Source organism: Somniosus microcephalus, chromosome 23 (assembly GCF_052327205.1).
Source record: "Somniosus microcephalus isolate GS21.2 chromosome 23, FLI_Smic_1.0, whole genome shotgun sequence".
NCBI classification, from domain to species: domain Eukaryota; kingdom Metazoa; phylum Chordata; class Chondrichthyes; order Squaliformes; family Somniosidae; genus Somniosus; species Somniosus microcephalus.
In genome coordinates this window covers 68,729,021-68,800,796 of record NC_141009.1, presented here as the reverse complement: position 1 = coordinate 68,800,796, position 71,776 = coordinate 68,729,021, and the positions used below count along the sequence as shown (strand labels likewise).

At 51.6% G+C, this 71,776-nt stretch overlaps 1 protein-coding gene across 1 annotated transcript; it reads left to right on the top strand.

Annotated features, from left to right (window-relative positions):
- The first annotated feature begins 13,499 nt into the window (after positions 1-13,499).
- On the top strand, positions 13,500-66,622 carry c8g (complement component 8, gamma polypeptide). Its single transcript, XM_085965959.1, has 7 exons — positions 13,500-13,715; positions 33,696-33,832; positions 48,923-48,993; positions 59,958-60,059; positions 61,701-61,802; positions 64,525-64,560; positions 66,465-66,622. The coding sequence occupies exons 1-7, from the start codon at positions 13,572-13,574 to the stop codon at positions 66,485-66,487; spliced, it is 615 nt and encodes a 204-aa protein (XP_085822085.1). The 5' UTR covers positions 13,500-13,571; the 3' UTR covers positions 66,488-66,622.
- The last annotated feature ends 5,154 nt before the right edge of the window (positions 66,623-71,776 follow it).

The following is a 71,776-nucleotide window of genomic DNA, read 5'->3' as shown; positions in this document are numbered from 1 at the left end:
CTGTAATGAACTGGCTAGCTTAAGAGTACTCAACGCTGGTAAGGGTGCAGACCTCCAGACAATTTGGGTCACTCTTCAGATAGAAGGAGTCCAAGTAAAACTGGAATTGGACACTGGATCGGCATTGACGGTCATAAATAAGAAAGATTACGGAAAGTTATTCCAACATATTCCCCTACAGGATACGGGGATTATATTGAAAACATACACGGGGCAAAGAGTGTACCCCATCGGGAAAATAGAGGTTGCAGTGGCCCACAAGGGCGAAGACAGTCAAATAATGGACTTATATGTGATATCTGAAGGAGGTCCTCCACTACTAGGACGGGAGTGGATTAGGAAAATGAATATGGACTGGCATTTCCTACAAACAATAACGAGTGAGAACTCGGTGAAGATAGTCGGCCCAGACTCTGGAACGGATGATGGTAAGCCCAACTCAGGTGCAAAAGACAAAGTTTCAGCACAGAATTCCACTGAGCAACAACAACATAGTTTAACTGTGGATTCTGAGTCTGGCAAGTCTACTGATGTGCCCATTTCTGAGGGACACCGGGCTCGAACTCAACTCCATTTCAAACTACAACAGCAATTAGAACAAATGCTTCGCCGTTTTGAGCAAGAGTTGAATGCAACGAAAGAGTTCTTTGATATAGAGTTGGAGAATCTGGAAAGACAACAGAAGCAGCTGATGGAGAAAATGGAGCAGGAGCACACAAAACGTCTGATGTCAGAGGAGTTAACGGTCAGCCAACTCCTGCATATGCTGAAGGACAGGACTCTGAAATGGGAAAAACTTGAACATGAACTTCAATATTCAAACGAAAGGGGTTCGGAGCTCTCAAAGGTTATTGGAAGAGCTGAGGTGGCAACACAGACTGAGATGACTGCAACAGAGCAGCCCTTGGATGCCAAAAGTACGCTGACTCACGTCAACGTAGAACAACAGACCGCTGAAACAGCTGCTCCGGTAGAGGGATTGCATAGTCCGATCAATCAATCTCCAAAGGAAGTTGAAGTATTAAAATCACAAATGAGGTCACTAGTAAACGACTTGCTGAAAGCCCAGAAAAAGCTGGATGCAGAGGTACACATGAAGAAGTCTCTTCAGGAAAGATGTCTGGATTTGGAACAAGAGCTGGCTAACGTCCAGCTGGGTATGGAGGAAATAGACGACCCTCTCACTGGTCTAGCTCAGGACGACACCGAATATTACGATGTCCTGTCCTGCCCAGCTTGTAACTTCGACTCCCAAAGTGCAGAAATCATGGAGGAGCACCAAAAGTCTACGGAACATCGGGAGAAGCTGGCTCTACGACGGAAACAGGAGGAAGAGAAGGAGGAACTGCGCATGCAGCTGGCAGCTGTGGCAGCTGACAATGGAGCCCAGAGAGTCTCCAAGAGGCAGAAAAGGAAAAGTAAAAACAGATGACCCATCTGAACCATTATCACCTCTACCAGATCACACACGTGGTCCCTCCGAACGGAGCCAATTCAGTTCGGAAGTTCAAACTGTTAAATCCATGGAAGGACTATTGAATGAGTCACTCCAGCAACGTGAACCGACTCCACCACAGAGATTGAATCTGTGAACTGTTTTCCGCAGAGACTGAATCTGTGATCTGTTTTGACATGAAGTTATCTATGTATCTATGTTATTCTGTTATGTAAACCTGAAGTTATATATGTATATATGTTATTACGTTATGTTAAATGGGGAGATGACTGTAAAGCTAGGAAGGGAGGAATGTTGTGTATGTAATATGTGTGCTACTTTGAACCTATGGACAGGACTGCACTACTTGTTGGGCGTAGTGATACGCAGTACCACTCCTGGCCATAGGGGTATAAATAGTACTGTGGGTACTGATCCCCCTCAGTTCCCGCCTGTGGGCATGAAGTAAAGACCTATGTGCAGTCCCTACCTCCAACCAGTAAAGGCCTGTTTGAGTTATACGTTTAAGTCTTTGTGTTAATTGTTCAATACAATACACATACTTAACAGAAATGACCCGACTAGGTACTGTATCTGTAGAGGCTTCCATCTTGACTGTTGCCTTGTGGGTAATGTAGTCTTAATATATATACAGCTGGGTAGTGTAGTCTTATATACAGCTCTACACAGCTCTACGGCTCCACCTAGTGTCCACTATAGAATGACATGTTATTGATCATTACATCCCCCTTTCTTTGAGGTTTAACAAAATCAATATCAATCAACTTTCAAGAAAACAATAAAGATAATATCAGTAACACTTTTGTTAGTGCTCTATAAACATAAACATTTTCAAAACTAGTGCAATTTTTTAGCATTTTTTTTGGTGTTGGGGGGAATCTGGAAGAGTTTGCTCTCAGTGTGCCTTGGGAGCTGCTGTGGCTCCTCTGATTCGCTCTAGTCAACACATTTTCAAAGCTTTACATTGTACTCAAAGATTAAGTCTATCAGGCTCTTTTACTTCACGTGTGGATCTTCTCAACACGGGTAAGTCTGATGTGTCTTCATGAGATTGTTCTGGTGGTGAATGACAAGATGCAGTTGCGGCATTGTCATCAATCTGCTCTTGTATAGATCGAGGTCTCCTTGCGATCTTTGCTTGGAGAGGGTTTCAGTGTTTCCTTCACTCTTCATGCCATAACTCTCAATGTAGTCAATGCACTCTCGAAAAACTGCTGGCAGCTGGTTCACTTTATGTTCAGCATAGTCCTCTCAGCAGCCTCGGCTAATGGAACACCAAAGATTGGCCTGAGGGAAGAAGGAGTATCCACCGGAACTGCTTCCTGCTCTGGTGCAGGCTTCTTCTTTTTCTTTTTCTCTTTCCACTGCTTAACAACATCTGCTGCGGTTATACCTTTGGACTTTTTCTCCTTGTGTTTTTTCTCTTTGTGCTTAAAGTCTTTTTCTTTCTTCTTGGAGAAACTAGGCTTTTTGAAGACATGGATACCCTTTGGCCTTTTCATCCTTGATGGGCTCTCTGCTTCATCACCTGAGTCATCTGGTCTGCTTATGGCACAGTTTATACGGTAGACTCTCTTGACCAGTTCTAAGTCTTCACAAGCTTTGTCACCTAGTATCGAATCAAGTCTTTCAGCCACAACAGAAAACATGAGATGATGCACTTTGTCTTTGACTGTCACTTTAAGTCTGCATACTAAGCTATCTATTTTCTGTCCATTATAGCTCTTCAGTAGTACTGACTTTTTCTGTATTTTGGGCTTTTCTTTCATATTTTTTATGTCACTCATACTGATTAAGTTTGCTTTTGCCCCAGTGTCCAGTTTCAATGTAACTAATGCTCCATTTACCTGCAGTGGGATCATCCATTTGTCCACTTTTACTGCATTGACTTTATGTTCAGCATTGTCCATTTCTGAGGGCTGCACATTTTCTGTATCTTTTTTGATATCGTCACATGACACCATTCCTACAAAAAATGTCTCACTTAAATCAGTGTCCTCAATCACATTAACTTGTTGCCCTTTCGTTGTTTTTACTTTTGAAAAGCATTGTTTGGCAAAGTGATTCTTTCCATTACACTTTGTGCACATTTTTCCAAACGCTGGGCATTGTCTTAACTGGTGTTTGTAACCACAGCGTTTACAATTAAAAATTTCATCCTCCGATTGCTTTTCATTTCTGTTCTGCCCACGTTTCTTCCCCTTGTAGGACACAGCACTGACAGCAGCATTATCACTCATTACAATTGCATCATTATTGATTTCACTGAAAGTCTTCGCGTGCTTTCGAGCTAGCTCGCTGGCTTGGCATATTTTCACCGCATTTTCCAAATTTAGTTCGGTTTCTCGCAATAGACGTTCCCTGACTTTTTTATCATGAATACCAAACACAATCTGGTCACGAATCATGGATGCTTTGAGCTCAGAGAAATTACATGTCTGTGCTTTCAGTTTCAGATCAGTTATAAAGCTATAAACATAGAGATAGGAACAGGAGTAGGCCATTCGGCCCTTCGAGCCTGCTCCGCCATTCAATGAGATCATGGCTGATCTTTGTCTGAGATCATAGCTGATCTTACCAGTTCAGTACCCCGTCCCCGCCTTTTCTCCGTAACCCTTAATCCCCTTAGCCTTCAGAAATATATCCAATTCTCTCTTGAAAATATTTATTGAATTAGCCTTCACAGCCCTCTGTGGCAGGGAATTCCACAGGCTCACCACTCTTTGAGTGAAGAAATTCTTCCTCATCTCTGTTTTAAATGATTTGCCCGCTATTTTTAGACTGTGGCCCCTGGTTCTGTGCTCCCCGGCCATTGGAAACATTCTCTCTGAATTCAGCCTGTCCAGGCCTGCCATAATTTTATATGTTTCGATGAGATCCCCTCTCAATCTTCTAAACTCCAGTGAGTACAAGCCCAAACTATTTAATCTCTCTTCGTAGGTCATTCCCGCCATTCCAGGTATCAGCCTGGTGAATCGCCGTTGCACTCTTTCCATGGCAAGAACATCCTTCCGCAGATGGGGCGACCAAAACTGTACACAATACTCCAGATGCGGTCTCACCAGCACCTTGTACAGCTGTAGTAAGGTATCCCTATTCCTATACTTGAACCCCCTTGATATGAAGGCCAACATACCATTTGCCTTCTTAATCGCCTGTTGCACCTGCATGCTCTCCTTCAGTGACTGGTGCACAAGAACACCCAGGTCCCTCTGCACTTCCCCATCTCCCAATCTATTGCCATTTAGATAATAATCTACCCTCCTGTTTTTACCCCCAAAGTGGATAACCTCGCATTTATCCACATTATAGTGCATCTGCCACGTATCCGCCCATTCCCCCAACCTGTCCAAATCGCACTGTAGCCTCCTGACATCCTCATCAGAGCCCACCCCTCCTCCTAGTTTAGTGTCGTCAGCGAATTTGGAAATATTGCATCCAATTCCCTGATCCAGATCATTTATATATATTGTGAACAGCTGGGGTCCCAGGACAGATCCTTGCGGCACCCCGCTGGTCACTGCCTGCCACTCCGAAAACGAGCCGTTTATTCCAACTCTCTGTTTTCTATCCGCCAGCCAGTTCTCTATCCACGTTAATACTTTGCCCCCAATCCCATGAGCCTTAATTTTGCATGATAAGCTTTTGTGTGGAACCTTATCGAAGGCTTTCTGGAAGTCAAGGTACACCACATCCACTGGCTCTCCCCCATCTATTTTACCAGTTACTTCCTCAAAAAATTCCAGCAGATTAGTCAAACACGATTTACCCTTTGTAAATCCATGTTGACTCTGTCCGATCCTTTCCCCATTTGTCAAGTGCTCCGCTATTTTATCCTTAATAATGGACTCTAGCATTTTGCCCACAACCGATGTAAGGCTTACTGGTCTATAATTCCCTGCTTTCTCTCTACCCCCCTTTTTAAATATTGGGGTAACATTAGCTACCCTCCAATCCACGGGTACTGTTCCCGAGTCAATGGAGTTCCGGAAGATGATCCTTAGAGCATCTGCTATCTCCAGGGCCACCTCCTTAAGTACCCTAGGATGTAGTTTATCAGGCCCCGGGGATTTGTCGGCCTTCAGTCCCCTCAACTTACCCAACACCATATCCCTAGAGATACTAATTTCTGTCAGCTCCTCCCTCTCATTAGTCCCTGTGTTTGCCGATATTCCTGGGAGGTTATTTGTGTCCTCCTTTGTGAATACAGAACCAAAGTATGAGTTTAATTGGTCTGCCATTTCCTTATTCTCCATTATATATTCTCCCGAATCGGACTGCAAGGGACCGACTTGGGATTTTACCAGTCTTTTCCTCCTGATATACCGATAAAAGCTTTTGCAGTCTGTCTTTATGTTTGCTGCAAGTTTACTTTCGTATTCTATTTTCCCCTTCCTGATTAATCCCTTTGTCCTCTTTTGCTGTATCCTGTACTGCCCCCAATCTTCCGGTCTGGTGCTTTTTTTTGCCAGTTGATATGCCCTTTTTTTTGATTTTATGCTGTCCCTAATTTCCCTCGTTATCCACGGTTGAGCCACCTTTTTAGGTTTATTTTTATGCCAAACCGGTATAAACATGTTCTGGAATTCTTCCATTCTATCTTTGAATGCTTGCCATTGTCTATCCACTGTCAATCCCCCCAGAAACACCACCCAATCAATCTTACCCAATTCCCGTCTCATACCCTCGTAATTCCCTTTATTTAAGTTCTGGACCTTAGTCTCTGATTCAATTTCCTCACTCTCCATCTCGACTGAGAGCTCGATCATATTATGATCGCTCTGACCCAAGGGGCCTCGTACAAGAAGATTGCTGATAAGTCCCTTCTCATTGCACAATACCCAGTCTAAAATGGCCTGATCTCGAGTCGGCTCCTCGACATATTGGTCCAGATAACCGTCCCGAAAACATTCCAGGAATTCCTCCTCAGAATTTTTACTAATTTGGGTAGTCCAATCAATATGTAAATTAAAGTCACCCATGATGACAGCTGTGCTCTTATCGCACGCTTCTCTAATTTCCCTTTTTATGCCTTCCCTCACCTCCATATTACTATTTGGAGGCCTATATATCACACCCACTAACGTTTTCCTCCCCTTGCTATTTCTCATTTCTACCCATACAGATTCCGTTTCATCCGAGTTAATATCCTTCCTTTCCATTGCATTAATCCCCTCCTTTACCAGCAATGCTACCCCACCTCCCCTACCTTTTTGCCGATCCTTCCTAAATATTGTATATCCCTGGATGTTAAGTTCCCAGCCTTGCCCACCCTGCAGCCACGTTTCTGTAATCCCAATCAAATCATACTTGTTTACCTCTATTTCCACAACTAATTCATCCACCTTGTTCCTAATGCTTCTAGCATTAAGATACAAAGCCTTCAGGCTTGCTTTTTTCACACTCTCATTATGAATTAGTTTGGCCCTTTGTGTTTCTCTCCTTTGCTTATTGCTTCTCACCTTTCTACCATCTATTTCTGACTTCATATGACTTCCCTCTTTTCCACTACCTAGGTTCCCATCCCCCTGCCAAATTAGTTTAAATCCTCCCGAACCGCCCTAGAAAATATTACCCCGAGGACATCGGCTCCCTATCAAAAGTCTCATTTTGCTGCTGTGTCCTTGAACAGAACATGTATCTTTCATAGGTCTCATTCTTTTTGGGAGAGCAATGTGCATCAAATTTCTTTAGCACATCGTCTAATTTGTCTCTGTTGTCCGCTGGATTAAATACAAATGTATTAAATACCACTATCGCTTGTGGGCCTGCAACCGTAAGCAGCAACGCTATCTTCCTTGCGTCTGGCTTCGTACCGAATCCAATGGCTGCAATGTAGAGTTCGAATTGCTGTTTAAAAGTCTGCCAATTGTAGTCGATTTTTTCTGTGAGTTTCAAACGCTCTGGTGGCTTCAAATTGTCCATGTCGCATTTCACAATTTTCAGCAGATCTTCACCACCCTGGTACCATGTTATGTTCATTAATAAATAGACATTCTTATTATGAACACAGCTAGCTTTTGCTAGACACTTTTATTGAGCACATGTGGACTAGGTACAGTATCTGTAGAGGCTTCCATCTTGACTGCTGCCTTGTGGGTAGCCTAGTGCCTCATGCGTAATGTAGTCTTAATATATGTACAGCTGGGTAGTGTAGTCTTATACATACAGCTATATACAGCTCTACACAGCTTTATGGCTCCACCTAGTGTCCACTATAGAATGACATGTTATTGATCATTACAGTATTTGTCCTGCTTTTTGTGGGCAGGACATACCCGGGCAATTTTCCACATTGTCGGATAGATGCCAGTGTTGTAGCTGTACTGGAACAGCTTGGCCTTAGGCTCGGCTAATTCTGGAGCACAGGATGAATAGAACAATCTGACAGGCAGCCAAAAACAAATATATTTCTATCCCTGTTTCTAGGGCAGTACACAAGGATATTGGGGTTTTGCCAGTGCAGCATGCTTACTTTTCCCATTTAGTATGACACATACCTTGGGCAAATCAGAAGGTCTCATATTCAATTCCCGGTCTCCTAAGTTAGCGGCTCTCGGCTGGTGCAGGAGTTGGAATGTTGCTCTTGGCCTCAACCAATGGACTGGTTGGATAGCGTGTGCATGTGTCGACGTTAGGTGAGATTGGGCTCAGCTGTGATGGTCTCCATGTTCTAAAAGTCTGCTAATATCCACCATCAACACTCCTGTCACTTGAGTGCGATACAAGAAGGTTCCTTCTCAGCCTGTGAAGTGGGACTCTTGCAAGAGGCAGCCTCTTCAGGAGAGAAAAATGAGATCTAAAAAAGTATTGTGAAGTCAGGCAGCCAACTCTCCTCATGACCTCCTTAGCAATGCTTTACCACTGACTCTGCACTGACCTGGATTTCATATTCCGGAGTGTAAATAATAGAGTGGATTGGTTTTCTATGACATTAACTTGCGTCTCTGCACTGTAGGTCTATTCTAAACTGCTGCATTTAGATCCATCCTGTTATATAGCTCACACTGCACTTTACACTAATTCAAGCAGTATCGCAGGATGTGGTAATAGGCACTTGCATATCACCCCCGTTGAAATAATGGGAGCACTTTCAAAGGTTAAAGAGTAACCTGCCATTTATATTGGAGCAAGCTTCATACAGAAAAATCCAGCCTAAAATGATGCTTATGATTATGTTTTAAAAGCAATCAGCAAAATGTGCTTGACCCAATTCCAACCGTCACTATCTGACCAGTTTTCATATTTCACTTGCATTCAGCAATCAGCAATTCACCGTTGTCTTGTTAAAGCCAATAACACCGCCTTAAATAAATTGAATGATGCGGAAGTAAGCTACATCTATATCAACACTGCGTACTCTAGTATATCTTTACACCTCTGGGACACCATTTGGCAAAATGTTGCCCTGCATCTCCAATGTGGAAAGAGAATACATTTGAAATGTTTCCAAGCCGTGTTGCTGGTAGCCAATATTTTAAATACTGGGCCGAGTTGGCTGCCAGCGATTTGACAGTTGCATAAACTAGCTTTAATTGGCAAAGTACATTTTTTAATGTGCTCAAGTTATGACTAATAATTTCCAGCTGCATTCCTGAAAAATATCTGCAATATTTTAGAAAAATAATTCAAGATGCTTTGCTGAATGTACTTTGAGCATATTGGGCTTTAAATATTTAATATACGGAATATGCCGATGGTCTTGTCTGCCTGGTGGAAGATGATGCCAAAACAGCAGATTTGAAATTCTGTGGTAATGTGGTCAAATCTACTTTAATTTATGAAACTATTATTGCAGGTGAAACAAAATGATCCTAAAGAAGTTAAGCATCCCAGTTAACCCTTACTACACAGATCCACTGACGGTCTATTGGGTAACAATGCTGTCCAGTGATGTACAAGGCCATACAGACCAGAAAATTATCAGCTAAATCCTTGCTGTGTGCTGAGTTATCAGTACTGGAACAGCTTGGCTAGAGGCACGGCTCACTCTGGAGCAGTGGTCTTCAACACTACAGCCGGGACGTTGTCGGGACCCGTAGCCTTTGCTGTATCCAGTGCACTTAGCCATTTCTTAATGTCACGTCGAGTGAATCGAATTGGCTGGACACTGGCACCTGTGATGGTGTGGACCCCAGGAGGAAGCCGAGAAGAATCGTCTACTCTGCACTTTGTGCACACGTCAGTCTTGTCTCTTGCACTCGCACACTGGGCTCCGCCATCGTTGAGGATGGGGATGTTCATGGAGCCTCCTCCTCCTGGTTGTCCACCACCATTCTGGACTGGATTTGGCAGGACTACAGAGCTCTGCTCTGACCCATTGGTGTGGGACCACTTGGCTCTATCTAGAGCTAGCTACTTCTGTTGTTTAACATGCATGTCACCCTGTGTAGTAACTTCATTAGGTTCATACCTCATTCTGGTGCTCTTCTGGTACCCTCTTCTACATAAGATTGCACTCCTGGCTTGATGGTAATGGTAGAATGAGGGATATGCTGGGCCATGAATTGTGGTGGAATACTATTCTGCTGCTGTTGATGGCCCACAGTGCCCTTGGATGCTCAGTTTTGGGCTGCTCAATCTACCCTTAGTTTATCTCACTTAGTACGATGGAAGTGTCATACTACACGACGGAGTGTCCACTCACTATGGAGACGAGACGTCAGGGGAATTCTCCTCTGCAATCCAGTCTGAGATCAAGTGGGATCATGGTGGACAATTCAGTCAGTGAGGCCGACTGCCACGAACCAGGATTTCTGTTCCCCGCCCTCACTGAGACCAACGCTGCCTGCTCTGTCCCTGCCCGCTGCTTGTACATAGAAGTCGGGCGGGTGGGGGGAACGGGTTCGTGTGTGGAGCCTGGAGTCACGGCACATTTCCTGCCTTCTACCACACTTACTGCCGCTTCTGTGGCCACCATGTAGAAGTGGCGGTAAATCCCCAAATGGAAGGACCTCCTCTCCCTCCAGACAACCCAAAGACTTAACTGCTGAAGGCCTCGGTCATTCTGTGAGTACAATCTTGTCATTACTACTACTACCCTTTGTATGAAGAATTGCTTCCTGATTTCCTTTCTAAACGGTTTAGCTTTAATTTTAAGGCTGTGCCCCCTTGTTCTGGATTCCCTACCAGAGTAAATGTTCTCTCTGCATCTACGTTATCGAGTAATTTTAACATTTTATACACCTCAATCAGATCGCTCCTCAATCTTCTGTATTCAAGGGAATACAAGCCAAGTTTATGCAACCTGTCCCCATAATTTAAATCTTTAAGCCCCGACGAGACCCAGATGTTATTGGGGAGGAGGTTTCAGGGTGGACTGGGCTGGGATTGCCTTGGTCTTGTCCTGATACAATGCCTGGGTTGTTGGTGATAGGCCCCTATGAATTAATTTACTTATTTTGAACTTCATAGCTTCAAAGCGAATTAAGAGTCAACAGTCATAGAGTCAGAACGGCACAGAAGGAGGCCATTCAGCCCATCGAGTCGGTGCCGGCTCTCTGTAGAACAATCCAGTCAGTCCCATTCCCCCGCTCTATCCCCGGAGCCCTGCAAGTTTATTTCCCTCAAGTGCCTATCCAGTCTCCCCCTGAAAACATTGAGTGTCTCCGCTTCCACCACTTCCGTCAGCAGCGAGTTCCAGGTCCTCACCACTCGCTGCGTAAAAAAGTTTTTCTTCACATCCCCCCTGTATCTCTTGCCCAAAACCTTAAATCTGTGTCCCCTAGTCCTTGTACCATCAACTAGTGGGAACAGCCTTTCCCCGACTAGCCTATCCAAACCCGTCATAATCTTGTACACCTCGATCAAATCACCCCTCAACCTCCTTTGCTCTAATGAAAACAAATCCAGCTTCTCCAACCTGTCCTTGTAGCTGAGATCCCCCATCCCCGGAACCATTCTGGTAAATCTCCTCTGCACCCTCTCAATTTCACCCCTTTCATTGCTTCTACCTTTTCCACTTCTACTGATATTTTGTCAGCATCCACCTCCTTAGTAAACACCGATACAAAGTACTCATTGTGTATTCTAGCCTTGTCCTGCGCCTCTATGTATATATCACCTTCTTTGTCTCTAATAGGCCCCACCCCGCCTCTTACTATCCACTTACTGTTTACATGCTGGTAGAAGATTTTTGGGTTCCCTTTTATGTTAACCGCCATTCTACTCTCATATTCTCTCTTTGCCAATCTTATTTTCATCTTCACTTCCCCTCTCAACTTATTGTATTTGGTCTGGTTCTCCCTTGAAGAATTCAGCTGACATTCATCATACACCCTCTTTTTTTGTTTCATCATCTTCTCTATCTCCCTCGTCATCTAAGGAGCCCTTGCTTTAGTTCCCTTACCCTTCCCTCTTGTCGGAACGTACCTAGCCTGTACTTGGAACATCTCCTTAAAGATCACCCATTGTTCCATCACAGTTTTTCCTGTCAGTCTTTGGTTCCATTTTACCCTGGCTAGATCCTTTCACATCCCATTGAAGTTAGCCCTATTCCAGTTTAGAAGTTCCACTCTAGATTGTTCCTTGCTCCTCTCCATTGCTAATCTAAATCTTATGATACGATGATCACTCGTACCCAAGTGTTCTCCCACAGACACTTGGTCAACCTGGCCCACCTCATTCCCCAGCACCAGATCCAGCAATGCCTCATTCCTAGTTGGGCCAAGAACATACTGGTCAAGGAAATTCTCCTGAACACATTTCAGAAATTCCTCCCCCTCCTTTCCCTTTACCCCAACATATTATCCCAATCGATATTTGGGTAACTAAAGTCCCCCAATATCACCACTCTATAGCTCTTGCATCTCTCTGCGATTTCCCTGCAGATTAGCTCCTCTACCTCCCTCTCACTATTTGGAGGCCTGTAGAATACCCCCAATAGTGTGATCAGACCCTTTTTGCTCCTCAACTCTAACCAAATGGATTCTGTCCTTGTCCCCTCAAGAACATCCTCCCTTTCCAGTGTGGGGCTGGAGTCAGGTTTTACCAGACCAGGTCAGGGGGGTGAGTTCCTTCCCCTGTAGAACATTACTGAGCCAGCTGGGTTTTACAAAAAATCCAGCGGTTTTCATGGTCATGTTGCAACTTGTCATGGTGGGGTTTGAACTCCTCGCCTCTGGGTTGCGAGTCCAGTGACCTAATCATTAAACTCCCTTGCCTGTGGTACATGAATGGAAAGCTTATCAATAGACAAATCGATGTGTCTAGATGGGTAGGTGGGGTTGGGGATATGGGGAGAGGGTGGGTAGGTGGGGTTGGGGATACGGGGAGAGGGTGGGTAGGTGGGGTTGGGGAGATGGGGAGAGGGTGGGTCGGTGGGGTTGGGGATATGGGGAGAGGGTGGGTAGGTGGGGTTGGGGATACGGGGAGAGGGTGGGTAGGTGGGGTTGGGGATATGGGGAGAGGGTGAGTAGGTGGGGTTGGGGATACGGGGAGAGGGTGAGTAGGTGGGGTTGGGGATATGGGGAGAGGGTGGGTCGGTGGGGTTGGGGAGATGGGGAGAGGGTGGGTCGGTGGGGTTGGGGATATGGGGAGAGGGTGGGTAGGTGGGGTTGGGGATACGGGGAGAGGGTGGGTAGGTGGGGTTGGGGATATGGGGAGAGGGTGGGTAGGTGGGGTTGGGGAGAGAGAGGGTGGGTATTTGGGGCTGGGTATATGGGGAGAGGGTGGGTTGGTGGGGTTGGGGATACGGGGAGAGGGTGGGTAGGTGGGGTTGGGGATATGGGGAGAGGGTGGGTAGGTGGGGTTGGGGATATGGGGAGAGGGTGGGTCGGTGGGGTTGGGGAGATGGGGAGAGGGTGGGTCGGTGGGGTTGGGGATATGGGGAGAGGGTGGGTCGGTGGGGTTGGGGATACGGGGAGAGGGTGGGTAGGTGGGGTTGGGGAGAGAGAGGGTGGGTATTTGGGGCTGGGTATATGGGGAGAGGGTGGGTTGGTGAGAGGGTGGGTAGGTGGGGTTGAAAAGGAGACTTGGCCAGGATTCAGGCCTATCACACAGGCTGTGGTTTCTTTAATGATAAACCAGTGTTGACCTTTGTCATTTGTAAATATTTCTCCATTTACTGGAAACCCCAAGGACCTCGCTGGACAGACACCTTCCCTGTCTCCAAACCATGGGGTATATCCGTCTAATTTACCTTTGTGCATTTTGTGTGACTTTTCCCTCATGTGGTGGAGGCGAGAGACGGCGAGCAGTGGATCGGAGGGTCGGTCCCATCGACGGGCTCCAGGCTCAGCGCAGCTTTAATCTCCAGCAGGTAACAACACAATCTTTCAACCTCACCGTTGTTAACGGCGGCACGAATCCTCGTTTCCGGCTGTAGCCAGACAACTGGAGTGAGCCTCCAGCTTAGTCTCCTGATCAGACACATCCTCTTAACCCCTTGCAGGGTCCAGCAGCTCTCCAACAGAGCAGGATCAGCAGGCAGTAGTGCAGCAAAGTGGGAAATGGTCAGTGAGGAGGATGATCACAGACTCCAGGAGGACAGAGACAGGCTGGTGAAATGGGCAGACACATGGCCGACGAAATTTAACGCAGAGAAGTGTGAAGTGATTCATTGTGGTAGGAAGAATGAGAAGAGGCAATGTGAACTAAATGAACAGGACTGGACAGACTAGATGCAGGAATGATGTTCCCGCTGGCCGGGGAGTCCAGGACCAGGGGTTAAGGATAAGGGGTAGGCCATTTAGGACAGAGATGAGGAGGAATTTCTTCACCCAGAGAGTGGTGAACCTGTGGAATTCTCTACCACAGAAGGCAGTAGAGGCCTATTCATTAAATATATTTAAGAAGGAGTTGGATATATTTCTCAAGGCTAAAGGGATCAAGGGGTACGGGGAGAAGGCAGGGACCGGGTACGGAGTTTGGATGATCAGCCATGATCGCATTAAATGGCGGAGCAGGCTCGAGGGGCCGAATGGCCAATCCTGCTCCTATCTTCTATGTATCTATGTACAATTTTAAAGTGGGTGCAGGAACAGAGAAAATGGGGGTGGGGGGCGGGGGTGTATGTATACAAACCTCTGAAGGTGGCAGGACAAGTTGAGAAGGCCGTTAAAAAAGCATATGGGATCCTTGTCTTTATAAACAGAGGCACAGGGCTAGATTTTACCATTGGGGGCGGGTCAGGTGGTCAGCGGGTCCCGATCCCGCCTCTGCTGTCGGGCGGGAAAAAATTGTGATTTTGCCCTAATTGGGCAATTGATTCCCAGTGTGTGCGAACCCCTGGCCCAATTAGTTTTTGGGCCTGAAACTCGCCTCTGACGACGTCATTTCTCCAGCTCCAAGCAGCCTTGGTTCATTTTGTGCCTATACGCTTGTGTTTGCTTCTGTTCATAATAGTGTTTGGAGTTAGTGGAATGTCGACTTCAAGGCCCAAGGCCTCACCACGCTTTAATGATGACTCACTCCATGCTCTGGTGGAGGGAGCCAGAGCACAAAAGGAGGCGCTGTTTCCAACCTCTGGGAGGGAAAAACCTCCCCAGCAGACCAAAGCTGTGTGGCTGCAAGTTGCCCAGGATGTCAGTTCCAGATCGGTGTGCAGCAGGACCTGGTTGCAGTGCCGACCGAGGTTCAATGACCTTGTCCGAACAGGCAAAGTGAATATACTATCACTGTTACCCTCATTCTGCTCCCCATCTCCTCTCAGCACCATCACTCTGCATTGTTAACCTACTCCTACACATCCCACTTTACCCTTACATCCCTGCACCCTTAACCATCCCTCTCTCTCTATGTACACAATCACTTCACTATTCGACTATGCTCCCCTCACACTCCCTGTCGCTGTTATGCTATGACAACAACTAACAACACACAGGGAGGGCCCTTAGTATTGGGACCTCACTCCATCTTTGTATCCTTCTAAGCCTCTGTGCTATGGATTCTCTACACTCACTCCATCATTCTCACTCAAACTCCACTTGTGTCCCTCATTGCAGCAAAAGAGAGCCCACAATAAGAGGGAAAGAGCGAGGACAAGAGGAGCGCCAGCCTAAATAGCCCATCTTACCAGCACAGAGGAGGCGGCCCTGGAGATCGCTGGCGCCGAGGAGGATGCGCCTGTGGGGGACGAACAGACGGGCACATCAGAGCAAGCTGGTGACAGAATAGTTTTGCATCTCTCTCACTGACATTGCATGAGTGACTGATATGCCTTCTGATACTCAAACAGATTAACTTATGATCATCTGCACTATTCCATGTGCATGCTACGTTTATATCACATGTCTAACTCATGCCTTTACTCCCCCCCAGGACCATCGACAGCCCCCCTCCCCACTGTCCAGGAGGAAGAGGCTGAGCCGGAAGACTCCTCAGAGGAAGCTGCAACCTCTGAGGGTGCAGCGTCAGAAGAATTAAGCTCACCCAGCACCAGCGCAGACACTCACACCTCGGGGGGACCTTCGGGACATAGAGTAATGTTGTCACCTGGTGTATCACAGCTCACAAGTGAGCATCAGCAGATGGTGGAGACAGGGACAGCAGTGAAGAGTCCTCGTTGGAGGGCGCAGGACGCTCCCAGCTCTGCTCAGCTGCATGTGGACCCTGTGCCTCCGGGGCCATCCAGAAGGAGAGCGGTGCTGGAACTCCAGGAACAGGAGTCTCTGGCAGGTTTTGTCTCCAGGGTCACTGCGAGTGTGGAGCGGATGGAGGAGTCCATCGCTAACATGAGCAGAGCCTTTGTGGAGGCATTGGCGAATTAACATATCACCGCGGAAAGGATGGCAACCTCCCTGGAAAGGATGGCTACAGTAGAGGAGAGGATGGCTGTGGCCATGGAGGAGCTAAGTCGCCAGAGTGTGGAAAACATGGTGAATGTTCGGAATAGGCTGACATCTCTGGAGGAGCGATGGACAGCTATTGATCAGAGAAACCAGACCTTCATGGAAGTCCTTTGGAGTAGGACTGCCAGTGCAGAAACGGGTCCTCATGGCCCCCCTGATGTACAGCAAGGTGCTGTCAAGCCACTTGCTAGCTCTGAAGTTGGGCTGATCCATGAGAGGGAGGTTGGTGGCGGAGAACAAGGAAGTGGGGGCTCCTCTCCAAGCGCTCACACTTCCATGCCACAGCGGAGCCCTCGGTCAGAGCCCCACCAGAGTCCTCACACAACTGAGTTGGGCGTCTCAGCCCCTGCACAGCCACAGGAGGAGCAGACAGTTGGCGAGCCTTCACAGGCTCGCAACCCCAGAGGACGCACGCCAAAGGTGTTGAAGCAGAAGCAGCATGAGAGTGAGCAAGGGGCCTCCACATCTGCTGAAGCCACAGGGGAAGCACCACATAGCAGCCCGTGTAAGAGGAAGATAAAGCACAAGTAGTCACAAGGGTAGTCACTTGGGTGTTCTCATAGTGTCATAGAGTTATACAGCACAGATGGAGGCCATTCGGCCCATCGTGTCCACGCCGGCCATCAAGCCCTGTCTATTATAATCCCATTTTCCAGCACTTGGTCCATAGCCTTGTATTTCAAGTGCTCATCTACATGCTTCTTGAATGTTGTGAGGGTTCCTGCCTCTACCACCCTTTTAGGCAGTGAGTTCTAGATTCCAACCACCCTCTGGGTGAAAAAGTTCTTCCTCAAATCCCCTCTAAACCTCTTGCCCCTTACCTTGAAACTATGCCCCCTGGTTATTGACCCTTCTACTAAGGGGAAAAGTTCCTTTCTATCTACCCTATCTATGCCCCTCATAATTTTGTACACCTCAATCAGGTCCCCCCTCAGCCTTCTCTGCTCCAAGGAAAACAACCCCAGCCTGTCCAGTCTCTCTTCATAGCTGAAGCGCTCCAGCCCAGGTAACATCCTGGCGAATCTCCTCTGCACCCTCTCCAATGCAATCACATCCTTCCTATAGTGTGGTGACCAGAACTGCACACAGTATTCCAGCTGTGGCCTAACTAGCATTTTGTACAGCTCCATCATAACCTCCCTGCTCTTATATTCTATGCCTCGGCTAATGAAGGCCTTTTTAACCACCTTATCTGCCTGTCCTGCTGTCTTCAGGGATCTATGCACATGCACACCAAGGTCCCTCTGATCCCTTGTCCTTGCTAGGGTCCTACCATTCATTGTGTGTTCTCTTGCCTTGTTAGTCCTCCCAAAATGCATCACCTCACACTTTTCAGGGTTAAATTCCATTTGCCACTGTTCTGCCCATCTAACCAACCCTGTAGCCTGAGGCTTCCCTCCTCGCTATTTACCACTCCACCAATTTTCGTGTCATCTGCGAACTTACTGATCATACCTCCTACATTCATATCTAAATCATTAATGTACACTACAAACAGCAAATGACCCAGCACCGATCCCTGTGGTACACCACTGGACACAGGCTTCCAGTCACAAAAACAATCTTCGATCATCACCCTCTGCCTCATAGAGTCATAGAGTCATAGAGTAATACAGCACAGATAGAGGCCCTTCGGCCCATCGTGTCCATGCCGGCCATCAAGCCCTGTCTAATCTAATCCCATATTCCAGCATTTGGCCCGTAGCCTTGTATGCTATGGCATTTCAAATGCTCATCCAAATGCTTCTTAAATGTTGTGAGGGTTTCTGCCTCCACAACCCTTTCAGGCAGTGAGTTCCAGACTCCAACCACCCTCTGGGTGAAAAAGTTCTTTCTCAAATCCCCTCTAAACCTCCCTCCCTTTACCTTGAATCTATGCCCCCTAGTTATTGACCCCTCTACTAAGGGGAAAAGCTCCTCAGCATCCATCCTATCTATGCCCCTCACAATTTTGTACACCTCAATCATGTCCCCCCTCAGCCTCCTCTGCTCCAAGGAAAACAAACCCAATCTGCCCAGTCTCTCTTCATAGCTGAAGCGCTCCAGCCCTGGTAACATCCTGGTGAACCTCCTCTGCACCCTCTCTAACGCGATCACATCTTTCCTGTAGTGTGGTGACCAGAACTGCACACAGTATTCCAGCTGTGGCCTAACCAGTGTTTTATACAGCTCCATCATAACCTCCTTGCTCTTATATTCTATGCCTCGGCTAATGAAGGCAAGTATCCCATATGCCTTTTTTACCACCTTATCCACCTGTTCCGCCGCCTTCAGGGATCTGTGTACCTGCACACCCAGATCCCTCTGACCCTCCGTCTTGCCTAGGGTCTTACCATTCATTGTGTATTCCCTTGCCTTGTTAGACCCCCCAAAGTGCATCACCTCGCACTTTTCCGGGTTAAATTCCATTTGCCACTGTTCCGCCCATCTGACCAACCCATCTATATCGTTCTGCAGACTGAGGCTACCCTCCTCGCTATTTACCACCCTACCAATTTTAGTATCATCCGCGAATTTACTGATCATACCCTTTACATTCATATCCAAGTCATTAATGTAGACCACAAACAGCAAGGGACCCAGCACCGATCCCTGTGGTACCCCACTGGCCACAGGTTTCCAGTCACAAAAACAACCTTCGACCATCACCCTCTGCCTTCTGCCACTAAGCCAGTTTTGTATCCAATGTGCCAAGGCACCCTGGATTCCATGGGCTCTTACCTTCTTGACCAGTCTCCTGTGCGGGACTTTATCGAAGGCCTTACTGAAATCCATGTATACCACATCCACTGCGTTACCCTCATCCACACACCTAGTCACCCCCTCAAAAAATTCAATCAAATTAGTCAGACATGATCTTCCCTTGACAAAGCCATGTTGACTATCCCTGATTAATCCTTGCCTCTCCAAGTGGAGACAAATTTTGTCCCTCAGGATTTTTTCCAGTAATTTTCCTACCACTGATGTTAGGCTCACTGGCCTGTAGTTCCCCGGTTTTTCCCTACTACCCTTCTTGAATAATGGTACTACATTAGCGGTTCTCCAGTCCTCTGGCACATCCCCTGTGGCCAGAGAGGTCCTGAATATATGTGTTAGAGCCCCCGCAATCTCCTCCTTTGCCTCACACAGCAGCCTGGGGTACATTTCATCGGGGCCTGGGGATTTATCCATTTTTAGGCCAGCTAAAACCGCCAATACCTCCTCCCTCTCGATGTTAATATGTTCGAGCATATCACAGTCCCCCCGCCCTATTTCTATGTCTACATCGTCCTTCTCCATAGTGAAAACAGATGCAAAAAATTCATTTAGAACCCCTCCTACATCTTCCGGCTCCACACACAGATTGCCACTTTTGTCCCTAATGGGCCCTATTTTTTCCCTAGTTATCCTTTTACCCTTAATATACTTATAAAACATCTTTGGATTTTCCTTTATTTTGCTCGCCAGTGTTATTTCATGGCCCCTCCTTGATCTCCTAATTTCTTTTTTAAGTATCCCCCTGCACTTTTTGTACTCCTCTAGGGCTTCCTCCGTCTTTAGCCTTTTGTATCTACCAAAAGCCCTCCTTTTTTTCCTAATCCATTCCCGTATATCCCCTGACATCCACGGTTCCCTGTGGTTTTTGGAACCACTCTTGACCTTTATGGGAACATGTTGCCCTTGTATGATCTCAATCTCCCTTCTGAAAGCCTCCCATTGCTCCGATGCGGATTTTCCTACAAGTAGCTGATCCCAGTCCATTTTGGCCAGATCCTGCCTTATCCTATTAAAATCGGCCTTCCCCCAATTTAGAACCTTTATTTCCGGCCCATCCCTGTCCTTTTCCATGACCACCTTAAATCTTACCATATTATGGTCACTATCACCAAAGTGCTCACCTACTAGCACTTTTTCCACTTGGCCGGCCACATTCCCTAGAATTAGGTCCAGTACCGCCCCCTCTCTTGTAGGACTTTCTACATGCTGGCTCAAAAAGCTCTCCTGGATGCACTTTAAGAATTCTACACCCTCTGAGCCTTTCACACTTTGACTATCCCAGTTAATATTGGGGAAGTTGAAATCCCCCATTATTATTACCCTATTATTTGCACATTTCTCTGAGATTTGCCTACATATCTGTTCCTCTATCTCCCCCTGACTGTTTGGAGGCCTATAGTACACTCCCAGCAAAGTGCTTGCCCCCTTTTTGTTTTTAAGCTCCACCCATATGGCCTCATTAGAGGACCCAGCTAATATATCATCCCTCCTTACCGCAGTAATTGACTCCTTAATTAATATTGCGACACCCCCTCCTCTTATACCTCCCCCTCTGTCTCGCCTGAAGATTCTGTACCCCGGAATATTGAGCTGCCAGTCTTGCCCCTCCCTCAACCATGTCTCAGTGATAGCAACAATATCATACTCCCATGTGTTTATCAACACCTTCAGTTCATCCACCTTATTTGCAAGGCTCCTTGCATTAAAATAGATGCCATCCAGCCTTGCCCTTATATATTTGCCCTGCCTACCAAGCTGACTTGTTTTTTCCTCCATAATTGGCAGCACATCCCCCCCTACTTCAGCTCCCCCCTGTATCCCATCCCCCTGCCAAGTTAGTTTAAACCCCCCCCGACAGTGCTAGCAAACCTCCCCGCAAGGATATTTGTCCCGCTCTGGTTCAGGTGCAACCCGTCCGACTTGTACAAGTCCCACCTTTCCCAGAAGCAGGCCCAGTGATCCAGGAAAGTAAAACCCTCCCCCCTACACCAACTCTTTAGCCACGCATTCATCTGCTCTATCCTCCCATTCCTATACTTACTAGCACGTGGCACTGGGAGTAATCCAGAGATTACACCCTTTGAGGTCCTGCCCTTTAATCTGTTACCTAGCTCCCTAAATTCTTGATGCAAGACCTCATCCCTCTTTTTACCTATGTCGTTGGTACCAATGTGGACCACGACCACTGGCTGTTCACCCTCCCCCTCCAGAATGCCCTGCAGCCGCTCAGTGACATCCTTGACCCTGGCACCAGGGAGGCAACAAACCATCCTGGAGTCACGTTTGCGGCCACAGAACCGCCTATCTGTTCCCCTTACTATAGAATCCCCTACCACTATTGCTCTCCCACTCTTTTTCCCCCCCTCCTGGGCAGCAGGAGCACCCCCAGTGCCAGGAAGTTGGCTGCTGCTGCCTTCCCCTGGTGAGTCATCCCCCTCAACAGTATCCAAAGCGGTATACCTGTTTGAAAGGGGGATGTCCGCAGGGGTTCCCTGCACTACCTGCCTGCCTTTGTTGCTCCGCCTGATGGTCACTCCCTGTGCTGCCCTACCCTGAGGCGTGCACAACTCGCTAAACGTGGTATCCACGAGCCTCTCAGCATCGCGCATGCTCCACAACCCATCCACCCGCAGCTCGAGCGCCGCAATGCGGTCTACAAGTAGCTGCAGCTGGATGCATTTCCCGCACACATGGTCGTCAGGGACACTGGCAGCGTCCCTGATTTCCCACATGGAGCAAGAGGAGCAGAACACGGGTCTGAGCTCTCCTGCCATGACTTACTCCTTTAATTAATTTAAAAATTAATTCAATACCCCAGTTACAGGTATACTCTAGGGCGCTTTATTTACCAACTGTCCCCACTACACCTTAATCCCGAGAAATTTAACACCACAGAATTCAAGCTTGTACTGAAAAGAGAGAAATACTCACCAACCAATCACTTACGTGCTCCCTGGTGACGTCACACTCTGATTATTTTTTACCTCTCTCCTCTGATGTTGATTTGGCGGGCTTCTGCCTTGGCGCCGGTTTTTAAGCCGGGCCTCTGCTGCTCTCCGCTGCTGCTCCCTGCCCGAACTGGTCGGGCCTCTGCCTTGGCGCCGGTTTTTAAGCCGGGCCTCTGCTGCTCTCCGCTGCTGCTCCCTGCCCGAACTGGTCGGGCTTCTGCTTTGGCGCCGGTTTTTAAGCCGGGCCTCTGCTGCTCTCCGCTGCTGCTCTCCCCCGAACTGGTCGGGCTTCTGCCTTGGCGCCGGTTTTTAAGCCGGGCCTCTGCTCCTCCTCCGCTGCTGCTCTCCCCCGAACTGGTCGGGCCTCTGCCTTGGCGCCGGTTTTTAAGCCGGGCCTCTGCTCCTCCTCCGCTGCTGCTCTCCCCCGAACTGGTCGGGCCTCTGCCTTGGCGCCGGTTTTTAAGCCGGGCCTCTGCTGCTCTCCGCTGCTGCTCCCTGCCCGAACTGGTCGGGCCTCTGCCTTGGCGCCGGTTTTTAAGCCGGGCCTCTGCTCCTCCTCCGCTGCTGCTCTCCCCCGAACTGGTCGGGCCTCTGCCTTGGCGCCGGTTTTTAAGCCGGGCCTCTGCTCCTCCTCCGCTGCTGCTCTCCCCCGAACTGGTCGGGCCTCTGCCTTGGCGCCGGTTTTTAAGCCGGGCCTCTGCTCCTCCTCCGCTGCTGCTCTCCCCCGAACTGGTCGGGCCTCTGCCTTGGCGCCGGTTTTTAAGCCGGGCCTCTGCTCCTCCTCCGCTGCTGCTCTCCCCCGAACTGGTCGGGCCTCTGCCTTGGCGCCGGTTTTTAAGCCGGGCCTCTGCTCCTCCTCCGCTGCTGCTCTCCCCCGAACTGGTCGGGCTTCTGCTTTGGCGCCGGTTTTTAAGCCGGGCCTCTGCTCCTCCTCCGCTGCTGCTCTCCCCCGAACTGGTCGGGCTTCTGCTTTGGCGCCGGTTTTTAAGCCGGGCCTCTGCTCCTCCTCCGCTGCTGCTCTCCCCCTCCTGCCTCCTGCCACTAAGCCAATTTTGGATCCAATGTGCCAAATTCCCATGGGCTTTTACCTTCTTGACCAGTCTCCCATGCAGGACTTTGTCAAAAGCCTTACTGAAGTCCATGTATACTACATCAACTGCACTACCCTCATCCACACACCTAGTCACCCCCTCGAAAAATTCAATCAACTTGGTTAGACATGATCTACCCCTGACAAAGCCATGCTGACTATCCTTGATTAATCCTTGCCTCTCCAAGTGGTGACAAATTCTGTCCCTCAGAATTTTTTCCAATAATTTCCCTACCACTGATGTTAAGCTCACTGGCCTGTAATTCCCTGGTTTATCCCTACTACCCTTCTTGAATAATGGTACTACATTAGCTGTCCTCCAGTCCTCTGGAACCTCCCCTGTGGCCAGAGAGGTTCTGAAAATTTGTGTCAGAGCCCCTGCAATCTCCTCCCTCGCCTCACACAGCAGCCTGGGATACATCTTGTCTGGGCCTGGGGATTTATCCACTTTTAAGCCCACTAAAACCGCTAGTACCTTCTCCCTCTCAATACTAATTTGTTCAAGTATATCACAATGCCCCTGCCTGATTTCTATGCCTACATCGTCCTTCTCCATAGTGAACACAGATGCAAAATATTCATTTAAAACCTCACCTACATCTTCCGACTCTACACAGAGATTGCCACTTTGGTCCCTAATGGGCCTTACTCTTTCCCTGGTTATCCTCTTGCCCTTAATATACTTATAAAACACCTTGGGATTTTCCTTTATTTTGCCCGCCAGTGTTTTTTCATGCCCCCTCTTCGCTCTCCCAATTTCTTTTTTAAGTACCTCCCTGAACTTTATATACTCCTCTAGGGCTTCCACTGTTTTTAGTCCTTTGTATCTGCCAAAAGCCTCCCTTTTTTTCCTAATCCATTCTCGTATGTCTCTTGACATCCAGGGTTCCCTGGGCTTGTTGGTCTCACCCTTGACCTTTACGGAACATGTTGGCGTTGTACTCTCTCTATTTCCTTTCTGAAAGACTCCCATTGCTCTGATGTGGATTTTCCTACAAGTAGTTGATCCCAATCCACTTTGACCAGATCCTGCCTTATCATATTAAAATCGGCCTTCCCCCAATTTAGAACCTTTATTTCCGTGTCCTTTTCCATGACTACCTTAAATCTCACCGAATTATAGTCACTGTCACCAAAATGCTCTCCTACTGACACTTCTACCACTTGCCCGGCTACATTCCCTAGAATTAGGTCCAGTACCGCCCCCTCTCTTGTAGGACTTTCTACATGCTGGCTCAAAAAGCTTTCTTGGATGCACTTTAAGAATTCCGCACCCTCTAAGCCTTTCACACTCTGACTATCCCAGTTAATATTGTTGAAGTTGAAATCCCCTACTATTATTACCCTATTATTTCTACACTTCTCTGAGATTTGCCTACATATCTGTTCCTCTATCTCCCCCTGACTGTTTGGGGGCCTACAGTACACACCCAGCAAAGTGCTTGCCCCCTTTTTGTTTTTAAGTTCTACCCATATGGCCTCATTAGAGGAACCTGCGAAGATATCATCCCTCCTTACAGCAGTAATTGACTCCTTGATTAATATTGCGACACCCCCTCCTCTTTTACACCCCCTCTGTCTCGCCTGAAGATTCTATACCCCAGAATATTGAGTTGCCAATCCTACCCCTCCCTCAACCATGTCTCTGTGATAGCAACAATATCATACTCCAATGTGTTCATCAACAACTTCAATTCATCTGCCTTACTCGCAAGACTCCTTGCATTAAAATAAATGCCATCCAGCCTTGCCCTACTCCCTTGTACCATTACATATTTGCTCTGCCTTCCAGGCTGACTTGTTTTTTCCTCTATATTTGGCTGTGCATCACCCCCTACTATAGCTCCACTCTGTATCCCATCCCCCTGCCAAGTTAGTTTAACCCCCCCCAACAGTGCTAGCAAACCTCCCCGCAAGGATGTTGGTCCCGTTCGGGTTCAGGTGCAACCCGTCCGACTTGTACAAGTCCCACCTTCCCCAGAAGCAGGCCCAGTGATCCAGGAAACTAAAGCCCTCCCTCCTGCACCAAATCTTTAGCCACGCATTCATCTGCTCTATCCTCCTATTCCTATACGCACTAACACGTGGCACCAGGAGTAATCCAGAGATTATAACCTTTGAGGTCCTGCTTCTTAATCTGCTACCTAGCTCCCTAAATTCATGTTGCAGGACCTCATCCCGCTTTCTACCCATGTCGTTGGTACCAATGTGAACCACAACCTCTGGCTGTTCGCCCTCCCCCTTCAGAATGCCCTGCAGCCGTTCAGTGACACCTTGACCCTGGCACCAGGGAGGCAACATACCATCCTGGAGTCACGTCTGCGGCCACAGAAACGTCTATCTGTTCCCCTTACGATAGAATCCCCCATCACTATTGCTCTCCCACTCTTTTTCCTCCCCTCCTGTGCAGCTGAGCCACTCGTAGTGCCACGGACTTGGCTCTTGCTGCATTCCCCTGAGAAACCATCTCCCCCATCAGTATCCAAAACGGAAAATCTGTCGGAGAGGGAGATGGGCCCAGGGGACTCCTGCACTACCTTCCTAGTTCTTTTACTCTGTCTGGCGGTCACCCATTTCCTGTCTTGCCTGTGCACTCTTTACCTGCGGTGTGACCTCCTCATTAAATGTGCTATCCACGAAGATCTCAGCTTCGCGGATGCTCCACAGTGACTCCAGCCGCAGCTCCAGCTCCGAAACGCGGAATTCAAGTAGCTGTAGCTGGAGACACTTCCTGCACACATGTTCGCCCTGGACACCGAAAGTATCCCTGACTTCCCACATAGCACAGGAGGAGCACTCCACGCTGCCGAGCTGCCCTGCCATGTCCTACCCTTAATTTACTCCCTTTAAATTAAAGAATATTAAATACACTAGGGACCTTACTTCCCTTTAAACACTACTTACTCTGAACTGGAGACTTTACTTTTACTTTAACGACTGGACTGTAGAAATACTCACCAGGTCCTACTTACCAATCAGCTCCTTCCCTGGTTATGACGTCACTTTAGCGGTTTCGCAGTTGTTGTTGTTTGACTGCTCCCGCTCTCGGACTCTTTCCTTGGTGTAAAGTAAAAACCAATTCCCAACGCGCAGCACTCTGTTTAAACCGCACTTTTATTTTTCTCCAGATGCGGTTGGGGGGTGTCACGGAGCCGAACTCCCGCTGGTTCTCGGTCCCCTCTTGTTCAGCTTTTTAACTCCTGCTCTCCTGGAAGCTGACAAAGATAGAAAAAGAATAAAGGAGCACCTCCCTCCCCGAACTCCCTCACTCACCAAACTCGCAGCTGTACACTCTGTTCCGAGCTTAAACATAGAAACATAGAAGATAGGAGCAGGAGTAGGCCATTCGGCCCCTCGAGCCTGTTCCGCCATTTAATGAGATTGTAGGAATGGCTAGATTCCTAACTAAAGGACTGAGGTCGAGTCAGTCTATCAAACAAACGATGTTTAATACTAATCAACAGAGTTTAAAACGAAAACACAGGAGAACTACATTACAGGTCCGTACTCTTTGCTGGCTCCACGAGGACTGACTAGGGCGGCTCCCCAGCCTGACGTCATGATGTCATCACGTCATCACGTTTTCCCGCCGCTGGAGGATCACATGATCAACGTGATGACGTCATTGCGTTTGGTCTTTCTTAAAGGGACCGCGCTATGTACATGCAATGATATGAACAAAGATACAGATTCATTCTGTAGCTAATAATTTGTTAAAGATAATTATGTACATTAGATCAGAGTCCCCCTGGTGGCGCCGCCACATGCGCCCCCCCAGAATTGTCTTTAACAGTAAAAGTCAATCGACTAGGAGGTCTGACATGCCTGTCAGAGCGACTCCTGTATTCTTGGCGTGGCCGTTGTTGAACAGCGGGCGGGCTGGCGGATGGAAGCCTTCGGTCTGGCGTGGATGCAGCGGGAGGTCAACCACGTCGTGGTGGCTGCGCAGTCGCTACTGGCCGGTCGATGTCCAAGTGTGCCGGTTTGAGACGGTCAATGGATATGTGGTCGGGTTTACCACCAATGTCTACAGAGAAACTCTTGTCGCCGGTCTCCAGTATGCGAAAAGGGCCTGTGTAAGGGGCCTTGAGCGGATCCCTATGGGCATCATGACGAATAAATACAAATTCAGCATTCTTTAGCTCTGCTGGTACGTGTGAAGATGGAAGGCCGTGATGCGAAGTTGGGATAGGCGCAAAAGCCCTGGCTGTTTCCCGGTGGCTGCTGAGTTGCTCGGCTGCGGACCACGGCTCAGTTGGAAGTGGCAGGAAATCTCCCGGTACGCGGAGTGGCTGGCCGTACACGAGCTCCGCGGCGGACGATTGCAGGTCCTCTTTGGGTGCCGTGCGGAGACCCAACATGACCCATGGAAGCTTATCCACCCATCCGGCGCCTTGGAGGCTGGCCCTCAGCGATGCCTTTAATGATCTGTGGAAACGTTCGCACAAACCGTTTGCTTGCGGGTGATAGGCCGTGGTGCGGTGAAGCTTGGTGCCGAGACCCTGGGCCACAGCGTTCCAGAGCTCGGAAGAGAACTGTGGACCGCGGTCTGAAGAAATGTCCACCGGAACGCCGAAATGTGCGACCCACGAGGAGAGGAATGCGCTGGCGACATCAGCGGATGTAGTAGATGCCAGAGGAACTGCCTCTGGCCATCTAGTAGTACGATCGACCATGGTGAGGATGTGTGTGAACCCCTGCGACGGTGGAAGCGGCCCGACGAGGTCCACGTTGACATGGTCGAATCGACGTTCTGGTACTGCGAACGTGGCCAATGGGGCCTTCACGTGACGTTGCACCTTAGACGTTTGACAGACGACGCAGGTGTTAGCCCAGTCGCGGATATCCTTAAGCATTCCTCTCCAGACGAACTTAGCCGACATTCATTTTTGAGATGCCTTCGCGCCAGGATGCGAAAGCCCATGTATGGCGTCGAAAACTTTGCGGCGCCAGGCGACTGGAACGATCGGGCGGGGATATCCCATGGAGACATCGCAGAGTAACGAGGTGCCTGCAGCGTGGAATTGCACATCGGTCGGTTGGAGGCTAGAGGTGTCGGTGCGATACGCCTGTGTTTCAGGGTAGGATGCCTGATCGGTAGCCATGAGGACATAATCGATGCCCAGCTGGAGCGCCCGTACGGTCGCGCGAGAAAGGCAACCAGCTACCAAGTTGTCCTTGCCAGCTACGTGTTGGACGCCTGTCGTGAATTCTGAAATGAAAGTTAGCTGTCGCTGCTGTCGAGCCGACCACGGTTCGGCGGTCTTGGTCATGGCGAAGGTCAGTGGTTTGTGATCTACAAACGCAGTGAAGGGACGTCCTTCTAACAAAAAATGGAAATGGCGGATAGCCAGGAACAGCGCCAGCAACTCCCAGTTGAAAGTGCTGTATTTGCGTTCGCTGCGCCGGAGTTGGCGGCTGAAAAATGCCAGTGGTTGCCACATCCCGTTGACCCACTGTTCCTGCACAGCGCCTATGGCATAGTCGGAAGCGTCGGTGGTAAGGGTGATGGTGGCACCTGGCAGAGGGTGCGCCAACATAGTTGCATTGGCTAGAGCGGTTTTTGTGTTGTCGAAAGCGTTGTCCATTTCAACCGTCCAGGCTATTGTATCCTTTCCGGCCTTGCCTTTGAGGGCCTCGTAGAGGGGCTGCCTGAGTCGTGCTGCCTTGGGCACAAAGCGGTGGTAGAAATTCACCATGCCCAGGAATTCTTGAAGAGCCTTGGTGGACTGCGGCATTGGGAATGCCGTAATTGCCTCGACCTTTGACTGCAGCGGAATTGCGCCCTCCGAAGTAATGCGGTGGCCCAAGAAGTCAATCTGTTGTAGGCCGAACTGACACTTGGCCGGGTTGATTATGAGGCCACGTTGGCTGAGGCGCCGAAAGAGGGTGCGGAGATGGCAGACGTGTTCCTCTTTGGTAGAGCTGGCTATCAGGATGTCGTCAAGGTAGACAAATAAAAAGGGAAGATCCCGCAGGACCGAGTCCATTAGTCGTTGAAAAGCCTGTGCGGCATTCTTGAGCCCAAATGGCATCCGTAGAAACTCGAACAGTCCAAAGGGAGAGATGACAGCCGTTTTCTGGACGTCCTGCGGGTGTACGGGAACTTGGTGGTAGCCACGGACGAGGTCGACCTTGGAGAAGATTGAGTTTCCCGCCAAATGGGTGGAGAAATCCTGTATATGCGGGATCGGGTACCGATCGGGAGTAGTGGCGTCATTAAGGCGTCGGTAGTCCCCGCATGGCCGCCATCCACCGCCGGGCTTCGGGACGATGTGGAGAGGCGAGGACCAGGGACTATTCGACCGGCGAATAATCCCCAGCCGTTCCATTGTGGCAAACTCTGCCTTCGCAGCCGCGAGCTTGCCGGGTTCCAGGCGCCGAGCTCATGCGTAAACTGGAGAGCCAGTGGTAGTAATGTGGTGTTCGACACCATGCTTAGTGGCCGAGGAGGAGAAAGTGGGCTTGGTCAGCTCTGGGAATTCACCTAATAGGCGAGTGAACTCGTCCGGTGAGGGCAACGCGCAGGAGACAGTGTGCGACGTTGCGGAACTGCGGGAGCAAGGGATGGAGTGGAAGGTGGCCGCGTTGACCAATCGACGATTTCTTACATCCACCAAGAAGCTGTTGGCGCACAAGAAATCCGCGCCGAGGATGGCTTGTGAAACCTTGGCTGTAATAAATTCCCACTGAAACCGTTGCCCGCCGAAGCACACCTGGACCCGCCGTTTGCCAAAGGAACGAATGGCCCCGCCATTAGCTGCCACGAGGGAGGGGCCGTGCATCCCAAACTGAATATCGAGTGCTGAGGCAGGAAGGATGCTACACTGCGCCCCGGTGTCGCATAAAAAGCGCCGGCCTGAGAGGGAATCTGTAATGTAGAGGAGCATCCCGGAATTTCCAATGTCGGTTTTAGGCGCGAAACTGCAGGGAGGGCGGCAACCTCTGGCTTTTGCGCCGAAATGGGCGTAGTAAAAACACAAGCCGGGGGATGGAGGCATCGGGGCAGTGTTCACGGGGGAGGGGTGCCTCGTGGTGGCGCAGGATTGCTGTGTGACTGCATAAATCGTATCTGCTTCTGCAGCAAGTGCTGCGCAATCTGTGGCTTCCGATCTGGCGAGGGCAGCCTGAACCTGCTCGGGTAGTTGACTCAGGAATAACTCCCGAAAGAGGAAACATTGTGGTTCTGAGCCAAGGAGTGTGAGCATCCGGCTCATTAACTCAGATGGCTTGGAATCGCCAAGCCCGGGCAAAGTGAGTAGCCGACGGGCACGCTCCGCCTTCGTGAGCCCGAAGACCTGTATTAACCGCACTTTGAGTGTATTATACTTGCTGTCAACCGTGGGGTTTTCGAGCAGGCTGATGATCCATGAGGCCGTGGAGCTGTCGAGTGCAGAGACCACGTAAAGGTAACGGGTCTGATCCGCAACGATGTTTCGGAGATCGAATTGTGCTTCTGCTTGGACGAACCAGGAGGTCGCCTGTTGTTCCCAAAACTGTGGGAGCTTCAAAGCCACGGAGTTCGCTTCCATGTTTCATCGCGCTTCGCTTCTTCCGCGAAAATTGTTCACGAAAATTCGGGGTCACCACTGTAGGAATGGCTAGATTCCTAACTAAAGGACTGAGGTCGAGTCAGTCTATCAAACAAACGATGTTTAATACTATTCAACAGAGTTTAAAACGAAAACACAGGAGAACTACATTACAGGTCTGTACTCTTTGCAGGCTCCACGAGGACTGGCTAGGGCGGCTCCCCAGCCTCACGTCATCACGTCATCACGTTTTCCCGCCGCTGGAGGATCACGTGATCAACATGATGACGTCATCGCATTTGGTCTCATTCTTAAAGGGACTGCGCTATGTACATGCAATGATGTGAACAAAGATACAGATTCATTCTGTAGCTAATAATTTGTTAAAGATAATTATGTACATTAGATCAGAGTCCCCCTGGTGGCTCCGCCACAAGATCATGGCTGATCATCCAAATTCAGTACCCTGTCCCTGCCTTCTCCCCATATCCCTTGATCCCTTTAGCCTTAAGAAATATATCCAACTCCTTCTTGAATATATTTAATGAATTGGCCTCAACTGCCTTCTGTGGTAGAGAATTCCACAGGTTCATCAACCTCTGGGTGAAGAAATTCCTCCTCATCTCTGTCCTAAATGGCTTACCCCTTATCTTTAGACTGTGACCCCTGGTTCTGGACTCCCCCGCCATCGGGAACATCCTTCCTGCATCTAGTCTGTCTAGTCCTGTTAGAATTTTATAAGTTTCAATGAGATCCCCTCTCATTCTTCTAAACTCCAGCGAATACAAGCACAATTGACCCAATCTCTCCTCATACCTCATTCCTGCCATCTCAGGTATCAGTCTGGTGAATCTTCGCTGCACTCCCTCCATGGCAAGAACATCCTTCCTCAGGTAAGGCGACCAAAACTGCACACAATACTCAAGGTGCGGTCTCACCAAGGCCCTGTACAACTGCAGCAAGACATCCTTGCTCCTGTACTCTAATCCTCTCACTATGAAGGCCAACATACCATTTGCCTTCTTAACCGCCTGCTGCACCTGCATGCTTACCTTCAGCGACTGGTGCACAAGGACACCCAGGTCTCGTTGCACTTCCCCTTCTCCCAATCTATTGCCATTCAGATAATAATCTGCCTTCCTGTTTTTGTCACCAAAGTGGATAACCTCACATTTATCCACATTATACTGCATCTGCCATGCATCTGCCCAATCACCCAACCTGTCCAAATCATACTGGAGTTTCTCTGCATCCTCCTCACAGCACACACACCCACCCAGCTTTGTGTCGTCTGCAAACTTGGAGATATTACATCTAGTTCCCTCATCTAGATCATTAATATATATTGTGAATAGCTGGGGACCTAGCACTGATCCCTGCGGTACCCCACTAGTCACTGCCTGCCACTCGGAAAAAGACCCATTTATTCCAACTCTTTGCTTCCTGTCTGCCAACCAGTTTTCTATCCAAGTCAGTACCTCATCCTCATCCTGTAAACCCTGTTTTGGGGGTATCTCCTGTGGTGACGTGCTTCCCTGCGCTGGCACCTTCTGCCCTGTGCATCATCAGGTGGGTTAGCAGCAGGTTGGCGTTCCTGTTGGTGCTGCTGTTGGTGCTGCTGTTGTGCCTGGTTCTGCTGCTGCCGTGGCTGCTCATTCTCCAAATCTGAGGACCAGGATGAAAGGAAATAAATGGTTCCCATGCTGCTGGTAGATATCTCCGCTGCAGAAGCGCTCAGTCAATGTGGGGGGAGGGTTTTCCCAGGAGGTCACAGTGGAGATGGGTCTCATCTTCACCACTTCCAAGATCAGTGGACCTGCAAAAAGTTCTCCAAAACCTGAAAAAACAAAGTTCTGCCACTTGCAACTGATCCTTGTTGAGAGTCTGTTTTTATGGTGGAGCTGCAGCTGTTAGGAAGCCGGCCACTTGTCAACCCGACAGGATTAGCTGGCGTGTTTCAGGAGAGACGTGCAGCACGCTGGAAATGTGGCAACATTTGAAAGGCTTCTCAAAATGGGATTATAGAGGTCGTTAACTGCTGGTTAAGTGCCTTAAGGGCCTATCCCGCCGCCTGGAGGCGCGACCGAAACGGACTCTACAAGCCCACCTCTGGCAAAGTTGCGCGGAGGCGGGTTGATGGCGGGATCGGAACCTGCCGTCATTTTTTCAAATTTTCCCACCAGTCCCGCCTCCTCAGGGCTGGTAAAATCCAGCCCAAAGAGCACAAAGCAAGAGCAGTGAAGTTTAGGGGAGATTTGATCGAGGCGTTCAAGAGCAGGAAGGGTTTTGATAGAGTGGATAGGGAGAAACTGCTTCCACCGGGCAGGAAGGTCACAGGTTTAAGATAATTGGGATAGTTTAGAGACTCTGGCCTAGAAATTCAGTTGGGCGCCGTTTGGGGCGCCAAGCTCGCCTGGGCGCTGGAATTACCGCTGCGAGCGGAGCCACTTGCGCCATCCCGATATTCAGTTTCTGCGCCCCAAACGGAAGCGGGCCGCTACTCGAGGCTTCCCGCGCCCTGCTTGGGGCGCTCACACTGAATATCGCCGCGCTAAGGGCCACAGCGCCACACGCTGCGGCACGGCACGCTGCGGTACTGCAGGCCTTCCTCCCACTGTTAAGGGGGAGGTGCCTACAACAGCGCGATCCCCGCTCGCGAGTGCCGGCAAATGAGCCCGGCACCAAGGAGAAGTGCCGGGCTCTCGGGAAACAGCCGGCAATGCCGCGGGGGGGGGGGGGGTTTAGGAGGCCGGGGACGGAGGTGCTGCCGAAAAAGCGGCCGCCCCGCACCTCCACCTTAACTAGCGCCACTACCGCCACAGGTAGGCCCCTGTGAACCGGTCGTGATTTTCGACCGGCGTTAAAGAGGCGGGCGCGACCAAATATGGTCATCGGGGCGGGAGCGGGGCGCTGCGCACACCGATGACGTCATCGGTGGCGGCGCAGCGCTACAGGCTAACGCCGCCATTAGCGCCCCGCTAAATATCGCGGGAGGTGTGGCCAGTGGCGCTAAAGCCACTGAGTGCCCTCTTTGGGCGCTAACTGGTGGCGCAGCCCACTGAATTTCTGGGTCTCTGTATCTAACCCGGCCAGAGGAGTGTTTGATGGGTCGTTTTATTTTAGTTTACAGGCATGTGGCGTCTCATTGCTGTCGGGTCAGAATGTTCTTATCTGAAGATGAACAATTACAGGCTGGAGGCGGTCACTGTGCGGATAACCAATCAAGACGGAGCCATTCGTATCAATACATTTCGCAAACTGTGAGTACAAACACGCTCACTTACTCAGTTTATGTTTTTCTGCTAATTCTGTTGTCTTTCACTCACTGGGTGTCGGTCACTCTGATCTCACTGGGCTGGTTGTCGGTCACTCTCCTCTCACTGGGCTGGTTGTCGGTCACTCTCCTCTCACTGGGCTGGGTGTCGGTCACTCTGATCTCACTGGGCTGGGAGTCGGTCACTCTGCTCTCACTGGGATGTGTGTCGGTCACTCTGAACTCACTGGGCTGAGAGTCGGTCACTCTGACCTCACTGGGCTGGGAGTCGGTCACTCTGATCTCACTGGGCTGGGTGTCGGTCACTCTGATCTCACTGGGCTGGGTGTCGGTCACTTTGATCTCACTGGGCTGGGTGTCGGTCACTCTGATCTCACTGGGCTGGGTGTCGGTCACTCTGCTCTCACTGGGCTGGGTGTCGGTCACTCTGCTCTCACTGGGCTGGGTGTCGGTCACTCTGATCTCACTGGGCTGGGTGTCGGTCACTCTGATCTCGCTGGGCTGGGTGTCGGTCACTCTGACCTCACTGGGCTGGGTGTCGGTCACTCTGATCTCACTGGGCTGGGTGTCGGTCACTCTGATCTCACTGGGCTGGGTGTCGGTCACTCTGCTCTCACTGGGCTGGGTGTCGGTCACTCTGATCTCACTGGGCTGGGTGTCGGTCACTCTGCTGTCACTGGGCTGGGTGTCGGTCACTCTGCTCTCACTGGGCTGGGTGTCGGTCACTCTGATCTCACTGGGCTGTGTGTCGGTCACTCTGATCTTGCTGGGCTGGGAGTCGGTCACTCTGATCTCACTGGGCTGGGAGTCGGTCACTCTGCTCTCACTGGGCTGGGTGTCGGTCACTCTGCTGTCACTGGGCTGGGTGTCGGTCACTCTCCTCTCACTGGGCTGGGTGTCGGTCACTCTGATCTCACTGGGCTGGTTGTCGGTCACTCTGATCTCACTGGGCTGGGAGTCGGTCACTCTCCTCTCACTGGGCTGGGTGTCGGTCACTCTGCTCTCACTGGGCAGGGAGTCGGTCACTCTGATCTCACGGGGCTGGGTATCGGTCACTCTGATCTCACTGGGCTGGGAGTCCGTCACTCTGATCTCGGGCTCGGTGTCGGGTGTGGTGTATGTAACCGTTCCACCTTTAAGAGAACTATTTTAAGAGATGCACTACTTTATCTTGGCTGCTGTATACTGTAATACCGGTGGTGACCACACCGGTATATAAGTGCTGTGTAATGATTTATTGGGCCGTTCAGCCTGACCTTCGACTGGTAAAGACCTGTTGAATTTATTCTTGTGGTCTGTGTGCAGTGATTCTTATTAACAATAACTAGAACACACAGACTTAACAGTGGCGACGATGACGATCTTACCCTGCGGCAGAGATATATCCAAGGCAGTTTAACGGGCGTCGAGAAGAGGCATTCGCCCTCATCATCCTGCTGAGAAAAGACTCGGTTCTGAAGAGCAAGGAAGAATCCTGACACGAAGCCTTCCATCAGCAACAGGCAGTGATCATCCCTTTTACCACGGTGGTGGGTAAGCCGATCAGCGACGAGCAGCAAGTCGGCCACGTTGGCTGTGAAGTAGGGGAGGGAAAAATGGAGGATATAAGGGCGGAGAACTCGACCACGGCCGGGGAAAAGAGCCGGACAGAAGTCGGGGCCAGAGGCGCTGAGACTGGGGCAGCGTAAGGCACGGGAGCCGCGGTGAATGCAAACGCAGCCGATGTAAAGGACCGGACTGCAAGAGGGGCTGGGAGGCACGATTTGAGAACCGCTGGGGAGGGCGAACGCAGCAATATGGCAATCGCCATTACAACCAGCGGGGGAGAAAGGCAAACGCGGGAAGCCACCATTTTCGTAGGCGGGGGAAGAAGACAAGCGCGGGAAACCGCCATTTTGAAAAAAAAATAAAAGAAAAATTTCTTTTTGTTTCTCAAGAAGATTGCGAGGATGCCTAAGCGTGGTAACATCAACGATTTCGATGCCGATGTTGAAGATTGGGCCACGTATGTAGAACGCATAGAGATTTATTGTAAGGCAAATAAAATATCAGATGAAGATAAAGCACTAACCTTACTAAACTCAATGGGTGCGAAGACATACGGGCTATTGAAGCATCTTCTATCACCAGCTAAACCGACGGATCAGGCTTTCGCTAATATTGTTGCTGTCCTGAGAAATCATTTGAACCCCACACCGCTGATGTTAGCGGAACGATTTAAATTTTATGCGAGAACGCAACTGAAAGAGGAAAGCAACGCGGAGTATTTGATTGAACTGCGTAAGCTAGCGAAATACTGTCAGTTTGGGGAAAGACTGACAGAGGCACTGAGAGACAAATTCGTGTGTGGTTTGTCGAAAGAAGGAACACAAAAGCGGCTGCTTGAAGAGAATGACCTTACACTTGATAAGGCTGTCACTATTGCAGCATCGCACGAAGCCGCAGCGAGAGGCACTGCGGAAATGCAGCTGAAGGCAGCGGTACTCAGCGTAGATCAAATGGCTTTGGGTACAGCGAAATGTTATCGGTGTGGAAAGACAACACACGATCAGAACCAATGCTGGTTTAAAAATCAGGAATGTAGAAAATGTGGCAAGCTTGGTCACATAGCTAAAGTATGCCGGTCAGGAAAGAAGACCAGCAACAAAAAGTCACCGCAGGAAAAGTGCAGAAAGGTACATAAGGTGGCTGAGAAGAGTTCGGATGAACAGAATTCAGATTCAGACTCCAACAGCAAGGAACTGGGTAGGCTGAGAATTCACAATGTGAGTAAGGAAGCTGACCGACAAACTATCTGGGTCACACTGCAGATAGCAGGAGTCCAAGTGAAGATGGAATTGGACACCGGATCGGCATTGACGGTCATGAATAAGCAAGATTACAAAAGGTTATTCACACATATTCCCCTACGGGATACGGAGATAGTATTGCAGACATACACGGGGCAAAGAGTATACCCCATCGGAAAGATAAAAGTCAAGGTGGTACACAAGGGCAAAGAACACCAAGGAATGGACTTATATGGACTACCTGAGGGAGGTCCACCACTTCTGGGACGGGAGTGGATCAGGAAAATAAATATGGACTGGCACTCCCTAAAAGCAATAACGGTAGATTCCGGAAAAAAAGATGTCAAACCTGAACGATTGTCCAGAATATTGGATGAGGCTAAAGAGGTGTTCCAACAGGGACTGGGAACACTGAGAGGAATTACAGCAAAAATCAAGATTGCAGAACATGCAAACCCAAAATTTTTCAAAGCCAGACCGGTACCTTATGCGATACGACCTGCTGTGGAAGCTGAGCTGGAAGGGCTAGGACGTTCAGGAGTACTGTCTAAGGTGGACTGGAGTGAGTGGGCCACGCCCATTGTTCCCGTCATGAAGCGTTCATCGAGTAACAAGCCAGGGGAACCGGGGAAGGTCCGCATCTGTGGAGACTTCAAGATCACGGTTAATCCGGTGCTTCACACGGTGCAATATCCGCTTCCGCGGATTGAGGATATCTTTGCTTCATTGTCTGGCAGGAAACACTTCACCAAGATAGACCTGGCGCAAGCATACTTACAGATGGAAGTTGAGGAAGAGTCGCGCCAGTATCTCACAATCAACACGCACAGAGGCTTGTATCGATATAATAGACTGGTTTTTGGAGTGGCTTCGGCTCCAGCAATTTGGCAGAGGGCCATGGAGCAGGTATTACAGGGAATTCCAAGCACTCAATGTTACTTGGACGATATCCTGATTACAGGAGATGACGATGAGGAACACCTTGCAAATTTGAAACTGGTGCTTACCAGATTGAAGGAATATGGACTTCGAGTTAATCGCCAGAAATGTGAGTTCTTTCAGAAACAGATCTCGTACTGCGGTCATGTCATTGACCAGGAGGGGCTGCACAAGTCACCTGACAAGATCGAAGCTGTTGTGAAGGCTCCCGCTCCGGAAAATGTATCCCAGTTGAGGTCGTTCCTAGGGTTGATTAACTATTACCATAAGTTTCTGCCAAATCTATCCACGGTGCTGCACCCGCTGAACGCTCTTTTGCAGAAAGAAGTACCATGGAAGTGGAACGAGGACTGTAAGAAGGCCTTTCGCAAAAGCAAGGCATTGATCACCTCAGAGGAAGTGTTGGCTCACTTCAACCCAATGCTACCTATTCGTTTAGCTTGTGATGCTTCTCCTTATGATATTGGAGCAGTACTCTCACACAAGTTGCCAAATGGCTTGGAAAGGCCAGTCGCATTTGCATCCAGATCATTGACCTCCGCTGAGCGCAACTATGCTCAGATAGATAGGGAGGCTGTCAGCCTTGTGTGGGGAGTAAAGAAGTTTAATCATTACCTGCAGGGCCAGAAGTTTACACTGCTGACAGACCACCAGCCGTTGGTATCCATTTTTAACCCTAAGAAGGGTGTTTCGGTGATGGCAGCACAGAGGCTCCAGAGATGGTCCCTTTTCCTAGGGGCACATCAATATCAGATAGAATTCAAAGGTACAAAGCAGCATGGTAATGCTGATGGGCTGTCGCGCCTGCCACTACCTACTGAGGAGGAGGCACCGACGGTTGACCCGGTGGAGTTATTTCACTCGACCATCATCGAATGTTTACCTGTCACCAATGCAAATATTGAAAGGGAGACTAGGAATGACCCGACACTGTCCCGGGTCTACGAATTGACAGTAAAGGGATGGCCAGCCCATGGTGATCCACTGTTACCGGCATTCTCAGCAAGACGAGAACAGCTGTCCATCTGTCAGGGAACATTGATGTATGGAACAAGGGTGATTATCCCTCCTAAGTTAAGAGAGAGAGTTCTAAAAGAACTACATGAAGGTCATCTGGGGGGAGTCAAGATGAAAAGCCTTGCCAGGGCTTATGTGTGGTGGCCGGGTATCGACCAACAGATAGAGGATCTGACGAAGAGCTGCTCAGGGTGCCAAAAAGTCCAAAATGCACCTCCAATTGCACCGCTGCATCCATGGGAATGGCCTTCAACCCCATGGCAACGTGTACACATTGACTTTGCTGGTCCATTCATGGGCTCCATGTTTTTAATTGCGGTGGACGCACATTCTAAATGGCCAGAAGTGATTAAAATGACTACCACTACCTCGGAGAAGACGATCGCGGTGCTAAGAATGATATTTGCAAGAAATGGATTGCCAGAGCAAATATGTTCAGACAACGGACCACAATTCGTGTCAGAGGAATTCCAGAAATTCCTGAAGAAGAATGGGGTGAAACATTATACCTCTGCCCCATATCATCCAGCTACGAATGGGCTGGCCGAGAGGTTTGTACAGACGTTCAAAAAGGCAATGAAGGCCATGAGCGAAGATCAGATTCCACTGCAACACAAGGTGGACAATTTCCTACTGGCATATCGAAACGCCACCCATGCAACAACAAACCAAAGCCCTGCCATGATGTTCTATAACAGGAGGTTGCGGTCCAGGTTGGACTTGTTAAAACCAAATGTGTGGAGGGAAGTCGAAAACAAACAGTTCCAGCATATCAATAACGAGCCCACTCGGAGTTTTGAAATAGGACAACCGGTGTTAGCCAGGGACTATAAAAACGAGAAATGGCAATCTGGAACAATTCGGGCCAGACAAGGACCCCTGATGTACACGGTAGATGTTGGTGAAAATGTAATGCGACATCATGCTGACCAACTGGTGGGATCGAGAACAAGGGTCGAGCCCATGGTTACGACAGAGACAACCGTGGAGGAAGTTAGTGAACCTGAAGCATCTACCTCAGAAGTGAATATACCTGATGATGATGTCCTATCCATAGGGGATCAACTAGATGAGTCACCCCAGCAACGAGAACCAGAGACCCCTGAAAGGCGTTATCCGTCTCGGATCAGGAGGCCTCCTCAGAGACTGAATCTGTGAACTGTTTTTACATGAAGTTGTGTATATATGTTATTATGTTATGTTAAATGGGGAATATATACTGTTAAGCTAAAAAGGGAGGATTGTGGTGTATGTAACCGTTCCACCTTTAAGAGAACTATTTTAAGAGATGCACTACTTTATCTTGGCTGCTGTATAATGTAATACCGGTGGTGACCACACCGGTATATAAGTGCTGTGTAATGATTTATTGGGCAGTTCAGCCTGACCTTTGACTAGTAAAGACCTGTTGAATTTATTCTTGTGGTCTGTGTGCAGTGATTCTTATTAAAAATAACTAGAACACACAGACTTAACATCGGGCACTGTCCTCTCACTGGTCTGGGTGTCGGTCACTCTGATCTCACTGGGCTGTGAGTCGGTCACTCTCCTCTCACTGGGCTGGGAGTCGGTCACTCTGATCTCACTGGGCTGGGTGTCGGTCACTTTAATCTCACTGGGCTGGGTGCCGGTCACTCTCCTCTCACTGGGCTGGGTGTCGGTCACTCTGAACTCACTGGGCTGAGAGTCAGTCACTCTGCTCTCACTGGGCTGGGTGTCGGTCACTCTGCTCTCACTTGGGCTGAGAGTCGGTCACTCTGATCTCACTGGGCTGCGTGTCGGTCACCCTGATCTTGCTGGGCTGTGTGTCGGTCACTCTGATCTCACTGGGCTGGGAGTCGGTCACTCTGATCTCACTGGGCTGGGTGTCGGTCACTCTGTCCTCACTGGGCTGGGTGTCGGTCACTCTGACCTCACTGGGCTGGGTGTTGGTCACTCTGAACTCACTGGGCTGGGAGTCGGTCACTCTGATCGCACTGGGCTGGGTGTTGGTCACTCTGCTTTCACTGGGCTGGGTGTTGGTCACTCTGGTCTCACTGGGCTGGGTGTTGGTCACTCTGAACTCACTGGGCTGGGAGTCGGTCACTCTGAACTCACTGGGCTGAGAGTCGGTCACTCTGCTCTCACTGGGCTGGGTGTCGGTCACTCTGATCTCACTGGGCTGGGAGTCGGTCACTCTGCTCTCACTGGGCTGGGAGTCGGTCACTCTGATCTCACTGGGCTGGGTGTCGGTCACTTTGATCTCACTGGGCTGGGTGTCGGTCACTTTGATCTCACTGGGCTGGGAGTCGGTCACTCTGATCTCACTGGGCTGGGTGTCGGTCACTCTGAACTCACTGGGCTGAGAGTCGGTCGCTCTCCTCTCACTGGGCTGGGTGTCGGTCACTCTGACATCACTGGGCTGGTTGTCGGTCACTCTGATCTCACTGGGCTGGGTGTCGGTCACTCTGATCTCACTGGGCTGGGTGTCGGTCACTCTGACATCACTGGGCTGGGAGTCGGTCACTCTGATCTCACTGGGCTGTGTGTCGGTCACTCTGATCTTGCTGGGCTGGGAGTCGGTCACTCTGCTCTCACTGGGCTGTGTGTTGGTCACTCTCCTCTCACTGGGCTGGGTGTCGGTCACTCTGACCTCACTGGGCTGCGTGTCGGTCACTCTCCTCTCACTGGGCTGGGTGTCGGTCACTCTGATCTCACTGGGCTGTGTGTCGGTCACTCTGATCTTGCTGGGCTGGGAGTCGGTCACTCTGATCTTGCTGGGCTGTGTGTCGGTCACTTTGATCTTGCTGGGCTGGGAGTCGGTCACTCTGATCTCACTGGGCTGTGTGTCGGTCACTCTGATCTCACTGGGCTGTGTGTCGGTCACACTGCTCTCACTGGACTGTGTGTTGGTCACTCTGGTCTCACTGAGCTGGGTGTTGGTCACTCTCCTCTCACTGGGCTGGGAGTCGGTCACTCTGACCTCACTGGGCTGGGTGTCGGTCACTCCGATCTCACTGGGCTGGGAGTCGGTCACTCTGATCTCACTGGGCTGGGAGTCGGTCACTCTGATCTCACTGGGCTGGGAGTCGGTCACTCTGATCTCACTGGGCTGGGTGTCGGTCACTCTCCTCTCACTGGGCTGGAATCGGTCACTCTGACCTCACTGGGATGTGTGTCGGCCACTCTGAACTCACTGTCATAGAGTCATAGGCCTAGAAATTGGGTTTTGGCTTAGCCAGGGCTTTAGCGCCGGAAATTAGTGCCGGCGCTAAGTCCCCTGCGCGCGCCAAAAATTCAGTGGCGCCGTGCCCAACGGCTGCCGGTGCTACTGAAGGGTCTTAGCGCCTGGAAAAGGGCGCTAACTGCCGTTTCGCGCCGCAATTCCGGCGCTGCGGCACCCGATGCGGTGCGGCAGGCTGGGGAAGTGCAGGCCTCCTCCTTCCGTTAAGGAGGAGCTGCCTGCACCCGGCCGCGGCCCGCGCAAATCTGCTTAAAAATGAGCCCGGCACCTCGGACAAGTGCCGGGCTTGCATCTGTTCCGGGGGGGGGGGGCGGGTGGAGAGAAGTCTGGGGAGGGAGCTGCGGGCAGGCGGCCGGCGGGAAAGCGGCGGGCCGCCGCGGGGCCTTTAATGCGCCGGCGCTAACTGCAGTAAGGCACCTCTGACAAAACGCTGGTTGCGGCTGCCACGGGCGAGGCGGCCGCAACTCCATTTCGGAGTTCAGGCGGGTTACCACGGCAACCGGGACGCTGCGCACACCGATGACGTCATCGGTGCCGGCGCAGCGCTACCGGAGCAACGCCGATTTAGGGCCCCAGGGAATTTCACTACTGGCCATAACTCCGGCGCAAGGCCCTCTAGCGCCTCAAATGAGGCGCTAAGGCTACTGAATTTTCAGCTGATAGAGTTTTACAGCACAGAAAGAGGCCCTTCGGCCCATCGTGTCTGCGCCGCCCATCCATCCCTGTCCAGTCTAATCCCATTTTCCAGCATTTGGTCCATAGCCTTGTATGCAATGGCATTTCAAGTGCTCATCCAAATGCTTCTTGAATGTTGTGAGGGTTCCTGCCTCTACCACCCTTTCAGGCATTGAGTTCCACATTCCAACCACCCTCTGGGTGAAGAAGTTCCTCCTCAAATCCCCTCTAAATCTCCTGCCCCTTACCCTGAATCTATGCCCCCTTGTTATTGACCCCCCTACTAAGGGGAAAAGTTCCTCTTTATCTACCCTATCTATGCCCCTCATCATTTTGTACACCTCAATCAGGTCCCCCCTCAGCCTTCTTTGCTCCAATGAAAACAACCCCAGCCTGTCCAGCCTCTCTTCATAGCTGAGGCGCTCCATCCCAGGTAACATCCTGGTGAATCTTCTCTGCACCCTCTCCAAAGCAATCACATCCTTCCTATAGTGAGGTGACCAGAACTGCACACAGTACTCCAGCTGTGGCCTCACCAGCGTTTTGTACAGCTCCATCATAACCTCCCTGCTCTTATATTCTATGCCTCGGCTAATGAAGGCAAGTATCCCATATGCCTCTTTAACCACCTTATCTACCTGTTCCGCTGCCTTCAGGGATCTATGTACATGTACACCAAGGTCCCTCTGACCCTCTGTACTTCCTAGGGTCCTACCACTCATTGTGTATTCCCTTGCCTTATTTGTCCGTCCAAAATGCATCACCTCGCACTTTTCAGGGTTAAATTCCATTTGCCACTTTTCCGCCCATCTGACCAACCCGTTTATATCGTCCTGTAGCCTGAGGCTTTCCTCCTCGCAATTTACCACCCCACCAATTTTCGTGTCATCTGCGAACTTACTGATCATACCTTTTACATTCTCATCCAAATCATTAATGTAGATCACAAACAACAAGGGACCCAGCACCGATCCCTGAGGTACCCCACTGGACACAGGCTTCCAGTCACAAAAGCAACCTTCAACCGTCACCCTCTGCCTCCTGCCACTCAGCCAGTTTAGGATCCAACGCGCCAAGGCACCCTGGATCCCATGGGCTCTTACCTTCTTGACCAGTCTCCTATGCGGGACTTTGTCAAAAGCTTTACTGAAGTCCATGTAAACCACATCCACAGCATTTCCCTCATCCACCCCCCTAGTCACCCCCTCGAAAAATTTAATCAGATTTGTCAGACATGATTTACCCTTGACAAAGCCATGCTGACTATCCCCGATTAATCCTTGCCTCTCCAAGTGGAGACTAATTTTGTCCCTCAGAATTTTTTCCAATAATTTCCCTACCACAGATGTTAGGCTCACTGGCCTGTAATTCCCTGGTGTACCCTGTGCTGAAAGTCGGTCACCCTGCTCTCACTGGGCTGGGTGTCGGGTACTCTGATCTCACTGGGCTGAGAGTCGGTCACTCTGACCTCACTAGGCGGGGTGTTGGTCACTCTGCTCTCACTGGGCTGGGTGTTGGTCACTTTCCTCTCACTGGGCTGGGAGTCGGTCAGTCTGAGCTCACTGGGCTGTGTGACGGTCACTCTGATCTTGCTGGGCTGGGAGTCGTCACTCTGTTCTCACTGGGCTGGGTGTCGGTCACTCTGACCTCACTGGGCTGGGTGTCGGTCACTCTGATCTCACTGGGCTGGGAGTCGGTCACTCTGATCTCACGGGGCTGGGTGTCGGTCACTCTGACCTCACTGGGCTGGGTGTCGGTCACTCTGATCTCACTGGGCTGGGTGTCGGTCACTCTGATCTCACTGGGCTGAGAGTCGGTCACTCTGATCGCACTGGATTGTGTGTTGGTCACTCTGATCTTGCTGGGTTGGGAGTCGGTCACTCTGATCTCACTGGGCTGTGTGTTGGTCACTCTGCTCTCACTGGGCTGGTTGCCGGTCACTCTGATCTCACTGGGCTGGGAGTCGGTCACTCTGATCTCACTGGGCTGGGTGTCGGTCACTCTGCTCTCACTGGGCTGGGTGTCGGTCACTCTGCTCTCACTGGGCTGGGAGTCGGTCACTCTCCTCTCACTGGGCTGGGTGTCGGTCACTCTGATCTCACTGGGCTGGGTGTCGGTCACTCTGATCTCACTGGGCTAGGTGTTGGTCACTCTGCTCTCACTCCACTGGTGGGAGGGCAAGTGACCGACATATGTATAGGGGAAGGAGACCCGAGGTGGAGACACAAACAGTGGAGAAATGCGGGAGTAGTCCAACTTCTTTTTCTTAGGCAGTCCCTCGGAACCGAGGATGACTTGCTTCCACATTAAAAATGAGTTCTCAGATGACTGATGAGTCTAATGCGGAACCTACAGTCTCTGTCACAGGTGGGGCAGACGGTGGTTGAAGGAGCGGGTGGGTGGGGTGCTTGGGTTGATGTGCGCTCCTTGCGCTGCCTGTGCTTGGCTTCCGCTTGCTCCCGGCGAAGAGACTCGAGGTGTTCGGTGCCTTCCCGGACGCTTCTCCTCCATTTTGTGCGGTCTTGGGCCAGGGATTCCCAGGTGTCAGTGGGAATGTTACACTTTTTCAAGGAGGCTTTGAGGGTGTCCTTGAAGTGTTTCCTCTGCCCACCTGGGGCTCTCTTGCCGTGCCGGAGCTCCGAGTAGAGCGTACGTACCGGGGTCAAGCAAGGCTGTGTCATCGCACCAATGCTCTTCTCGATCTTCCTTGCTGCAATGCTCCATCTCACCCTCAGTAAGCTCCCCACTGGAGTGGAGCTAATTTACAGAACAAACGGGAAACTGTTCAACCTCCGTCGCCTCCAGTCCAGCTCCAAGGTCGTCCCATTCTCTGTCGTCGAATTACAGTATGCAGACGACGCTTGCGTCTGCGCTCACTTGGAGGTCGAACTCCAAACCATCGTCAACACCTTCACCGAAGCGTACGAGAGCATGGGCCTTACACTAAACATCCATAAGACAATGTAGTCCAACACCACTGCTTCCAATGCCATTTCATGTTCTCACAACCTTCTGCGTAAAAACAAATTTTCCAACTTCTCTCTCCAACACTTTGCTGATATCCACACAGGACGTACAGGGGCAGAAGAGATCTTTGTGGTTCAACTGGCCAGTCCCAGTATCTGGGAGATATATCCCACCAGACCAGTTGTACCACTAATACAACTACTACTATACAACAACAACAATTTGCATTTATATAGCACTTTTAATGTAGAAAAGCATCCCAAGTCACTTCACAGGAGAGTAATCAGAAATAAATGGACCCTGAGTCAAAGGAGGAGACATTAGGACTGATACATAGATACATAGAAGATAGGAGCAGGAATAGGCCGTTCGAGCCTGCTCCGCCATTCAACGAGATCATGGCTGATCATCCAAATTCAGTACCCTGTCCCTGCTTTCTCCCCATATCCCTTGATCCCTTTAGCCTTAAGAAATATATCTAACTCCTTCTTGAATATATTTAATGAATTGGCCTCAACTGCCTTCTGTGGTAGAGAATTCCACAGGTTCACACTCTCTGGGTGAAGAAATTCCTCCTCATCTCTGTCCTAAATGGCTTACCCCTTATCCTTAGACTGTGACCCCTGGTTCTGGACTCCCCGACCATCGGGAACATCCTTCCTGCATCTAGTCTGTCTAGTCCTGACTGGTGACCAAATGCTTGGTCAAAGAGATGGGTTTCAAGGAATAAAAACAGAAAATGCTGGAAATGCTTAGCAAGTCAGGCAGCATCTGTGGAGAGAGAAACAAAGTTAACGTTTGAGGTCGATGACCCTTCATCAGAACTCAGTTGACCTACTGAGTATTTCCAGCATTTTCTGTTTTTATTTCAGATTTCCAGCATCCGCAGTATTTTGCTTTTGCATTAGGGTTTCAGGGAGTGTCTTAAAGGAGGAGAGAGGGGTTTGGGGAGGGAATTCCAGAGCTTAGGGCCTAGATGGCTGAAGGCACGGCTGCCAATGGTGGGGTGAAAGAACTGGGGGATGTACAAGAGGCCAGAATTGGAGGAGCACGGAGATCTTGGAGGGTTGTAGGGCCAGAGGAGGTTACAGAGATAGGGAGAGGCGAGGCCATGGAGGGATTTGAACACGAGGATGAGAATTTTAAATATGAGGTGTTGCCGGACTGGGACCCAATGTAGATCAGCGAGCACAGGGGTGATGGGTGAACGGAACTTGGTGCGAGTTAGGACACGGGCAGCAGAGTTTTGGATGAGCTTGAGGTTACGGAAGGTGAAAGATGGGAGGCCGGCCCAGAGAGCATTGGAATAGTGAAGTCTGGAGGTAACAAAGGCATGGATGAGGGTTTCAGCAGCAGATAAACTGAGGCGGGGTGGAGACGAGCGATGTTACAGAGGTGGAAGTAGGCAGTCTTGGTGATCGCGCGGATATGGGGTCAGAAGCTCAGCTCAGGGTCAAATAGGACATCAAGGTTGGGATTGGAGTTTGTGGTGGAAACTGAAGACAATTTCTTCAGTATTTCCAATGGACGTTTTTGGCAGGTGAGAATGACGTCTGATAGTGCATGAAGTGATCAAGGCAGACCTGGTCATGGATGGCACAGCATACACTCTCAAGTCTTCAGCCCTTGGACATGAGGGAGCAAAGATTGGGGCCATACAGGAGCAATGATCGGGATGGCAGAGAATAAAGCTTTGGCTGGAGACAAGTGCATTAAAGACACAGGTGAGGGAGTGTATGAGAAGATTGATGGCTGCAGAAGTATTGTGGCGAATGGAGGGGCAAGAGAGCAGTGGTGGGTCTGGTGGGCAGGATGGGAAGCGTTGGTCAAGGATGGGGCAGATGGGGTTACTGCTCGTAAGGAGGCAGTGGTGAGTGTCTCAATGGACCCTTCGGAGAATGCCAAGATAGACTTATTCAAGGCGGAATTGAGCCTGGGATGGAAGGAGGGAAGTAGGAAAATAGAGGAGCAGTGATGGATTGGGGTAGGGATTGAAGGGCTAATGTACCAGAGAGAGGGGAAATGAAAGGTGGCATGACCAAGTGACAGGAAGGGAAGGGCACAGGCGAGCAGTGCCCAAGAGACCAAGAGAAAAAATAAAGGAGATAGAACTCATGGATTCAGGTCCTGAACAGCAGCTAAATTCGCTCGTGAATGGACACAGAGAATTCAGAACATAGGCATGGCAGAGATTAGGACAGACCTGTCCTGGTCATAGAGGACAGGGAGGAGACAACATCTTTCATTTATATAGTGCCTTTAACGAAGTAAAACAGCACAAAGCGCTGCACAGGAGCATTATCAAACAAAATTTGACACTGAGCCACAGAAGGAGATATCAGGATAGTTTGGTCACAGGGTTTTAAGGAGCGAATCTCTGGCAAAAGCATGATCCCTCAACAAGAGATACTGGAGAAAATTCACCATTCCTTCTCTCTGCACCCCATTGGACCCTGAATCCTTCTGTAGGGTCACACCCTGAACCTTCTCTTCCCCTGTTTAGACATTCCCAGTTTCTCCAGCCTCTCCCCAAAGCCCAGCTGCCTACCTCCAGCTCTCAGTTTAGTTGCCCCCCATGCTGCCCTCTCTCCAATGGCTCGATGTCATTCTCTTAATACGGGGCCCAGATCGTACCCAGTCGGCGAGGGATCAGCGCTCTGCACAAACTCAGTCACTTGCTGAGATCTGGGCTCTATCCCTCTGCTTATACATAGAAACATAGAAACATAGAAGATAGGAGCAGGAGTCGGCCATTCGGCCCTTCGAGCCTGCTCCGCCAGTCAATGAGATCATGGCTGATCATCCAAATTCAGTACCCGGTCCCTGCCTTCTCCCAAGATCCTATTTGCTCTCTTTATTGCTGCCACACTCGATGCTGATGTCTGCACTGATCCAGCCATCAGTCCCTCTAAATCCCACTCCTGTGTTGTGTCCTGTAGAATAATCCCATTTAGTTGATATTGGCGCTGTTTAAAGTCCTTTCCCAATCTCATGACATTAACTAACATCTGCTACTCACCAGCCCTCCAGTTACTGACTCACTGACCAGGTCAAAATAACCTTTCCCGATTTATCCAACCTATGCCCTTTTCATTTTGAATGCCTCGATTAGATCTCCTCTCAGTCTCATGAAAAGAGCCCCACTTTATCCAGTCTCTCCTGACAACTACAACCTCTCATCCCTGGGATTTTAGGGAATCTCTTCTGTTCCCACTCCATGAACTTGCCCTCCTACGTAAGTTGGGCAGCTAGAACTGGACATAATACTGTAGCAGTGGCCTCACCAATCACCTCAATAGGTTCAGCAATCGCTCCTTGCTGTACGTTATACAGGGAGGTCCAAATGTGAAACGTCAACCGAGGTTCTGTGGGGCACAAAGAATCCCACCCCATGGGGAACCTCGCCTTTCTGATCATCTCCCAGCGTGCTGTGTACTGAATGCATGTTCTGTTTCCTCTCTCCCAGGGATGGGCTCTGCTGGGACATTAAACAAGATTACAAGAAGGCAGCAACCCCTGGGAGATTCTCCAGGAAAAGTTTGTGAATTCTTTATTCTACCAGTTTTCCCCCCATTTACAGTAAAGGTGCTGACTCTCTCCCCCCTCCCCTGAAGGTGCTGACTCTCTCCCCCCTCCCCTGAAGGGGCTGACTCTCTCCCCCCTCCCCTGAAGGTGCTGACTCTCTCCCCCCTCCCCTGAAGGGGCTGACTCTCCCCCCCACTCCCCTGAAGGTGCTGACTCTCTCCCCCCTCCCCTGAAGGGGCTGACTCTCCCCCCCCCTCCCCTGAAGGGGCTGACTCTCTCCCCCCTCCCCTGAAGGTGCTGACTCTCCCCATCCCCTGAAGGTGCTGATTCTCTCCCCCCTCCCCTGAAGGTGCTGACTCTCTCCCCATCCCCTGAAGGTGCTGACTCTCCCCCCCTCCCCTGAAGGTGCTGACTCTCTCCCCCCTCCCCTGAAGGTGCTGACTCTCTCCCCCCCTCCCCTGAAGGTGCTGACTCTCTCCCCCCCTCCCCTGAAGGGTGCTGACTCTCTCCCCCCTCCCCTGAAGGTGCTGACTCTCTCCCCCCTCCCCTGAAGGTGCTGACTCTCCCCCCTCCCCTGAAGGTGCTGACTCTCTCCCCCCTCCCCTGAAGGTGCTGACTCTCCCCCCCTCCCCTGAAGGTGCTGACTCTCTCCCCCCTCCCCTGAAGATGCTGACTCTCCCCCCCTCCCCTGAAGGTGCTGACTCTCTCCCCCGTCCCCTGAAGGTGCTGACTCTCCCCCCTCCCCTGAAGGTGCTGACTCTCTCCCCCCCTCCCCTGAAGGTGCTGACTCTCCCCCCCTCCCCTGAAGGTGCTGACTCTCTCCCCCCCTCCCTTCAAGGTGCTGACTCTCTCCCCCCTCCCCTGAAGGTGCTGACTCTCTCCCCCCTCCCCTGAAGGTGCTGACTCTCTTCCCCCCTCCCCTGAAGGTGCTGACTCTCTCCCCCCTCCCCTGAAGGTGCTGACTCTCTTCCCCCCCTCCCCTGAAGGTGCTGACTCTCTCCCCCCTCCCCTGAAGGTGCTGACTCTCTCCCCCCTCCCCTGAAGGTGCTGACTCTCTCCCCCCTCCCCTGAAGGTGCTGACTCTCCCCCCCTCCCCTGAAGGTGCTGACTCTCCCCCCCTCCCCTGAAGGTGCTGACTCTCCCCCCCTCCCCTGAAGGTGCTGACTCTCTCCCCCCTCCCCTGAAGGTGCTGACTCTCCCCCCCTCCCCTGAAGGTGCTGACTCTCCCCCCCTCCCCTGAAGGTGCTGACTCTCCCCCCCTCCCCTGAAGGTGCTGACTCTCCCCCCCTCCCCTGAAGGTGCTGACTCTCCCCCCCTCCCCTGAAGGTGCTGACTCTCCCCCCCCTCCCCTGAAGGTGCTGACTCTCCCCCCCCCCCCGAAGGTGCTGACTCTCTCCCCCCTCCCCTGAAGGTGCTGACTCTCTCCCCCCTCCCCTGAAGGTGCTGACTCTGTACCCCCTCCCCTGAAGGTGCTGACTCTCTCCCCCCCTCCCCTGAAGGTGCTGACTCTCTCCCCCCTCCCCTGAAGGTGCTGACTCTGTACCCCCTCCCCTGAAGGTGCTGACTCTCTCCCCCCTCCCCCGAAGGTGCTGACTCTCTCCCCCCTCCCCTGAAGGTGCTGACTCTCTCCCCCCTCCCCTGAAGGTGCTGACTCTCTCCCCCCTCCCCTGAAGGTGCTGACTCTCCCCCCTCCCCTGAAGGTGCTGACTCTCCCCCCTCCCCTGAAGGTGCTGACTCTCTCCCCCCTCCCCTGAAGGTGCTGACTCTCTCCCCCCTCCCCTGAAGGTGCTGACTCTCTCCCCCCTCCCCTGAAGGTGCTGACTCTCCCCCCCTCCCCTGAAGGTGCTGACTCTCTCCCCCCCTCCCCTGAAGGTGCTGACTCTCTCCCCCTCCCCTGAAGGTGCTGACTCTCTCCCCCCTCCCCTGAAGGTGCTGACTCTCTCCCCCCTCCCCTGAAGGTGCTGACTCTCTCCCCCTCCCCTGAAGGTGCTGACTCTGTACCCCCTCCCCTGAAGGTGCTGACTCTCTCCCCCCTCCCCTGAAGGTGCTGACTCTCCCCCCCTCCCCTGAAGGTGCTGACTCTCTCCCCCCTCCCCTGAAGGTGCTGACTCTCTCCCCCCTCCCCTGAAGGTGCTGACTCTCTCCCCCCTCCCCTGAAGGTGCAGACTCTCCCCCCCTCCCCTGAAGGTGCTGACTCTCTCCCCCCTCCCCTGAAGGTGCTGACTCTCCCCCCCTCCCCTGAAGGTGCTGACTCTCTCCCCCCTCCCCTGAAGGTGCTGACTCTCTCCCCCTCCCCTGAAGGTGCTGACTCTCCCCCCCTCCCCTGAAGGTGCTGACTCTCCCCATCCCCTGAAGGTGCTGACTCTCTCCCCCCTCCCCTGAAGGTGCTGACTCTCTCCCCCCTCCCCTGAAGGTGCTGACTCTCTCCCCCCTCCCCTGAAGGCGCTGACTCTCTCCCCCCTCCCCTGAAGGTGCTGACTCTCCCCCCTCCCCTGAAGGTGCTGACTCTCTCCCCCCTCCCCTGAAGGTGCTGACTCTCTCCCCCCTCCCCTGAAGGTGCTGACTCTCCCCCCCTCCCCTGAAGGTGCTGACTCTCTCCCCCCTCCCCTGAAGGTGCTGACTCTCTCCCCCCTCCCCTGAAGGTGCTGACTCTCTCCCCCCCTCCCCTGAAGGTGCTGACTCTCTCCCCCCTCCCCTGAAGGTGCTGACTCTCCCCCCCTCCCCTGAAGGTGCTGACTCTCTCCCCCCTCCCCTGAAGGTGCTGACTCTCTCCCCCCTCCCCTGAAGGTGCTGACTCTCTCCCCCCTCCCCTGAAGGTGCTGACTCTCTCCCCCCCTCCCCTGAAGGTGCTGACTCTCTCCCCCCTCCCCTGAAGGTGCTGACTCTCTCCCCCCTCCCCTGAAGGTGCTGACTCTCCCCCCCTCCCCTGAAGGTGCTGACTCTCTCCCCCCTCCCCTGAAGGTGCTGACTCTCCCCCCTCCCCTGAAGATGCTGACTCTCTCCCCCCTCCCCTGAAGGTGCTGACTCTCTCCCCCCTCCCCTGAAGGTGCTGACTCTCTCCCCCCTCCCCTGAAGGTGCTGACTCTCCCCCCTCCCCTGAAGGTGCTGACTCTCTCTCCCCTCCCCTGAAGGTGCTGACTCTCTCCCCCCTCCCCTGAAGGTGCTGACTCTCTCCCCCCTCCCCTGAAGGTGCTGACTCTCTCCCCCCTCCCCTGAAGGTGCTGACTCTCCCCCCCTCCCCTGAAGGTGCTGACTCTCTCCCCATCCCCTGAAGGTGCTGACTCTCTCCCCCCTCCCCTGAAGATGCTGACTCTCTCCCCCCTCCCCTGAAGATGCTGACTCTCCCCCCCCTCCCCTGAAGGTGCTGACTCTCTCCCCCCTCCTCTGAAGGTGCTGACTCTCTCCCCCCCTCCCCTGAAGGTGCTGACTCTCTCCCCCCTCCCCTGAAGGTGCTGACTCTCCCCCCCTCCCCTGAAGGTGCTGACTCTCCCCCCCTCCCCTGAAGGTGCTGACTCTCTCCCCCCTCCCCTGAAGGTGCTGACTCTCCCCGCCCTCCCCTGAAGGTGCTGACTCTCTCCCCCCTCCCCCGAAGGTGCTGACTCTCTCCCCCCTCCCCTGAAGATGCTGACTCTCTCCCCCCTCCCCTGAAGATGCTGACTCTCTCCCCCCTCCCCTGAAGGTGCTGACTCTCTCCCCCCTCCCCTGAAGGTGCTGACTCTGTACCCCCTCCCCTGAAGGTGCTGACTCTCTCCCCCTCCCCTGAAGGTGCTGACTCTGTACCCCCTCCCCTGAAGGTGCTGACTCTCTCCCCCCCTCCCCTGAAGGTGCTGACTCTCCCCCCCCTCCCCTGAAGGTGCTGACTCTCTCCCCCCTCCCCTGAAGGTGCTGACTCTCCCCCCTCCCCTGAAGGTGCTGACTCTCCCCCCTCCCCTGAAGGTGCTGACTCTCCCCCCCCTCCCCTGAAGGTGCTGACTCTCTCCCCCCCTCCCCTGAAGGTGCTGACTCTCTCCCCCCTCCCCTGAAGGTGCTGACTCTCTCCCCCTCCCCTGAAGGTGCTGACTCTCTCCCCCCTCCCCTGAAGGTGCTGACTCTCCCCCCCTCCCCTGAAGGTGCTGACTCTCTCCCCCCCTCCCCTGAAGGTGCTGACTCTCTCCCCCTCCCCTGAAGGTGCTGACTCTCTCCCCCCCTCCCCTGAAGGTGCTGACTCTCCCCCCCTCCCCTGAAGGTGCTGACTCTCTCCCCCCTCCCCTGAAGGTGCTGACTCTCCCCCCCTCCCCTGAAGGTGCTGACTCTCTCCCCCCTCCCCTGAAGGTGCTGACTCTCCCCCCCTCCCCTGAAGGTGCTGACTCTGTACCCCCTCCCCTGAAGGTGCTGACTCTCTCCCCCCTCCCCTGAAGGTGCTGACTCTCTCCCCCTCCCCTGAAGGTGCTGACTCTCTCCCCCCCTCCCCTGAAGGTGCTGACTCTCCCCCCCTCCCCTGAAGGTGCTGACTCTCCCCCCCTCCCCTGAAGGTGCTGACTCTCTCCCCCCTCCCCTGAAGGTGCTGACTCTCTCCCCCCTCCCCTGAAGGTGCTGACTCTGTACCCCCTCCCCTGAAGGTGCTGACTCTCTCCCCCCTCCCCTGAAGGTGCTGACTCTCTCCCCCCCTCCCCTGAAGGTGCTGACTCTCCCCCCCTCCCCTGAAGGTGCTGACTCTGTACCCCCTCCCCTGAAGGTGCTGACTCTCTCCCCCCTCCCCTGAAGGTGCTGACTCTGTACCCCCTCCCCTGAAGGTGCTGACTCTCTCCCCCCCTCCCCTGAAGGTGCTGACTCTCTCCCCCCCTCCCCTGAAGGTGCTGACTCTCTCCCCCCTCCCCTGAAGGTGCTGACTCTGTACCCCCTCCCCTGAAGGTGCTGACTCTGTACCCCCTCCCCTGAAGGTGCTGACTCTCTCCCCCCTCCCCTGAAGGTGCTGACTCTGTACCCCCTCCCCTGAAGGTGCTGACTCTCTCCCCCCTCCCCTGAAGGTGCTGACTCTGTACCCCCTCCCCTGAAGGTGCTGACTCTGTACCCCCTCCCCTGAAGGTGCTGACTCTGTACCCCCTCCCCTGAAGGTGCTGACTCTCCCCCCCTCCCCTGAAGGTGCTGACTCTCTCCCCCCCTCCCCTGAAGGTGCTGACTCTCTCCCCCCTCCCCTGAAGGTGCTGACTCTCTCCCCCCTCCCCTGAAGGTGCTGACTCTCTCCCCCCTCCCCTGAAGGTGCTGACTCTCTCCCCCCTCCCCTGAAGGTGCTGACTCAGTGGGGGTTTCACTATAATGGAGAATTTATATAGAGACTTGCATACAAAGCCAGGACGTTGTGCTAAACCTGTGTAAAACACTAGTTCGGCCCCAGCTGGAGTTTTGTGTCCAATTCTGGGCACCACAGTTTAGGAAGGATGTGAAGGCTTTGGAGAGGGTTCAGAAGAGATTTACTGGAATGGTTCTAGGGATGAGGGATTACAGTTACGTGGATAGACTGGAGAATCTGGGGTTGTTCTCCTTAAAGCAGAGAAGGATAAGACTGTGGCAGACCCACTGAATGACTCTGGCGAACTGTATATAATTCTCTTTAACGATGTTCTAACACCAGCCTAAACCTGTACCATTGTGTTAGGCATTACTGTGTTTTGTATATAGAGTTTGCATGCACAGGGCGTGGCCCCTTTAAGAGCGTGGGAAAACGCGGGTAAACGCGATGACGTCACGTCGCAAACCACGGGGCTGCCCAGGGAGTCCTCGTGGCATCTCCGTTGAGCAAAGACCTGTTTAATTGTTCTCCTGTGTCGATCTCCGTTATTCGTAGGGATTCGTTAATTCCTACATTAGTGACCCCGTTTTTGTGAATGTTTTCACAAAAGAAGAGCACAGCATGGAAGCAAACGCCGTTTCGCTGAAGCTACCGCAGTTCTGGGAGCAGCAAGCGCCCTCGTGGTTTATTCAGGTCGAGGCCCAGTTCGCCCTGAGGAACATCGATGCGGATCAGACCAAGCACCTCATCTTCCGATTAGGCAGTCTGCAGCCTTCCGGTCTCAATATCGAGTTCAACAATTTCAGATCATAACCTCGGCCCCCTTTCATTTTCACTTATATTTTTCCACTCCTTTCCTTTCCCCCCCCCCCCCCCTTTCCTTTTGTTTCTCTCTCACACCTGGCAGCTATCTTTTGCCCTGCCAGTACACTTTACACCTAATCACAGCCTATTACCATCTCGTCTAGCTTCTAATCTCTTTTACTTCTTTTGGTTCTTTTATTCTTTTGTCCGATCGCAGCCCTGCCTTCGATCTAGTTCCTTTTCTCTCCAGTTTTGAAGAAGGGTCAAACCCGAAACGTCAACTCAAATTTCTCTCCACGGATGTTGCCTGACTTGCTGAGTTTTTCCAGCATTTTCTGTTGTTATTTTGGATTTCCAACATCTGCAGTATTTTGCTATCGTACCTTTATGTGGTCTCTGCACTCGACAGATCTACCACCTCTCGGATCGTCAGCCTCCTCGAACACCCCCCAACGGAGCGCAAGTATGAAACCCGCAAAGCGCGGTTACTGCAAGTTTTCGGGCTCACGAAATCGGAGCGCGCCCGTCGATTACTCGCTATGCCCAGGCTCGGGGACTCCAAGCCTTCAGAGTTGACTCACACTCCTGGGCTCAGAACGGGAATGTTTCCTATTCCGCGAGATTTTCCTCAGCCAACTGCCTGAACAGGTCCAAGCTGCCCTGGCCAGATCTGAAGTTGAAGACTGCGCAACACTCGCTGCGGAGGCTGACAAAATTTTTGCTGTAACTCGGCACGACTGCACCGCCACGAGGCACCCATCCCCCACAGACGCCGCCCCAGCTCGTCAGCCTGCTGGGCTGTGTTTCTACCACGCGCAGTTCGGCGCGAAGGCGAAGCGTTGCCGCCCTCCCTGCAGTTTTCCCCAACAAAACAAACAACAACTGACACTGCGACCACCAAGGAACGGGTCTAACGGGCACCCGGCGACCGCGATGGCGATCGGCAACACGGGAAAATTGCTGTTCTTCACTGATACTCTCTCCGGTTGTCGTTTTCTGTGCGACACCGGAGCGTAGTGCAGCATTTTACCCGCGTCCACCCTCGATGTGCAGACGGGGAATCACGACCCCACCCTTGAAGCGGCCAATGGCGGAACAATTCGGACCTTCGGCAGACGGCGAGTGGAGGTGTGCTTCGGGGGGCAACGTTTTCACTGGGAGTTTGTTACGGCCAAAGTTTCCCAGCCCCTCCTCGGTGCGGATTTCCTGTGCGCCAGCAGCCTCCTGGTCGACGTTAGGAACCGGCGGCCTATCAACGCAGCAACTTTTAATTCTCTTCCGTGTTACCGCAGTAACACTACATCGCGCACCGTCTCCTGTGCGTTCCTGACTCCTGATGAGTTCGCTCGCCTGCTCGGCGAATTCCCCGACCTGACAAGACCCATGTTCTCCTCCACAGCCACGAAACATGGTGTGGAACACCACATCACCACCAACAGCCCCCCGGTCTACGCGCGGGCCCGGCGCCTGGAACCTGGCAAGCTGGCGGTCGCAAAGGCGGAGTTCGCAACCATGGAACGGTTAGGGATTATTCACCGGTCAAATAGTCCCTGGTCTTCACCCCTCCATATTGTCCCGAAGCCTGGTGGCGGATGGCGGCCATGCGGCGACTATCGACGCCTGAATGACGCCACCACTCCTGATCGGTACCCGATCCCCCACATTCAGGATTTCTCTGCCCATTTGGCAGGGAACACCGTGTTCTCAAACGTCGACCTCGTCCGGGGCTACCAGCAGGTCCCAGTTCATCCACAAGACGTCCAGAAGACCACAGTCATCACCCCATTCGGCCTCTTTGAGTTTTTACGAATGCCATTTGGGTTAAAGAACGCCGCCCAGGCTTTCCAATGCCTGATGGACTCCGTGCTGCGGGACCTCAAGTTCCTCTTTGTCTACCTAGATGATATTCTAATTGCCAGTCCTACTAAGGAAGAACATACCTGTCACCTACGCACCCTTTTGCGACGCCTCAGCCAACACGGCCTGATTATCAACCCGGCCAAGTGTCAGTTTGGCCTACAGCAAATTGACTTCCTGGGGCATCGCATCACCTCAGAGGGAGCGGTTCCTTTACCTTCGAAAGTAGAGGCGGTGACATCCTTTCCACGCCCGCAGAACATAAAGGCCCTGCACGAATTCCTAGGCATGGTAAACTTTTACCACCGTTTCGTGCCTAAGGTGGCACTACTCATGCAGCCCCTGTACGAGGCCCTCAAGGGCAAGACTGGCAAGAACCCGGTAGACTGGACGGATGACATGGCCCGAGCGTTCGCCGACACCAAAAGCGCCTTAGCCAACGCCACTATGCTGGCGCACCCGCTGCCAGGATCCACCATCGCCCTCACCACCGACGCGTCGGACTACGCAGTCGGTGCCGTGCAACAGCAGTGGGTGAACGGGACATGGCAGACGTTGGCATTCTTCAGCGTCAACTACGGCAGAACGAGAGAGCATACAGCATGTTCGACCGGGAGTTGCTCGCCCTTTTTCTGGCCATCCGCCATTTTCGGTTCCAGCTGGAAGGACGTCCTTTCACCGCCTTTGTGGACCATAAGCCACTAACCTTTGCAATGGCCAAGACCGCCGAACCGTGGTCAGCCCGACAGCAGCGTCAACTGACCTACATATCCGAATTCACCACGGATATACAGCACGTGGCCGGTAAGGACAACCTGGTGGCAGACTGCCTCTCCCGCGCGATCATCAATACGGTTCATTTGGGCATGACTATGCTCTCATGGCAGCGGACCAAGACTCAGACCCGGAAGTCCAAGCTTACAGAATGGCCATCACTGGCCTCCAGTTGGCCGACGTCAAGTTCCATTCGGCAGGTACCACGCTGTTGTGTGACGTCTCCGTACAGGATCCTCGCCCTGTTGTGCCGGTCGTCTGGCGCCGCAAAGTGTTCGACGCCATACATGGGTTGTCACACCCAGGAATGAAGGCCTCTCAGAAACTGATGTCAACGAAATTTGTATGGCATGGCATGCATAAAGATGTCCGCGACTGGGCCAACACCTGCGTGGTCTGCCAAAAGGCCAAGGTACAGCGCCACATCAAAGCTCCGTTGGCCACCTTCACAGTTCCGGAGCGACGTTTTGACCATGTCAACATGGACCTGGTAGGACCACTCCCACCCTCCCATGGTTTTTCACACATCCTGACCATGGTTGACCGCACCACCAGATGGCCGGAGGCAGTCCCCCTGTCATCCACTACTTCGGCGGACGTGGCCAGGGCGTTCATTTCCTCCTGGATCGCCTGTTTCGGAGTGCCCGCTGATATTTCATCAGACAGGTGACCGCAGTTTTCCTCCGAACTCTGGAATGCAGTGGCCCAAGGACTCGGTGTCAAATTGCACCGCACCACAGCCTACCACCCACAGGCGAATGGCCTCTGCGAACGCTTCCACCGGTCAATGAAAGCCGCCCTGAGGGCCAGCCTCCAGGACGCTGGATGGGCAGACAAGCTACCGTGGGTCCTGTTGGGCCTTCGCACGGCCCCCAAAGAAGACCTTCACTCTTCATCAGCGGAGCTTGTGTATGGTCAGCCGCTGCGAGTCCCAGGGGACTTCCTACCAACATCGATGGAGCCCTGGTCCGCGTCTGCCCAGCTTGCTAGTCACCAAGAGGCGGCCAGATGTTTCGCACCGGTGCCCACTTCGCACCACGGGCTGCAGAGGTCACATGTTCCCACGGAGCTTCACAAGGCTGAATACGTTTTTATTCGCCATGACGCACATAGGGATCCGCTCAAGGCCCCATATACCGGTCCCTTCCGCGTGTTGGAAGCAGGGGACAAAACCTTCACGGTAGATGTCGGTAGTAAACCTGACCACATTTCGGTCGACCGCTTAAAGCCAGCACACTTAGACCTCGACCGCCCCGTCGAGACAGCACAACCGCCGAGACGGGGTCGGCCACCCATCGTCGTTAAGGCAGACCAAGTGCGACCGCCCGCCAAACCGCCAGCCGACCAGCAGCCTCCGCCTCGAGAGTACAGGAGTCATTCTGACAGGCTCGTCAGACCCCCTCACCGTTTGACTTTGCCCGTTAAAGCGAATTCTGGGGGGGCGCATGTGGCAGAACCACTGAATGACTCTGGCTAACTGTGTATAATTCTCTTTAATGATGTTCTAACACCAGCCTAAACCTGTACCATTGTGTTAGGCATTACTGTGTTTTGTATATAGAGTTTACATGTACGGGGCGTGGCCCCTTTAAGAGCGCGGGAAAACGCAGGTAAACGCGATGACGTCACGTCGCAAACCACGGGGCTGCCCAGGGAGTCCTCGTGGCATCTCCGTTGAGTAAAGACCTGTTTAATTGTTCTCCTGTGTCGATCTCCGTTAGTCGTAGGAATTCGTTAATTCTTACAAGACGAGATTTGTTGGTGGTGTTTAAAATCACGAAGGGTTTAGACAGAGAAACTGTTTCCAATGGCTGAAGGCTCGATAACCAGAGGACAGAGATTTAAGGTGATTGGCAAAAGAACCTGAGGCAACATGAGAAATAACTTTTTTACGCAATGAGTGGTTAGGATTTGTGAAGCACCGCCTGATAGGGTGCAGGATACAAGTTCAACAGTAACCTTCAAAAAGGAATTGGGTAAATACTTGAAAAAATTGCAGTGATATGGGGAAAGAGCGGGGGAGTGGGACTGACTGGATTGCTCGTCGAAAGAGCCGGCGCAGACTCGACGGCCAAATAGCCTCTTTCTGTGCTGTACTATTCTATGATTCTATTGGAGTGTGGACTGGGGAGTTGTTCAGAAACAGCCTGGATTGAGGAGCTGTGTGCAGGGCTACGTTATCTCACTGCTTAGATCGCACTCATTATTATTATTCTATATCGAATTCCCAGTAATTTACACTGTAATTGCATCTTTTTGCTTCACATTGCAGATCGGGGACTGACTACTGACATTGTCATCGGTGAAACGGACTACAGCAATTATGCAATCCTCTTCCTTCAACAGAGACGGAAACTCACTGTCAAACTTTATGGTGTGTAAAGCATGGCCCAGCTCTGCGAGCGGGTGGGCTACATGGTGTTACCCAAAGATTTGTGACCCCAAACCTGGCTGCACACAAACACTGAGGTCTCCGACTCCTTTTTATACTTCTTTACATTTTTTGCTGAAGTTTGTGCTTATCAAGGTGAAAGCTCAAGCACCCGGTGACAGCAGCAGGTACAGCATGGGTTAGATACAGAGTAAAGCTCCCTCTACACTGTCCCATCAAACACTCCCAGGGCAGGTACAGCACGGGTTAGATACAGAGTAAAGCTCCCTCTACACTGTCCCATCAAACACTCCCAGGGCAGGTACAGCACGGGTTAGATACAGAGTAAAGCTCCCTCTACACTGTCCCATCAAACACTCCCAGGGCAGGTACACACGGGGTTAGATACAGAGTAAAGCTCCCTCTACACTGTCCCATCAAACACTCCCAGGGCAGGTACAGCACGGGTTAGATACAGAGTAAAGCTCCCTCTACACTGTCCCATCAAACACTCCCAGGGCAGGTACAGCACGGGTTAGATACAGAGTAAAGCTCCCTCTACACTGTCCCATCAAACACTCCCAGGGCAGGCACAGCACGGGTTAGATAGTCTACACTGTACCAATTATCGTGCCATCAGTGTAATATTTTCCATACAAAAGCAATACTGCGGATGCTGGAAATCTGAAATAAAAACAGAAAATGCTGGAAATACTCAGCAGGTCAGGCAGCATCTGTGGAGAGAGAAACAGAGTTAACGTTTCAGGTCGATGACCCTTCGTCAGAACTGGAAAAAGTTGGAGATGGAGCAGGTTTTAAGCAAATGCAGGGGCCGGGAGAGGGGGGAGGGGAGGAAAGAACAAAAGGGAAGGTCTGTGATAGGGTGGAAGGCAGGAGAGGTTAAGAGAGATTAAGAGATGGTGCGAGGCAAAAGGAGATGGTAATGGGACAAGTTAAGAAACAAAAGATGGCTCTAGATGCAGTGTAAATTGCACAGAATGAAAGACAGTTGCCATGTGGGAGAGAGAAAAAATAATAAATAAAATAAATGGAAAAAAAAGAATCGGGGCCGAGGTTATGGTGTGAAGTTGTTGAACTCTATGTTGAGTCCCTTCCTCCCTTTCCCCGCCCCTGCCTTACTTAAAAACCTGCTCCATCTCCAGCTTTTTCCAGTTCTGACGAAGGGTCATCGACCTGAAACGTTAACTCTGTTTCTCTCTCCGCAGATGCTGCCTGACCTGCTGAGTATTTCCAGCATTTTCTGTTTTTATTTCAGATTTTCCATATCCCACCCCAGCTATCCTGTCGCCTTGCGATGTGAGGGTGCCATCTCATTACGAATTGGTACGGAATGAGGGTCAGTTTTCTGCCGCAGGGCATGTCCAGCAGGAACTGGTTTGAGACGATCGAAACGCATTGCTGCAGACAGAAGCGGCTGAGCAGAGACAAAAGGCCAGTGTTAATCCACTGCTCAACCTGCTCCAGACGCTGCTGCTTTCAGGCTGATGTGTTCCCAGGAGAGCTGGATTCGACCTCCCATTCGCTGTGGGAGATGGATGTGGAGCCAGACCCTGTGAGGGGATCGGGTGGGGACCGTCACTGACAGACTCGTCCTCCTTTAACGATTTATTTCTTTATTTCCAGGGAGAAGCACAGACATTGATGAAGCCATACAGTTGAAGTTCCGTCAGCTTGTCATCGACAACAACATCCCGGAAATTTTCATTTACGAGTTCCCTCGATATGGTCAGAATCATCCCAATAACCAGAATGGTTTTGCAGTAAAATGGTGGTATTTTGGTCACTCTTAGAAACAGTGATAGGGTGCAGGCTCAGGCAATAACACTCCTACTGCACGCTTAAAGCTTTACTTTGCAATGATTTGTTGATGGACCTCTTGTGGTGTTGCAGGACAGTCTGTTCGGCAGGTGACAGATGCGGTAAGAGATAAGTGGAGTATGTGGCTTGTGCTAAAATGGTTTTTGGTTGGTTTTTGGGAAAAGCACAAGAGGTTCCTTGTGTTGCAGACACAGTAACAGGCCTGGACTGCATGCCTGTTGATGGATTATTGCAGTTTGACAGATTGGGGAAGACCAGAAGATTTGAGTTGAAACATGCAAAAGTACGAATAGACTGGATGTTAGGTGGTTCTTTGTTCAGGGACGGAGAGCCTCTTGAGTGCGTTCACGGCCGGTGTAGTGGGTGCTGACTCTCTGTATCCCTTCAGGAGCCAGCTGGGCCGGCTCCTGACTGGGCCAAAGATTGCATCGTAACAAGGTAAGTGGTTTAGCTGTTAACGTGCACATGGTCAATGTGATCTCCTGGACTGGTTTCAATGACCTGAGGGGGTTCGGAGAGGAATTTTCCAGAATTTTGTATTCCCTTAGTGGCCCTATTTTTTCCTCTGCTTTGTGTCTTTCCCGGGGGGAAGGAGGGGGCAGGAAGTTTCTCGTCAGGATGCTCCAGGCCACATGAGATGGGGCAGGCTTGCTGGACCTGCTGGTCTGTTCCTGCCTGTCATTTTGTATGCTTCGTAAAGTGCGCCTGCACTATGGACACGGGAGTAATGGGGAGACTTCCTGCTGTAGTATAGGTGGAGCTGGTACTATGAAAGGAATCGATGAGGAAATGACTGAGTAGGTTGATGGAGAGACGGGAAGAGACGATGTTCTAGACAAGGAGAGAAATGCGAATGCAAGAGCTGGATTCAATGGGGATAGGAAAACACCAAACCGTTTATAGCAACCCATTTGAAATCCAAAGTGCAAGTAGTAACCTTTGTGACATTGAGGGCTTGGTTAGACCCTAATGAACAGGCCTTGTGGAAGGGACAATGGCTGTGAGCAGAAGGAGACCAAGTGCTGGGTCTAAGAGGGTGCAGCATGTGTGACAAAGGTAGACTGTTATGGTAGTTGAGGAGAACCATCATTGGGAACAGAGAATGTTACAGCTACTGAAAGGGTGGCTATAACCACAGAGGGACCACCAGCAGCAGCAGTACAGATGGGTTTAGTGATGGCAAGGAGATGATGAGTGCTAGACCCTCCACTCCTTGCACAGCAAGAGCAGACTCTGCACAGTGATCCCTTCACAGAGGCTGAGAACATATCCCTTCATTCAAATCTCCAGTGAAGTGAGGATAGATTTTCAGGTGAGCTTCTCGACCTGCCGAGAGAGCTCATCATGAAGCTCGAGTCACACGTGGTAATGATTCTCCGCCCATTAATCAACATCGAGGCTTCTCATCTGGACCACGCTTCGAGAACAAGCCTAGTTGCTTCTTAATGTCCCCAAACTGAGGAACCCACTCAATGTCCTCTTCATCGGTCCACATTCTCAACTTCTGCGTTCAAACAGAACACGTGCTCCCACCCTTCATCCCATCCCTCCATCCCATCCCTCCATCCCGCCCCTCCATCCCATCCCTCCATCCCACCCCTCCATCCCAACCCTCCATCCCACCCCTCCATCCCACCCCTCCATCTCACCCCTCCATCCCACCCCTCCATCTCACCCCTCCATCCCAACCCTCCATCCCATCCCTCCATCCCAACCCTCCATCCCATCCCTCCATCCCACCCCTCCATCCCAACCCTCCATCCCATCCCTCCATCCCAACCCTCCATCCACCTCTCCATCCCACCCCTCCATCCCATCCCTCCATCCCATCCCTCCATCCCAACCCTCCATCCCATCCCTCCATCCCACCCCTCCATCCCAACCCTCCATCCCACCCCTCCATCCCAACCCTCCATCCCACCCCTCCATCCCACCCCTCCATCCCAACCCTCCATCCCACCCCTCCATCCCAACCCTCCATCCCACCCCTCCATCCCACCCTTCCATCTCACCCCTCCAACCCACCCCTCCATCCCACCCCTCCATCCCACCCCTCCATCTCACCCCTCCATCCCACCCCTCCATCCCAACCCTCCATCCCACCCCTCCATCCCAACCCTCCATCCCACCCCTCCATCCCACCCTTCCATCTCACCCCTCCAACCCACCCCTCCATCCCACCCCTCCATCCCACCCCTCCATCTCACCCCTCCATCCCAACCCTCCACCCCATCCCTCCATCCCAACCCTCCATCCCACCCCTCCATCCCACCCCTCCATCTCACCCCTCCATCCCATCCCTCCATCCCAACCCTCCATCCCACCCCTCCATCTCACCCCTCCATCCCATCCCTCCATCCCAACCCTCCATCCCACCCCTCCATCCCACCACTCCATCCCACCCCTCCATCCCATCCCTCCATCCCACCCGTCCATCCCAACCCTCCACCCCACCCCTCCATCCCCCCCGCCATGGCCCACAGCCCGCTGACTGGCACAGTGTAGCGTTGTGTAGCTGGCCTGCCAGTGGTGTCTTTATTAATCCTTCTCTAATGGACCGCTGCTAGCCAGCCCGAGAGCATCACCTGTACCAGATGTAATGCTGACCTTCTTCTGGTCTCTTTCCCAGGGCACTGCGATGTCGCCGATGAATTCCATCAGCTCGGTAAGTTACTCCATTTCATTGAACGAGGTTCCTCACTTTTGGTCTTGTTGCTGCCGAGCGAGAGATCGATCGCTCACGTCACTGCCTAACCCAACTCCATCTTCAGTTGCTTGCTCAGCTCCAGTTGTAGCGCCTTTTTGCCCTGGTTCCTAAACGGCTGCCTTTCCTGACCGGGCCTGCTGCAGAGCCTCGCATTGCCCTGCCTGGCACCTGACCACCACTGGCTGTGCCATTGGGAGAGGCCTCGTCCTGGCTCCACAGGAAGTAGACCCCTTGTATTTCACATTGCTTCTTTGTGTTTTCACTATAATATCTAAAGAGAAAATGGAACACTTGCATTTATACAGTGTCCTATCACATCCTCAGCACGCCTTAAATCACTTCACAACCAATTCATTCATTTGTAGTCATTGTTGTCATATTGCAAAGGTGTCAGCCAATTTCTGCACAGCAAGATCCTACAAACATCAAATGATATGGTTGACCAAATAATCTGTTTTTGGTGGTGTTGCTTGAGGGAGCAATGCTAGCCCAGGGAACGCCCAGCTCTTTCAATAGTGCCATGGGACCTTTCACATCCACCATCTGCTCAGCTGCCTCTGCCGCTTCCCTCCCTTGCCCTAGCCCACCGAGCCAAACTTCCTCTAAGGTTCCCCCTGCCCTAACCCTGAACTCGCATCTTTCCCTAGTTTCGCTCCTATTTCCTCCCATGCCCTCTCCGAGCTCATCTTATCCACGAGACCCACCTCCTGCTCCCTCGACCCTGTTCCCAACAAACTGCACATCACCCAACTTCCCTTCCCTTCCTGGCCCCATGTTAGCTGATATTAGAATCGATCCCTCTCCTCTGGTACTGACCCCCTTTTTCAAATTTGCCGTCTTCTCCCTGCTAAAAAAAAACAACCTTTGACCCCTTTGTTGTTGCAAACCACCATCCTATCTCCAGCCTCCATTTCCTCTCAAGTCCTTAAGTGTGTTGTAGCCCAGTATCAATCCCAAACTAATCCCACTGCCCCGCTCTCTCCCCATAGCCCTGTATCAATCCCAAACTAATCCCACTGCCCCGCTCTCTCCCCATAGCCCTGTATCAATCCCAAACTAATCCCACTGCCCCGCTCTCTCCATAGCCCTGTATCAATCCCAAACTAATCCCACTGCCCCGCTCTCTCCCCATAGCCCTGTATCAATCCCAAACTAATCCCACTGCCCCGCTCTCTCCCCATAGCCCAGTATCAATCCCAAACTAATCCCACTGCCCCGCTCTCTCCCCATAGCCCAGTATCAATCCCAAACTAGTCCCACTGCCCCGCTCTCCCCCCATAGCCCAGTATCAATCCCAAACTGCTCCCACTGCCCCGCTCTCTCCCCATAGCCCAGTATCAATCCCAAACTGCTCCCACTGCCCTGCTCTCTCCCCATAGCCCTGTATCAATCTTAAACTAATCCCACTGCCCCGCTCTCTCCCCATAGCCCAGTATCAATCCCAAACTAATCCCACTGCCCCGCTCTCTCCCCATAGCCCAGTATCAATCCCAAACTAATCCCACTGCCCTGCTCTCTCCCCATAGCCCTGTATCAATCCCAAACTAATCCCACTGCCCTGCTCTCTCCCCATAGCCCTGTATCAATCCCAAACTAATCCCACTGCCCCGCTCTCTCCCCATAGCCCAGTATCAATCCCAAACTAATCCCACTGCCCCGCTCTCTTCCCCATAGCCCTGTATCAATCCCAAACTAATCCCACTGCCCCGCTCTCTCCCCATAACCCAGTGAATGAGTAACACCCCTAGTAAATGGGTAGTACCCTGAGTAACTGAGTAATAGCCCTAGTAAACAGGTGGTATCACTGATCTGACTTAATTAAATGTTGATAGTTTTGTGTTGTACTGTTTTTTTCCCAATAGATGATGATTTTGGAAAATCTTGAAGCAAGAAGCAGTGAGCCTTACACAGTAGGCCTAAGAATGATGGGAGATTCTACTCGTTTCTCTGCTGTTGGGTGTAATCAACATCCAAAATCTGTCCTGTCAATTGATCAAATAAAATCGAGTGTGGTAACAAATCCTGGCTGTCTTGTGTACTCCTGAGGTCTCCTGCCCTTCCCCCAGTCTCTCTCTGGAGCCTGAACAACCCACGGGCCTTCCTGAGAGTGAAACGCTCTCTGCTGCTCCGGATTTGCTGTCAGTCTGGTGATTGAGCGGCTGGCAGTTGCTTGGCGCTGTGAGACAAAGGCACCCTGGCCCAGAAATGGGGTTCAGCCTGGGTGGGCATGAATTTGGGAGGGGACAGCACTTTCAGGACGTTGGAGAGGAGAGGGAGGCTGGAGATGGGGCGGTAGTTTGCAAGGATGGAGCGGTCGAGGCGTTTTTTTTGTGAAGGAGCGATGATGGCAGATTTGACAACAGAAAGAAAGAACAAGAAAGAACTAACATTTGTACAGAACCTCATCAAATCGCTTCACAGCCAATGAATTCATTTTTAGTCACTTTTATTATGTAGGCAATCACGGCAGCCAATTCATCACAGCAAACTCCCACAAAGAGCAAATGACATGATTGACCAGATCATCTGTTTTAATGATGTTGATTGAGGGATAAATATTGGTCAGAACACCGGGGATAACTCCCCCGCTCTTCTTCGAAATAGAGCCATGGGATCTTTTATGTCCACCTGGGGGAGCAAAAGGGGCCTCAATTTAACGTCTCATCCGAAAGACGGCACCTCCGACCGTGCAGCACTCCCTCAGTACTGACACTGGGGTGTCAGTCTGGATTATGGGTTCAAGCCTCTGGAGTAGGGCTTGAACCCATGACCTTCTGACTCAGAGGTGAGAGTGCTGCCCACTGAGCAAAGCCTGACACATCTACAGTGAGGAGCATCAGCCGAGGTTATATGCGAAAGTTCAATTGAAACGAGGTCCTGTTTCGGGACAGAGGGAGAAAGCGCTCACATGTAGGTGTGGACTTTTGACACTGGATGTGACAAAGCATACCTGGTGTGAATCCACATCACAGCGATGTGAGCGAGTGTGAAAGCTGAGAATCAGTACACAGAGAATTCCGTGCGATGCAGACCATGAAATGCTGGGAGCCAGGTAATATCAGGCCAACTAATGTTGCATTTGTGTTGAGTTTGCATAACTTCAGTTTACAGAAGGCACATGTTCGTGTGTGGCAGCCGTCCTGGCCGTCCCACAGCAGACTGTTGTTTGTCTCTGTCACGTTATGTGGAGAAGTTAGAAGCCGCAGTTTCCTAATCCTTGGCATTAATCAATCACACATGTTGTTTATCCTGTGCATTGCATAACTATCGGCGTCATTCTCCAGTCTCAATCTTTAAAAAATATCAAGGGAAATCATGTAGAAAAACACTGCGATTCATATACTGTTGCTCAGAAGGATTTCTCCAATAACACTTTCGTGAATATGAAGTCAATGTGCAGGGATATTCACTCGGGTACAGTTCCACAGGCACTGACTCCCACTGGGGAACAGTTCCACACACACTGATTCTCACTGGGGTACAGTTCCACAGGCACTGACTCTCACTGGGGTACAGTTCCACAGACGCTGACTCTCACTGGGGTACAGTTCCACAGGCACTGACTCCCACTGGGGAACAGTTCCACACACACTGATTCTCACTGGGGTACAGTTCCACAGGCACTGACTCTCACTGGGGTACAGTTCCACAGACACTGACTCTCACTGGGGTACAGTTCCACAGACACTGACTCTCACTGGGGTACAGTTCCACTAAAACTGACACTCATAGGGATACAGTTCCACAGACAGTGACTCTCACTGGGGTACAGTTCCACAGACACTGACTCTCACTGGGGTACAGTTCCACAGACACTGACTCTCACTGGGCTACAGTTCCACAGGCACTGACTCTCACTGGTGTACAGTTCCACAGACACTGACTCTCACTGGGGTACAGTTCCACAGGCACTGACTTTCACTGGGGTACAGTTCCACAGCCACTGACTCTCACTGGGGTACAGTTCCACAGACAGTGACTCTCACTGGGGTACAGTTCCATACACACTGACTCTCACTGGGGTACAGTTCCACAGATAATGATTCTCACTGGGGGACAGTTCCACAGACACTGACTCTCACAGGGGTACAGTGCCACAGACACTGCCACTCACTGGGGTACAGTTCCACAGGCACTGACTGTCTCTGGGGGACAGTTCCACAGGCACTGACTCTCACTGGGGTACAGTTCCACAGACACTGACTCTCACTGGGGTACAGTGCCACAGACACTGACTCTCACTGGGGTACAGTTCCACAGGCACTGACTCTCACTGGGGTACAGTTCCACAGACGCTGACTCTCACTGGGGTACAGTTCCACAGGCACTGACTCCCACTGGGGAACAGTTCCACACACACTGATTCTCACTGGGGTACAGTTCCACAGGCACTGACTCTCACTGGGGTACAGTTCCACAGACACTGACTCTCACTGGGGTACAGTTCCACAGACACTGACTCTCACTGGGGTACAGTTCCACTAAAACTGACACTCATAGGGATACAGTTCCACAGACAGTGACTCTCACTGGGGTACAGTTCCACAGACACTGACTCTCACTGGGGTACAGTTCCACAGACACTGACTCTCACTGGGCTACAGTTCCACAGGCACTGACTCTCACTGGTGTACAGTTCCACAGACACTGACTCTCACTGGGGTACAGTTCCACAGGCACTGACTTTCACTGGGGTACAGTTCCACAGCCACTGACTCTCACTGGGGTACAGTTCCACAGACAGTGACTCTCACTGGGGTACAGTTCCATACACACTGACTCTCACTGGGGTACAGTTCCACAGACACTGACACTCACTGGGGTACAGTTCCACAGGCACTAACTCTCACGGGTTCATTTCCACAGGCACTGACTCTGACTGGTGTACAGTTCCACAGACACTGACTCTCGCTGGTGTTCAGTTCCACAGACACTGATTCTCACTGGGCTACAGTTCCACAGGCACTGACACTCACTGGGGTAAAGTTCCACCGACACTGACTCTCGCTGGGGTACAGTTCCACAGGCACTGACTCTCACTGGGATAAAGTTCCACAGACACTGGCTCTCACTGGGGTACAGTTCCACAGACACTGACTCTCACTGGGGTACAGTTCCACAGACACTGACTCTCAATGGGGTACAGTTCCACAGACACTGACTCTCACAGGGATACAGTTCCACAGACACAGACTCTCAATGGGGTACAGTTCCACAGACACTGACTCTCACTGGGGTACAGTTCCACAGACACTGACTCTCACTGGGGTAGAGATCCACAGACACTGACTCTCACTGGGGTAGAGTTCCACAGACACTGACTCTCACTGGGGTACAGTTCCACAGACACTGACTCTCACTGGGGTACAGTTCCACAGACACTGACTCTCACTGGGGTACAGTTCCAGAGACAGTGACTCTCACTGGGGTACAGTTCCACAGACACTGACTCTCACTGGTGCACAGTTCCACAGGCACTGACACTCACTGGGGTACAGTTCCACAGACAGTGACTCTCACTGCGGTACAGTTCCACAGACACTGACTCTCACTGGCGCACAGTTCCACAGGCACTGACTCTCAGTGGGGTTCAGTTCCAGAGACACTGACTATCACTGGGGTACAGATCCACAGACACTGACTCTCACTGGTGTACAGTTCCACAGACACTGATTCTCACTGGGATACAGTTCCACAGACACAGACTGTCACTGGGGTACAGTTCCACAGACACTGACTCTCACTGGGGTACAGTTCCACAGACACTGACTCTCACTGGGGTACAGTTCCACAGGCACTGACACTCAGTGGGGTTCAGTTCCACAGGCACTGACTCTCACTGGTGTACAGTTCCACAGACACTGACTCTCACTGGGGTACAGTTCCACAGACACTGGCTCTCACTGGGGTACAGTTCCACAGACACTGACACTCACTGGGGTACAGTTCCACAGGCACTGACTCTCACGGGTTCATTTCCACAGGCACTGACTCTGACTGGTGTACAGTTCCACAGACACTGACTCTCACTGGTGTTCAGTTCCACAGACACTGATTCTCACTGGGCTACAGTTCCACAGGCACTGACACTCACTGGGGTAAAGTTCCACCGACACTGACTCTCGCTGGGGTAAAGTTCCACAGACACTGGCTCTCACTGGGTTACAGTTCCATAGGCACTGACTCTCACTGGGGTACATTTCCACAGACACTGACTCTCAATGGGGTACAGTTCCACAGACACTGACTCTCACAGGGATACAGTTCCACAGACACTGACTCTCACTGGGGTACAGCTCCACAGACACTGACTCTCACTGGGGTACAGTTCCACAGACAGTGACTCTCACTGGGGTACAGTTCCACAGACACTGACTCTCACTGGTGCACAGTTCCACAGGCACTGACACTCACTGGGGTACAGATCCACAGACAGTGACTCTCACTGCGGTACAGTTCCACAGACACTGACTCTCACTGGCGCACAGTTCCACAGGCACTGATTCTCACTGGGGTACAGTTCCACAGACAGTGACTCTCACTGGTGTACAGTTCCACAGATACTGATTCTCACTGGGAAACAGTTCCACAGACAGTGACTCTCACTGGGGTACAGATCCACAGACACTGATTCTCACTGGGCTACAGTTGCACAGACACAGACTGTCACTGGGGTACAGTTGCACAGACACTGACTCTCACTGGGGTACAGTTCCACAGGCACTGACTCTCAATGGGGTACAGTTCCACATACACTGATTCTCACTGGGCTACAGTTCCACAGACACAGACTGTCACTGGGGTACAGTTCCACAGACAATGACAGTCTCTGTGGTACAGCTCCACAGGCACTGACTCTCACTGGGGTACAGTTCCACAGGCACAGAAACTCAGTGGGGTTCAGTTCCACAGGCACTGACTCTCACTGGGGTACAGTTCCACAGACAGTGACTCTCACGTTGGTACAGTTCCACAGACACTGACTCTCACTGGCGCACAGTTCCACAGACACTGACTCTCAGTGGGGTTCAGTTCCAGAGACACTGACTATCACTGGGATACAATTCCACAGACACTGACTCTCACTGGTGTACAGTTCCACAGACACTGACACTCACTGGGATACAGTTCCACAGACACTGACTGTCTCTGGGGGACAGTTCCACACACACTG

Coding starts and splice junctions, on each gene's coding strand:
- c8g (XM_085965959.1), top strand. CDS start 13,572: ATGGGGTATATCCGTCTAATTTACCTTTGTGCATTTTGTGTGACTTTT. Junction 61,803..64,524: donor TTACGAGTTCCCTCGATATG/GTCAGAATCATC, acceptor TCTCTTTCCCAG/GGCACTGCGATGTCGCCGAT. Junction 64,561..66,464: donor CGATGAATTCCATCAGCTCG/GTAAGTTACTCC, acceptor TTTTCCCAATAG/ATGATGATTTTGGAAAATCT.